General features: G+C 35.2%; 1 protein-coding gene across 1 annotated transcript; it reads right to left on the reverse strand.

Annotated features, from left to right (window-relative positions):
• Positions 1-26776: 26776 nt before the first annotated feature.
• Positions 26777-54436, reverse strand: LOC149793771 (MAM and LDL-receptor class A domain-containing protein 1-like). Its single transcript, XM_089966458.1, has 18 exons — positions 54192-54436; positions 53725-53844; positions 51773-51824; positions 50326-50361; positions 48965-49063; positions 45313-45528; positions 43074-43160; positions 42289-42558; positions 41351-41494; positions 40168-40319; positions 37588-37777; positions 35190-35453; positions 33379-33519; positions 32531-32691; positions 30581-30773; positions 29912-30052; positions 28883-29043; positions 26777-27107 (listed from the first exon to the last, which is right to left on the reverse strand). Exons 1-18 carry the CDS (start codon positions 54390-54392, stop codon positions 26913-26915), a joined length of 2823 nt encoding a protein of 940 aa, XP_089822584.1. The 5' UTR covers positions 54393-54436; the 3' UTR covers positions 26777-26912.
• Between the last annotated feature and the right edge of the window lie 6512 nt (positions 54437-60948).

Below are 60948 nucleotides of genomic sequence, written 5' to 3' on the forward strand. Positions count from 1 at the left end.
TTGACCACACACAGCCTTACTGATTAGTCCCTCTACTGACTGATCAATCCACTACCTGAGGTACCACCATGTGGATTGAAAGAGGATTAAAATAGGATGTAGAGTACGGAAGAGAAACACCTAATTCAGGCGCAATCACATTTACCACTTACACCTATATATAAATAACCTGAAAGTACCGTGTAGGGAATGTAAAGAGAATCTTTTTATTCTATGAAATGAATAAACAAAAATAATTGAGAAATCTATAGCGAAACCAACAACCTTTCACAATGTCATCTAGAATGGCGAGTTAAGTTTCCATTCTACCCAGGAGGGGCAGGGATGTTTAGATTCTAGTCTTCTTGAACTAGGTCATTAGAGATACTGTCTGAATACCATTAAATACATTGAAAGAGAAATACAATGCCGACAGAAAAACTAATACGAATACAGCTTGTATTGATTGAAATGTTCAATAATTGCGTCCATAGAGACGTCAAAACTTACCTTGATGAATACCAGGTAAAAACTAGAAAATGTTACTAGTACAGATGACAGCTATTCATTGACTAACAAAGTTTCTTTTGTAAGTAAGTCTTACACTCAGAAGACATTTTTTGGGAAAACGTCATGTCAGTCCCATAGAATTACTTCCAAATCTCAAAGTTGAAAAACTTTGAGGAATCAAGTTTCTCATAAGACTGAAAAGCAAACTCTATCCCTTCCTACGAATACTTATCGCAAGAAGAAAGTGCGCGTTATTTCCGATTGCTACAGTTTGAAAAAAAGCCACAGAATCAATACAACATTATTCAAAATGTTCTTATTTATAGCATGTTAGGTATTGAAATTAATACATTTGATAGGTAAAACAAATCCCAGTCAGGTTTTTTTTACGGATAATTATGAACCATTTCCTTCGATAGATTCTATGTCACTTATTAGTGAGTCTGCCACTCCTATCACTATTAAAATTCAAAGGGACTGAGAAGCCTTCTTCTAATCAAAACGTTCATATTTAGGAAGTAGAGTGTGCTTTGGTTCATGTTCCTCTTTGTTGAATAACTTTCTCATAGACTCAAGACCCATGATAATCGAAACAGTGACGTCTTTAACTACCGAAGGTATTGATTTATTGCTAGACAATGACATACCTGGAGATTAGGTTGTAGTTAATCTACTTATAACTGATAATCCTTGTTTGGATCAGAAATTCGATCCTATTCAAAATGATATTTCTGATTTATACTCAGCATGTGCAGTTACTGGACGTGTGACGAAGAAATCTCTGTTGATCAGGAAATTCCTGCGTTGGCTGACACATTTGATAAGGTCACTTTTGCTCCTTGAATTGATCGATCAAAAGCTACTGATTACAGTGGTCCTCTTTTTAGTACTATTAATCAAACTGAAGCCACACAGGAACCTGTTTGTTACTTTGTCCTTAAAAGAAAATGGAGGGCACCTTACGCTTAGTCAGCGCCCTATGTAATTCTTGTTTATAATCCACTAATATACATTCAAATAAAAACAAATACAAGGTCTAACTTTGCAAGATCGTAGCATATTACAGCATCCACTTCATTTTTATCATAATATTACATATATCAGATTTAATATATATTTATTTGAATTTAATTATTTGTCAGTTTTAAATTTTTTATTCAATTATATGCCATTATAATTCAAATATTTTCACTAGAGATGATACTTTTTCAGAAGATAGTTTGACATTGATTTTAGTTTATAAATACTAGGTGTTGATCTAAATTCTGACCTGGATTCAAAATTAGTAAACAAAGTTCTATTTTATTTTAAAATGATTGGTTGTTGTCAAGGTCATGATGGGTCAAGAAGTAAACACTTTTTTAAATTTTTATTCTGGGAATAAAATCAATGGTCTAATCAAGGCCATATTCTGTGCATGTGATATAAACATAATCACGTGACACCCCTCTGATTTCGAAACTTGGGGGAATTTCGAAACTGCGTCTTATGATACAATATAATCTTTGTTTTGAGAGAGAATTTTCAGTTTTGGGGCTTTTTACACTGATGTCAAGTTAGTAAGTTGTAGCCAGATTTTAAATTATAATTTTCTTCAGAACAGTCGGATTTCAACAGGATTAATCCTTTATTTTCTGGATATATTTTGAGAAGTGCTCGCACATAAATTTTGTAAAGACATAGCTTACAAATTTAACTTGAATTTCCAACACCGAAGTGCCATTATTTGTATTTCTACAAGGAACTGTATATAAGCACAGTACTGACTACATCATACGTCATTGTCATCCATCTTGGATTTTCCATCAGGATTCGAACTTGAAATTATTAGAACATTTATTACTAGGACTTTTGCAATTTAATTCGTGGGTTGTTCTTAGATTATTATTGGATTTGATTCTTGAAACCGTAAGTTCTTCTCTTTTTCATTTTTTACAGAATTTTCCAGGAAAATAAATTATTTGTTAAATTTTAAAAAGCTTGTTGTTTTCATTCCTTCCGTGTTACTGTTTATTAGAGCCTAAACAAGTAACAATAATAACTACATACATTAAACTTGAATATCACTCATTTGCTGTACGCTACATTACGACATGTTGATAATTCAGCTAAACTGTGAAGAGTAAAGTTCTACTAAATTCAAATCCACATAATAACTTATAAATCGTATTAAATCCAGTTAGAAAAGTGACAAAGATTCGGGCTAAGATATTTTACCTCAGAAGCCTTTATTTCAAATTTCGTCCGAAGTTCCTAAAACTCCTTTTCCGTTCTTTAACGAGGCGGGAATTGTTAGCTCATTTCTTCACAAAGTGACATAGTGATTGCATATAGAATTTATTTCAAAAAGTGTTAACACATATATGCTTATTAACACAGTACATTAAAGTGAGTATTAGAGATAGTAATAAAATAAGATTTTTTGAGAATTAGGTACACACTTTAAACACATAAAGTACTAATAATTTTTAATATCTTTTCTTATTTTCTTGATCCAATTTTTGAACATCGTATAATTTCTTTCTCTCAAGATTAAACTTTTCTTTTACATATTTTAGAATATTTTAACAGCTGTTGTTTCATGAGCATTTTATATTATTTTATACCGATTGAAGACTGAGAACGGATAAATTTAACTATATTACATTTGGTAGTATTCATTAGTATTTATTTTATATTTCTCACTGAATGTAAGTTCTCTGTCTACTTTTTATTACAAAATACGTGTATGTGTTTATCTGGGTTGATTTTGTTGAGAATTATGACTATAAGAAGTACTGTTACTTATATAGAAAGAAGAATGGTTAAAACTATTGTAATAGAATGTACAATATTCATCCACATGAAGCTGAAAATATCTCAGCTTTGTAGGTGAAGTAATCAGCTTAAACGTAGTTTTATCTAATCTGTATTTGTGATATAAGATCAAGTTTCTGAGAAGGTTTATGCATTTGTAAAGTTGATGTATATATTTGGAGAAATAACAATAAGCACATTTCTTCCACCATGATCCAGTCTGTCTTTGTGTGCTCTTAGAGATGGAACTATGGTGGTAAAAATCACCATCTCATCATAATTCATGCTTGCTTACAGATTTAAATTTCCTGTAATCAAATGTCCCATCCTTGGGAAAACATTTGGAGTTATCTACCAAATATAAATATCTAACTCCATTGTAGGTATTTAGAGTTATCTACCAAATGTAAATATCTAACTCCATTGTAGGTATTTAGAGGTATCTACCAAATGTAAATATCTAACTCCATTGTAGGTATTTAGAGTTATCTACCAATTGTAAATATCTAACTCCATTGTGGTTATTTAGAGTTATCTACCAAATGTAAATATCTAACTCCATTGTAGGTATTTAAAGTTATCTACCAAATGTAAATATCTAACTCCATTGTAGGTATTTAGAGTTATCTACCAAATGTAAATATCTAATTCCATTATAGGTATTTTGGAGTTATCTACCAAATGTAAATATCTAACTCCATTGTATGTATTTAGAGTTATCTACCAAATGTAAATATCTAACTCCATTATAGGTATTTAGAGTTATCTACCAAATGCAAATATCTAATTCCATTGTAGGTGTTTAGAGTTATCTACCAAATATAAATATCTAATTCCATTGTAGGTATTTAGAGTTACCTACCAAATGTAAATATCTAACACCATTGTGTGTATTTAGAGTTATCTACCAAATGTAAATATCTAACTCTCTTGTAGGTATTTAGAGTTATCTACCAAATGTAAGCATCTAAGTCCATTGTAGGTATTTAGAGTTATCTACCAAATGTAAATATCTAACTCCATTGTATGTATTTAGAGGTACCTACCAAATGTAAATATCTAACACCATTGTGTGTATTTAGAGTTATCTACCAAATGTAAATATCTAACTCCATTGTAGGTATTTGGAGTTATTTACCAAATGTAAATATCTATCTACATCGTAGGTATTTAGAGTTATCTACCAAATGTAAATATCTAAATCCATTATAGGTATTTAGAGTTATCTACCAATTGTAAATATCTAACTCCATTGTGGGTATTTAGAGTTATCTACCAAATGCAAATATCTAACTCCATTGTAGGTATTTAGAGGTATCTACCAAATGTAAATATTTAACTCTCATGTAGGTATTTAGAGTTATCTACCAAATGTAAATATCTAACTCCATTGTATGTATTCAGAGTTATCTACCAAATGTAAATATCTAACTCCATTGTAGGTATTTAGAGTTATCTACCAAATGTAAATATCTAATTCCATTGTAGGTATTTTGGAGTTATCTACCAAATGTAAATATCTAACTCCATTGTATGTATTTAGAGTTATCTACCAAATGTAAATATCTAACTCCATTATAGGTATTTAGAGTTATCTACCAAATGCAAATATCTAATTCCATTGTAGGTGTTTAGAGTTATCTACCAAATATAAATATCTAATTCCATTGTAGGTATTCAGAGTTACCTACCAAATGTAAATATCTAACACCATTGTGTGTGTTTAGAGTTATCTACCAAATGTAAATATCTAACTCTCTTGTAGGTATTTAGAGTTATCTACCAAATGTAAGCATCTAAGTCCATTGTAGGTATTTAGAGTTATCTACCAAATGTAAATATCTAACTCCATTGTAGGTATTTAGAGTTATCTACCAAATGTAAATATCTAACTCCATTGTATGTATTTAGAGTTACCTACCAAATGTAAATATCTAACACCATTGTGTGTATTTAGAGTTATCTACCAAATGTAAATATCTAACTCTCTTGTAGGTATTTAGAGTTATCTACCAAATGTAAGCATCTAAGTCCATTGTAGGTATTTAGAGTTATCTAACAAATGTAAATATCTAACTCCATTGTAGGTATTTAGAGTTATCTACCAAATGTAAATATCTAACTCCATTGTATGTATTTAGAGTTATCTACCAAATGTAAATATCTAACTCCACTGTAGGTATTCAGAGTTATCTATCAAATGTAAATATCTAACTCCATTGTAGGTATTTAGAGTTATCTACCAAATGTAAATATCTAACTCCATTGTAGGTGTTTAAAGTTATCTACCAATTGTAAATATCTAACTCTATTGTATGTATTTAGAGTTATCTACCAAATGTAAATATCTAACTCCACTGTAGGTATTCAGAGTTATCTACCAAATGTAAATATCTAACTCCATTGTAGGTATTTAGAGTTATCTACCAATTGTAAATATCTAACTCCATTGTATGTATTCAGAGTTATCTACCAAATGTAAATATCTAACTCCATTGTAGGTGTTTAAAGTTATCTACCAATTGTAAATATCTAACTCCATTGTAGGTATTTAGAGTTATCTACCAAATTTAAATATCTAACTCCACTGGAGGTATTTAAAGTTAGCTCTTTATGTTCTCCAGATTTTGTTCTGACTTTATTCTGGTCTTAGCTAAACCTCATTCTTTGTCAAACAATTCAAAACATCTTGAAGATCCTGTATTCTAAGACATAAATATGAAACAAAATAGGTTCTATGTGAAGTAGGTTTTTATATTGTTATTTTGTTTACTTCTACTTCCATTAATGCATACTAATTTTTTTTCAGAGAGATCAAACTCATTTATTTTAAGAGCAACGATGCATTTTATGTTTTAATGTACTAATGTATACCATAAGATAAGATGGTACATGCTGATTATCATCCTTATAGTGAATATTATTTGGATTGATGGTTCATAGAGCATAGAATAGTAGCCTGAAGAAAAAAAAAACTTTAGATGAAGTTTGGTGATAAAAAAGTGAACGCGAGTTTATCAACATTATAACCGCTCTTGTGATTCATGGTTAATGATGTATCGATATTGAAAACTATTTTCCTTGATGATATGCATGATACAAAGGTATAGATGGAGCTCACCAAAATAATGATATTGACATAGTTTGAGACATCAGTATGAGGAGGAATAATAAATGCGATCAATAAATATAATTAATATTCTTATTTTAAAAAATCTACTAAGAGAGTTTTTTCTATAAATTTTTTATAAATACTAATGAAAGGGTTTGAGTTAGCATTTACCTAATCATTTTAGTTGATTATAGCTTAGTCTGTCATGAATTAATACGAAACAAGACAAAAATTTAATCAACGTTCAAAATATTACTGATAAATTGTTGTCCCTCAGATAATCTAAGTAAATATTATACATAAAAAGAAAGAAAATAAATATTACTTAAAAGTGAACGCATGTAAAACTATTATGAAAGAAAAATAAGTATAATTTACAAATGCGCACATACTGATTTCGATCCCAGAACGATATGTATTAAAACATCAGAATATAAACTCTTTCCATACACCAGATCTCACTCATTAAGTATGAGATATTAAAAAATATTGTTAATTTATATAACAACGTGCATAATACTTGTTTGTATTATTATTTCATACAACTACGCCACCTAATAATATTTTGGCGCCAAATTCGTTATTATTATTTTTCTTTGTTCTCGGGGTTCCGATCTAGTATGTTATAAAGAAATTAGTTTGTACTTTCTTTTAGATCTAGTGTATCATATGCAGAAACATTATCGTTTGATTCTAGCGAGGGAATGTGAACGCAGGAATCTTCTGAAAAATATAGCCAATGTACACTTTACAAACTAGAGGCTTGAGAAGAAAAAAAAAACAATTTTTAAAACAAAATTTAGAAGAAACATCATTGTTGTGTAGTAAATAATTCGTTCATTTTTATTTATTTTTTGGACACGTTTTCTATTAATATAAATAGCCAAGTAATATTTGATTACTTCTCATTAGATAATAATACAGCACACATTGACATACGATAAATAACCAGATACTGCCCACTACAAAAATCTGCCGAAACCAAATCACAAACCTTTATTCTCAAAGGCCGTGAAATAATTTGCCCAACATTACAAACATACTTCTGTTCGCTAAGGTAATATGATTATAAATTACGTTTCGACCTGTACTCCTATTTTTATGATTAAATCATCCAAATATTTCCAGGATTTAATGGACTTAACGAACATTCATCGAGAAAAGTCTTCACAATAAAATGGAAGATAAATGTGTTAGTTTTATCACATGTTTTTATAAACTAAATATTCCAAATATAAAATTTTATTTAAATAATACGGAAAAAAGTAATTGGATTTTAACTTTGTTCCCTCGGATAGACACGTACAAATACTATAAATGTGCCTCCAGTTCTACCGCTTGTGTCACAGTCGTATATTTGTATCATAAATCATTCCTAATCGATGTACTTTGTATTAACATGATGTAACATGTCTTACAATTCATAAATCATGCCTAATCGATGTACATTGTATTAACATGATGTAGTATGTCTTACAATTCATAAATCATGCCTAATCGATGTACTTTGTATTAACATGATGCAACATGTCTTACAATTCGTAAATCATGCCTAATCGATGTACTTTGTATTAACATGATGTAACATGTCTTACAATTAATAAATCATGCCTAATCGATGTACTTTGTATTAACATGAAGTATCATGTCTTACAATTCATACATCATGCCTAATCGATGTACTTTGTATTAACATGATGTAACATGTCTTACAATTCATAAATCATGCCTAATCGATGTACTATTCCGCCATTACAATCATGGTTATGATGCTAAAATGTAAAGCTATTAATATGTACCTCATATTTCACGTTCAGCTGTTAGACACATTGTAGACATTTTTCAGTCTAAACCTCATCACAACAGTTTGACTAAATAATTAACTTTGCTTATGTATGTATGTATGTATGTATGTATGTATGTATGTATGTATGTATGTATGTATGCATTTATGTATGTATGTATGTATGTATGTATGTATGTATGTATGTATGTATGTATGTATGTATGTTTACTTGCATTCCAAGATAGATGCGACATGTATATATATTGATTATAATGTGATTTGCTTAAATTGTTTAACATTTAAGATTAAATTGTTGTAAAGTTTTAATGATATATTTTATATGGATATGATTTGTTATTTTCATTATAAAGTTATGTTCGACATTATCATGCCTAAATCTATGACGTATTAGCAGTAAGTAAACATAGTATTTAGCATTAGATAGTTTGCATTAGTTAGTTTACATATCTTAAGTATAATTGATTTTTTTCAGGTCATTTTGATCTATAAACGAATTGTTCTCAACATTTCAACTTGTGTATGGAGCCAGGTAAAAAGGCTTAAATAGATGATATGTATCAGTAATCACGATTGCAAATTCAGTTAAATGAGCTGACAGGTAGATTTCATGGTACACAGGTTTGCCTTTAATAGTTTTGATTTGGACCCAAACGTCTAACACGAAATAAAATATGATAATATACATAATATCCTACAAAATGGTGTTTCAATGAATTTTCTTTGTGTGACCTTTTTTGTATTAACATGATGTAACATGTCCTACAATTCATAAATCATGCCTAATCGATGTACCTTGTATTAACATGATGTAACATGTCTTACAATTCATAAATCATGCCTAATCGATGTACTTTGTATTAACATGATGTATTATGTATTACAATTCATAAATCATGCCTAATCGATGTACTTTGTATTGACATGATGTCTTATGTCTTACAATTCATAGATCATGCCTAATCGATGTACTTTATATTAACATGATGTAACATGTCTTACAATTCATAAATCATGCCTAATCGATGTACTTTGTATTAACATGATGTATTATGTCTTACAATTCATAAATCATGCCTAATCGACGTATTTGTATTAACATGATGTAACATGTCTTACAAATCATAAATCATTCCTAATCGATGTACGTTGGATTAACATGATGTAAATTGTCTTACAATTCAATCATGCCTAATCGATGTACCTTGTATTAACATGAAGTAACATGTCTTACAATTCATAAATCATGCCTAATCGATGTACTTTGTATTAACATGATGTAACATGTCTTACAATTCATAAATCATGCCTAATCGATGTACATTGTATTAACATGATGTAACATGTCTTATAATTCATAAATCATGCCTAATCGATGTACTTTGTATTAACATGATGTAGTATGTCTTACAATTCATAAATCATTCCTAATCGATGTACGTTGGATTAACATGATGTAAATTGTCTTACAATTCAATCATGCCTAATCGATGTACCTTGTATTAACATGAAGTAACATGTCTTACAATTCATAAATCATGCCTAATCGATGTACTTTGTATTAACATGATGTAGTATGTCTTACAATTCATAAATCATGCCTAATCGATGTACATTGTATTAACATGATGTAGTATGTCTTACAATTCATAAATCATTCCTAATCGATGTACCTTGTATTAACATGATGTAACATGTCTTATAATTCATAAATCATGCCTAATCGATGTACTTTGTATTAACATGATGTAGTATGTCTTACAATTCAATCATGCCTAATCGATGTACTTTGTATTAACATGATGTAACATGTCTTACAATTCATATATCATGCCTAATCGATGTACTTTGTATTAACATGATGTAACATGTCTTACAATTCATAAATCATGCTTAATCGACGTACTTTGTATTAACATGATGTAACATGTCTTACCATTCATCCATTTAGAATTATGATTATGATGCTAAAATGTAAAGCTATTAATATGTACCTCATATTTCACGTTCAGCTGTTAGACACATTGTAGACATTTTTCAGTCTAAACCTCATCACAACAGTTTGACTAAATAATTAACTTTGTTTAAAGTAGATTAGATATTTCAATATTCTAACCATATTCTCATAAAAGGATGTCATATGCATATATTTTAATTTTATTGTGACTTAACCAAATTGTTTAAAAAGTAGACTGGAATCATTCATAATACTTATGACACACTACAAGATGAATGTGATATGTATATGTTGATTTCTATATACTAGGGATGAATGTGATAATATAATTTTATTTCGCTGTGATTTCTAAAAAGTATATGATTTAAAGAAATCATATGTATGCATGTATGTATGTATGTATGTATGTATGTATGTATGTATGTATGTATGTTTGCATGTATGTATGTATTTACGTACGTACGTACGTATGTATGTATGTATGTATGTATGTATGCATGTATATATGTATGATTTTTTTCGGGTCATTTTTATCTTTAAATGAATTGTTCCCAACATTTCAACTTGTGTATGACAATCGATACATTTTATTAGATCTTTTAATTATTCTTGTAGGTTGGGGATAAGTTAAACTAATACATTAAGTCCACTTTGATTAAAACTCTTAATAGCTACTGAAAATACTTTTTTTGTTTTCTTTGTATATCATACAAATTTAAACATAAACGCAAATATTGATTGTTAGATACTTTCAAACAATTATTCCACTTTTAAGTAGATTTAATATCATACCTTAATGAAAATATATGATATAACCATTTAAGTTAATTTCTATATTTCGCAATCTTTAAAAGGAAAAAAAATAGTTTTTAAAATATTCTTTTAAAGTAACTTTGACTCAGATTACACTAAATGAATTAAGATGAATGTTACTAATAAAAATTCGATTTTATCTACAAATGCTTTCATCTTGTGATGGCTTCAGTGTGGTGAGACGAGACCATATCTATTAATGTTTACATTGATTGATTGACTGCGAAGGCCTGTCTAGGAGATAATATCAATTAATGTGTGTTTGGTTTCATTTTTGGAGCCAGGTAAAAAGGCTTAAATATATGATATGTATCAGTAATCACGATTGCAAATTCAGTTAAATGAGCTGACAGGTATATGTCATGGTACACAGGTTTGCCTTTAATAGTTTTGATTTGGACCCAAACGTCTAACACGAAATAAAATATTATAATATACATAATATCCTTCAAAATGGTGTTTCATTGAATTTTTCTTTGTGTGACCTTTTTCCATTCATATTTCAAGTATTTCATTTTCTTTGATCTTTGTTTATTAATACTTCTCAATCAATAAACAAGACATTTTTATTCAGTTCTGGTAGCCAATATAATTCAATACAATCGGCACAAATACCTTAAAATTAAAACTACACAAGCCGATTTTTACTTAGATCATGTCATTTGATGGTAATGCTGTTGCGTATGGAGCATTTATAGATTAATCATAACAATTCTTGCCTATAGGAACATACCTATAGGAACATATCTTGACATGGAAGTAAACTTAATTATCGACATTATATATATATATATATATATATATATATATATATATATATATATATATATATATATATATATATATATATGATATATATATATGTGTGTGTATATATATATATATATCTTTGTATGATTTAGATTTGCTATTTAAAATCTATCAAGCGTTCAGTTAGGTTTTGTACATTATATCAATAAAAATGGTGCTTTGTTTAGTTTAGTATGTATGACTTTAAATAATGAATACTTCTCATTCAGTAAACAATTACATTTTGATCGGTTCTGATAACCATTGCAATTTACTAATATCATCAAAACTGTCTTTAACACTACAGCTAATGTCAGTTTGTGTTCCTGCCATGTCATCTGATAGTAATTCTATTTCATAAGAGTACTGGTTAATTTATCATAACAAGTATATCTACAGCAAGAACTCTTTAACATGAGAATAAACTTAATCGATATGTTCGTGTAAAATATCTAGGATTTATTTATCCATAAAACGGTAGTAGACCGTATATAACCTTTATTTCACTCGTGAAACTCATTCACCCGTCAATATCTCAAAATGGCGGCTATTTTGTTGGCGGTTTAAATAAAACAAATACAACACTGGCCCAGTAATAAGCAGGCCACTTGATCGTCAAGATTAACAATGAGACTGTTCAGATTTATATCATCTGCGCATGGATAATCTTCTTGACGACTTCCGGTACAAGGTTTTATTCAACAACGAAGTATTTAAATGTTATTGTTTACAGACACAATCCTGTTTTTCGACTATGAATCAGTCACGGGTGCAAGAAATAATTTTACTGGCACAGATAGGATACCTATCCAACTATCATTGGAACGACGATATGGAATCGCGTTGATATCAGCAGAAATCTTGAACTCGTTTCATAATGTTACAACTAGCAATAATAATTTTAAGCAAATTACCAACAACAACGTTGAGTTGCCATTGTTGACATTGCACCAAAGATATCAGGATGATTACAGAGCGTAGACGTGCCAGCGACATCATCACAGTCTAGGCAAATTATTCCAGGCTGAACGCCAGGCTGGCTAAAAGGGGAGGCTACCAAGTTAATTTTACTCTTATAGAAGCTTAATCAGTAGACTTGCACTTGATTCGCACGTGATGTAATGAGACCAAATGCATGACGGATATTATCCAATAAACAGAAGAAGTGTAGACTGCCTTGCTAATAAACCGTTGAATTGTTTATGGGTCATTTAGCTCATAAAGTGGTGGTGGCTACATAATCTGCAACTTTAGCCTAATTGTGATCCCCCTCCCTGATTGTTAATGAATGTGAAACCACCGCCGTTCACCGCGGCTCAGCTGTCTGGTACCACAAGCTTATTTTGATCAAGCGTCAACATGACAAGATTGTAAAAAAAAACCAGCCGGAAAGGGCGTCACGTCAAACTTTTCTGCGACGCAGTTCATAAAGTCTGTACCGTTTATTGCGCCTTCTTGGTCAGGGTCATAGGTAATATTCTGTCACATATATCTGGAACTGGCAATGAAATGAAAACAAATAGGGCAATCAAAGCCTTCCAAATACATAAAACAATTCGCCACTAGCCAATTTTGAGATCGATTCGTTCTTAGCTGTCACACCAACTTTCAGAGGCTGTTTTTTCCATGTATATGCTGCCAAGAGTCGTGCTCCACAGCGAATACTCCGTTGTTAACTTCAAAGGCTATTTTCATGGCCAGGGAATGAAATGGGAATAGCAGAGATAAATAGCTGTTTTGGCTCAACTAGACCCTTTCGTGGTCTTGGTTAGTGTGAATCCTCATAGAACTCTACTACTGGGGTATGGGGGTTCTGACTCACTTTTCCTTAGAGGGGAAACGGCTCACTTTCATTACTGCGTGAGAGCCCCCCACCCCACCCCACCCCGAAATTCTACTACTGGGTTATGGGAGGCTTTGGCTCTCTGGGTGGGGGTTCTGGCTCACTTGTTTACTCACTGCATGCGATAATGTCTACTTCAACTTATATGAAAGGACCAGAAAAGGAGGATGTGGTGACTATGCTGCTGGTCACTTATTAGAGGTGTATTTGTAGTATAGTGAAGATGTATCTTCCGTGTTATCCCTGGAATGTGGAGAAGCTGGGTCTTAGTGAGAAGAGCTCTGATTCAGAGTGCGAATTAAGGGAGGAGGAGTCTCAGGCCTGGTTGAAGCGTGAAACGGAGTTGATAGCATGCGTGAATCGATCTGAGTTATGTCTAGAGATGATCTATTGTGAAGAGAGTTAAGAGAATGATGAGGTGTGGGTGAAGCGTAGTCACCGTCATCAGCATCCAGTTCATCAGTACAATCAGAAGTATTACATCAGGAATAAATTTAAGCGTTTCTATTTGTCAGAGCTGTTGGAAAATGCGTTTTATTACTAGTGGAATAAGGTGACTCGAGTTCAGCTGTTTAATCGTGTTAAAATCATCAGATTTGGACATGTGTTTAAGCGCATGCTATAGAAGATGGGTCTTGACGAGCATGCGGCGAAATGTAAGACCGTCTCTATGAAGAGCTTAATAGAGGAGTATGACAAGATTATTTCGGAGGCGCTATCGTAAAGAAAGCGGTGGGTATCCACGAGAAGGATTGTTCAGTGTAACAAAATCACTTGACCAGTGATTGTTTCCTTTGGCTAGAGATGATTTTTCAATCCTGAAGACGCCCTGATTTGATTTTTTATAATTACTGTTCGTAAAAAGACGATTGGATGGGTTCGCCTGGGGAATCTTGGAGTGTGCTGGTGACTGGAATGGTTGCTTGAACGGTGTCGACGACAAAGGATACACTCCCAACTGGACGGAAGTAGTTTCCGTCCAGATGGAAGTGTATCCTTTTTCGAAGGTGCATTTTTCTCTATTGATTCTGACGCGATCCACTACATTGAATTTTGATCTAAAAGGTAAGGCCTCTGAGACCTGATATTATTGGTTTTTGGAGGATGCGTCTGCTGGAGTCAATCGAATACTTCTATGTCAGATATGATTGTAGTGGTCAACGAGGTCTGGAAGACAATCTAAGTATCGGTTAGCATTATCGCTTGTAAATGTTTTGCACATGCAAATTTTGAGGGTTCTATTAAATCGATCGAGGACAAAGGCGCATTGAAAGGATTATGAGTGTGGTACAAGTTGATGTTATTTTTATGAAGCCAGGCTGATACAGTTTTGTTATAAATTTAAATTCCATGATCTGCCCAGAGTTTATGGGGCTTTCGGGTACCTGTGATTTTATTCAGTGCCCCCATGATAGAAGTTCCATTTTTGGCTTTGAAAGAAATGACCCAATTATATTTACTACAGACGTCGATGACGGTCACGAGAGAGTGTGCGCGATATAATCTCTCATATCAACGAGATCTGCTAACTATATCTTGTCTCCGTCTACGGAGATGACTCTACGTCGTAGACAACGATTGCTTGCGAGTTTATGCAGCTCCTCTGCGAGGTTAATGTCTAACTTATGTTTAGTGCGAATGATGCCTCTGATGCAAGCTTGGTCTACACGTTCCCTGAAATTTTTAGGCTTTAGTTTTTTTAAGTGCCTCAGCAAGAATCGATCGCATCCCGTTTATCATCGGGATGATCTCGATAACATATATCGGGGTGCATGGCGATGTCATCAACACCGTTGCAGGGCTCCTGATCTGTCAGAGGCTTATCGGGTTCATCCAGTTGTTGTTGTTCTAAGGGGTTGCATGGCTCTGTGTATTTACGTCCTGGCAACGACCATCCGTCTCCAGGTTTAGGAAGTTTTCCGATGAGAACATGGATATCCGTAGCTCCTCGAAGAATTGGTCGATGTCCAAATTCCTTACAGTCCCCCACGTACAGATTTCTTACCACACCAAGGTTTTCACAGCTGGTATATACCTCGCAGTGCATGCAATGGTGCATGTTGTATACAAATAAATGGCACCTAACTTTACCGGTGACGATGGGTACTTGTCTAGAACCGAGCACGACACACGTGGACTTGACGACACGTCGATTATTTTTGGTAGCCACATCAATGGGTTCGATAATCTCCGCCTTGGCTTAACACTTGAGACACCAACAGATCATGATTGTTATATGAGGCATGAATATTATTTTGACAGTTCTAACATTATTTAAACGGGCGATTGTCCTTTCATTCATTCCGTGGATGTAATCGATGCAGTGCCACCTACAGGTGCTATCATTGACGTTTAGATTTTGTAAGAAGTTATAGACTGCTCCTTTAGTCCTGGTGTGAAGCTAGCGCGCAACATTCTTGGGAGGAGGTAAACCAAATTAATCAAAATACTCGACATCGCTAGGGTGAAGATATTGATGATGGAGACCTATCGTGTGCCCTGCCCATCACAATAATTTTGGAGATTAACGACGCACCTCTCGTCAGGCCTGATCTGTTCTGGAAGTTGATATTTGGAACAGACCCCTCGGAAAGTAGGTAAAGCTAAGAGATGTTCGAAATCAAAGTTGCGTAAAACCTTTTCTCTCATGACTTTGCCTCATATAGTGCCTTTCAGCTGAAGTCCTTTGCCACTGGTAGTGCCTTTCAGCTGAGGTCCTTTACCGATACCGAGCAATTATTTCAGTGGGATTCTGGCGAGGTCGCCGAGCAGAGGATAGATAAAACCGTCCATCGGATTTCGATATCAGCAGGAGAGTGTTTGAGACGCTATGTATGTTTTGAGACATCGAATTGGAAGATGGGAAACAAATAGCGAAATTGCCTATCGAGACTTACGTGCCTGTATCGACGTCTTGATAGGTTGCATGGCTTTCATCAGAGTCAGGTAGGCGCGAGAATAATTTCCTGTAGCAGCATCAAATTTACATTCGAGTTCTCCTCTTTATACTGTCTGGAGTTGATGGGGACGTAAATGCAAGACATACCAACTTTATGAAAGATGTGTTTCTTTCCTGTTTAACCATAATTACGCTTTTTGTCCAGCTGGAAGGCGAGGAGGTCCTTTCTAGGAGGTTCACTGCCTGGATTGGTGACCACTCTCCACGATGTAGCGATTTGAGCGGCGAAAAACTGCTGAATGCAGAGACGGTGATGCTCGAAGTACAGTTTCTTAGTGAATCGAGCCAGCATAGTTTTCACCTCGAGAATGTGTGTGGTGCAAGGTGTGAGTGTTGGCATCCACATGGCCAACCACGTAATGGTAAAGTCTCATTCGCTTTCGCTGCTGCTTTGTGCAGATATTGAGTTGGGGAGTTTCTATCCAGTGATTGACACCTTGAAAGAAAGTACGAATATCTCGACGGATAGTACAGATATCTCGACATACACCGAAGACGCTGCTCGGAGGAAGAAACAAGCAGATCTCGTGGCTAGCATCGGTAAGCAAGCGTCAAGTTGTAAGCAGCATTACGCGCGAACTAGAAACTGGCTCTGAACTTTTGTACAGTCACTGCATATTACCTTCTGCCATAAATGCCACAGTATTGATATCCGAAGCAGGAAGAAATTAGTTGCTGACTGAACCTCCTACACCGCCATCGCTGAACCACCACATGTAGTCAATGCTGAACACGATTAATTTCAGGATGATGCTTGCTTGAGTTGAGTAGCCATTGATTTGGTCGATGTTCTCATTGTTCAGCTAGTATTTAGCAGACTTAAATAACGACCATCCGTTATTTTGGAGTGTGACTTGCGCATTGGTGGGATAGACTCCGAGTAGGTCTGCAATTTGTATTTTCCCACGAACTTATAGAAAAGCCTAATGTGGACGCAGGACCACATATTCGTCACGCGTCGCTATTTTTCGATGGCTGCTCGCGGTGACATTAGTGATGTTGGTGTCCTGATACTCCTAGTCCTCGTACTAGTTAGTGGAGTCCTCCATGTCAGTATCGTCGTTAAGACGGAGATATTCGGGAGTGAATCTCGAATACACAATGCTATGCTATAATAGGGTGATAAAAATTACCATAATCCTTTTAAGCCATAACACGATATGATGGCACCCAAAGAGGACGTGCTTGGAATGCTGACCTTTTCATCCTGTAAAATTCCTTCGGAGACGGGCATCTCGCCAGGTAAGACGGTGCAGACAATACAATATCCTATGGATATGCCCAAGACTGAGGCTGCTCTGGTGGCCTCTGCTTCGGTGGCTTCGAGAGCGATTGGAGAAGCTTTGGCGGAAATGCTTGGGAGGGCTGCTCGAACGGAAGAAAAGAGGGTGGATAAGAATCCACCAATTATTTTACGTTGATGTACGCATGAAGGTGTCATCTTATTTAATCTGTGAACATTGTTTCGACGTATGTGTAGATGATAGGTGATTCTTTTGTTGTTGTTATCGACGACATTTCCGGACTGAGCGTGTTCCTTCGTGTCGAAGTTAATGATATTAATGGCGGGTCATTTCAACATGAGTGGTTACAGTCTAACCAACCTGGAAAATGTGAGAGATCAGGAAGTGGCCCTGGCGTACAAATACAATAAAAAGGGAGTTGTCATTTCTGAAAATTTATGGATGGAGTGCTCTCTACTAATCATACTGCGATCAAGTTGATGAAACCTACGATGATGTCCAGCCAGTCTTTAGCGGGACATCCTATGACCTGGCCGATCATGGAGGATACCCAAGCGATCTCGTACGCTCAGTTAAAATCAGTCGAATACACCAAGCTGTCGTCGACGGTTGTAAGTCTCGCAGGAGACCTCGTTATCGGAGGTTTTAAGGTGACTGGTTTACCTTCCCAGGACAGAGCTGTCGGTTAAAAGTAAGTGAGGGACTCTGAAAGTGCGGTGGGATCCATGACATGAGATCTCAACATGGACTGCAATAACATTTTCATGCAATCCAAGCCTTATTAACAACATCGACGTCGTGAATAAACTTTACGTAGACTCACGCAGAGTCAACAACACTGTGGGATTCATTCCACCGCTGTCTAAAAATACAATACGAATAACCAAACTTGCATTACCGTCTCTGACTCGTCGAAATACTCGAAGCAGCACAAAGCCTACTTTGGCTTTTCTTCCAAGATAGCTCAGGCTAGTGCTGCCACCGAATGGGCTACCAGCGGTATAACGACTAATTTTGTATGCAAGTCCAACTTCATTTTGCTACTTAGATATGGTACTTTCATGTACATGGACGTAAGGAAGGCAGAGATAAAATCCTGACGTGGCGTCTCGAGGGTACCAAGCTAGACATTACCACTTATGTGCTTTACATCTGCTCTACTGCCATCGGTCTGGCGATGTTAGAATGTTACGTCAAAAGACATCACTGCAAAGTACTCTATATTTATGTTGTTAGCGCTATCCGTGGAACATACCAATCCTGGCTCGAGTTATTTTACTCTTTACTGTGGATGATCTTGTATAGATCATGGCAGAAATCAGGCGCATCGCTACATAGCTGTACCAGTTGCTGTTTGACGATACGTATAGGAAGGACGCATCGTACGAGAACAACGATCAGCATGTGCTCAAGCAGACGACTGGACTACACGAGGCTCTGAACAAAGTGAGAAAAGCGGGTAAATTATCTCCGGAAAAGGCTAACGAGCAATGGAAATATCACGACATGAAACTGTCTCATCTGTCGGTGGGACACATGCGGTAGGAGCAGCTCCGAGATGGTATCAACCCATACTGGATGTTCTTCAAATTTGTTAACGAACGAGAATTAGCGCCGTTAGTCAAAACCATCGAAGGCCTCGTCCTGAATATCATTCAGGAATTGCATCCAGGTTTCGTGGATCTAATAATAAACACGGGCTACGTCAAAAACTACGACGATTAGATCGAAAGAAAGACGACGAGGCCCGTAATATGATCACGAGTGTATGGACAAATTGATTGCTCAAAAACACTTTCGAGGAAATCGAGTCCTACGTGGGTCTATCAACAAACGTAAGTCTTTTTACAGCAGATTTGACAATAGTAAAAGGACGTGGACACGGCCGTAGCAGTGATGGCACTTGACGACCGCTCTGGTGGAGCTGACGATAGTGATGAGGCACCCGTGCTTGAGAACAACTAATATATGGAAGCGCTTTTTAACGTGGTCATGTTTAGCGTGATCCGATATAGCTGCGGTTTCAGACGTGTAATTGAAAAATATTCAACCAGAGGAAATATAACAAAAGCTGAGTTCTGTGCTTAAAAAGGGATGTGTTCTTCCGCGAGGACATTTTGTCAAAATTCCGAAAGTCTCTCACGAACATTTAGATATAATTAACGATCAAGAAACCTGTAGAAGAAAGTACTGGAGTATGTGGATTCACAGAGACTGAGATTTCATATTTGCGCGATCAAAGACTTTTAAAAAGTCCACCTCAAGAAGGAAAATATTGCAATGGCGTACTATTTCTGTACCGGCATCACCAAAAAAGAGTAGAAGGTGATACACGTAATAAAATCGCAACAATATCTGGACCATGCTGAACTGACAGCGACTCCTGATATGCTGTCGGATCTTGTGAAATTAAATCAGCTGACCAAGAGCACCCAGGACATAGACATATATCCTCAGTGGCTAGTGGGATAAAAAGTATCTGCGATCAACGAAGATAAAGTGAACGTGCACATCCAATTTTTAAAGGATTACTAACCATAACTTGAGCTATGCTGAAGAGTTTAATTGACTCAGAATGATCCCCGAACCACATCAATGAGAATTCACCTAAAGAGCAGTACCATGAGCTAGAAGAGTATTATCGCTATTATCATCGGAGTCCACAAACATGCGTACCGACTTTACAAGCGAATCATGAGAGTCATCTCGATAATTGCGATTCTCTTGACAGACATTGGTGTTATTTCTAATGGGGTACTGGCTACTTCGATCATGTTGACTTTATCCACATCTGGAATAGACATGCAGACCCTGATCAAACGTTTCAAGCCACGCTTGGAGCCCCCCCCCCCCCCCACACAAAAAATTACCACCAAACAAGCTATGCTGACCTATCAAAAAATGCTCAGTAAAATATGATAGTATCTGCACGGTGCTCATTTTGGCATGGCATTGTTGATTGGCGAAATGAGAACCCTGGACGATATCATCGTGGGCATTGTAGGCAATCAATGCGCGACACTAAGCCGATTCTAAAACATCTACGACCGAAATTATAGAGAGAATGTCTGAAGAAGAGGTCTTTGTGACAGATGCGATCTTGCATCATCCAGAATCTCCCTAGGAAGCTATAGCCAGAGTCTTACGAAACCACGTGTCTGTAAACCTAGAGGTGACGCTGACCTAAGCGCAAGGAATATAGCATGGGCATGCCTTAGTGACGCAAAAGCTGCAGGCACAATTGCCTTAGGATGGTATGGTGTAAATAGACATTGACGAACATCCCATAAGGTCGCACTGCATGCCAAGTCTGAGTGAAAAAACGTTGGAAAAGATTTTAAAATTATCAAAGTATAGAACACCATGGAGGACCTACAGATGGCCGAACACCAAGTGGATTACACACGATATATGACCTATGTCATCGTGGAAAATCGCGAAGATCTCGAGGAGGCCATCATCAACGCGTTCCTTCTCAACATCGTCTCGCTCACGGCGACACAACCGAAACCGTGTAATGATACATTTATTACAACGCAGATTTGAAACGTTGTGAACTTTGAATTACAAGTTGCTATTAGAGTTTAATGTATTAGCATATATCCTGAGATTTTTTAAAACCCATTATTATGACCAGTTTTGTTTTATTGTAGCTGACTAGAGCTGTCTAGAGCTGTCTGAAGCTGTCTACAGCTGTTTATGACTGACTGTAGCTGTTTAGGGTGGTCAGAATCCGTTTAGAGCTGTCTTTAGTTTCCAAAGTATTTAGGGCTGCGTGCTGTCGATACGTATCTATGAATGTACGTATGTCTGTAGATGTGGTGGAGCCACGAATGTAGATGTAGCTTATTCAAGGGTGCTGTATGCTATCTGTGCGTGTGTATACGTATGACTGTACATTTGTTGGATCCGTGAAGGGTGCGAGCGGCCGATAAAAGTGTGGGCCAACCCAAGGACTCGGTAAAACTGTGCGGCTCATCAGTTTATGAATCGTACGACGGTACAAGTGTCAAGAAGCATATGTTTGTTCCAATTGTTGTTTCAATTGGGTATATTTTCATGTTCATGAGATTATTTTGAATCTTACTTGTATTCCAGGAGATTATGTGAATCTCACAGTGCATAACATTATTTGAAACACATTTGAATACCTTGAGATTATTTGAATCTAAATCGTAGTCCATACGTGAGATTATGTGAATCTCACTTACAGTGCATAATATTATTTGAAACGTATCTGCAGTCCATGAGGTTTCTTGAATCTGTATTTCATACTGATTTCATATTTTTGGTTTATTTTCAATGTGTGAATGTTTGTGTAGAGTAATTGGATCAATCATATGTTGAGAGCGTGAGAGAATCATTGTATTTATACACCATATATTTTTCTTTATCAATTCATTTTATAAATTTCCATCTTTCACACATTGTGTTTGTGTTATTCATTTAATCCAAAACCCAATCGGGTTCTATTATGCAACAACTATTTGTGTAAAGTATCTCATATTTCACTTTTTGAGTAATACCTCATATTTCACTATTTGAGTGAAATCATTTTTACTATTTGAGTCATATTTCACTATTTGAGTGAATTCATTTTTACTATTTGAGTCATATTTCACTATTTGAGTGAATTCATTTTTACTACTTGAGCAAAACACATCCTTCTTCTTCGTCGTGTGAAATTAGTGTGAATCATTCACCTTTGTCATTGTTATGTGTACGATCATTTATTTGTGTTTTCATTTGTTGCATTATTAGGTTCTTGTGGATCATATTAATTTGTCCAATATTTTTGATCTTATGCTGACACGTATTAATCATAATCTTTTTTTCTTCATCAAGTCATTCATCATTAAACATGTATCTCAAAACAGAATTGGACATCGTGCTCCTCTCCTACAGCGAAAAGTAGTTTATCCCTACGAGTACAACGATGCGTGATCCAGGTTCGATGAAAACGCCTTGCCCTTTCTGGAGTCCTTCTATTCTCACTTACATCTCTCGCATAACACGGAGGATGTGTATCAGTTCGCGAACAGGATACGGAATGACCTCGGATATCACACTATTATCACGATCTCTGTCTGAAACAGAAGTGCTTCTAATCATGTATGTCTTCGAAAATTTCAGATGCATGTGCCTGGATCAGTATCAGCTCGATCAATTCCGGTATTTCTCCTCGCCCGGCCTCTCATGGGATGCCCTTTTCAAAACGAGTCACGTGCAGCTTGAACTATTCCAGAATAAAGACATGTTTATGTTCACCGAAAGCAAGATTCGAGATTGTATATGCATCACCAACTCAATACACGCCGTCGCCAATAACAAGTACATCAAACGCTAAGATTCTACCCAACCCTCCATCTATACCCTATACCTCGATTATTTTAATCTCTATGATCGGGCCATGTCACAATCACTTCGCACAGGAGATTCCTCCAAGAAAGACAAGCGGGTTATCAGGATGCCTCATACGGCTATTTCGCCGAAGTCGATCTGGACTATTCCTCCCATCTCCAAGACACTCATAACGATTATCCCTTCTGCGCTGAATCACTCATCATCACACACTCCGTGCTTTCTCCGTAACAACTCCAACAAAAAACTCAATTCGATATCGGAGAGATTAAGATCAAGAAACTCATACCCAATCTCCATTACAAAACAAACTACAACATACAGTATCGACTACTCGAACACGCTATTCAACATCAACTCGTTCTTAAACAAGTTCATTGAGCTCTCAAGTTTAAACAATCTCCAAGGATGAAATTCTACGTCGATTTCGATACTCAAAAACGCTCTAAAACTACGACAGACTTCGTTAAAAATTTGTTTAAACTCATGAACGACATCGTCTTTGGAAAAACCATGGAAAACATCCGACGCAGAAATAAAGTTGAGATTGTCAATAACTAACGATGACGGGATAAGCTTGTAGCCAATGATGCCTTCGTTAGCATGAAAATCTTTTTCTAAGAAACCGTCGCCATCGTATCCAAAAAAAACCCCACATCTAATGCTCTTAAAAAATCTATTTCGGTCCGGCCGTTCTCGATCTATCCAAATTGCAATTACTCGAGTTTCGTTACGACTTCATCCGACAATACTACGGAGATAAAGCCAGATTACTCTTTACCGATACCTACTCGTTCGTCTACGAAAGTCACACCGATGATGTCTACACAGATCTCTATCAACATCGACATCTCTTCGATCTTAGCGATTATCTAGAAACAGACCCATTTCCCTGCCATGACATCAACTTTCCACCCTACTCATTAACAAAAAAGGACTATGCTCCTTCAACGATGAACGCTAGCGATGGTATTCACACACTTGTCCATGGACATTATCGTACGCAGTGAGTAAACGAATGAGTCAGAACCCCAACCCAGTGATCCAAAACGCCCATAACCCAGTAGTAGATGTCTCCTAGGGGAGGAGGCTCTCCTCAGTGATGAACGTGAGCCATTTCCCCTCAAAGGAAATGTGAGCCAGAACCCCCATAACCCAGTAGTAGAGCTGAATGAGGATTCACACTCACCTAGACCACGACGTTTCCTCTACTACTAAATACTGCTGTTTCATAAGGACGGCATCGATGCTGAATAATTTGTTTCATCTTGGCAGTCACCAAAAATGTTTCGTTGTCTCCAGCGCGAAGCTCACTGTGTTTATATTTATACGCTGATTCAACACAGTGACAATGCTACGTGTGGCATATATTGTGTCTACTTCGTCAGAGAGTACTTCCCAGACAAACCCAGGTTAAATGTCATCTTAGAGTTCACGAGCGCACCAGCTAGTCTACGTCATGTTGGTATTATCTAAACTTGCAACGTAATAACATATATGTAGACAGGCTAAATATAGACTCTATGAAACGATAACAAAGACAAAAAAGTAGCTGTCTCACAGCAAATTCAATTTGTGCTCGCAGCTGCACAAAAGAAATCAAAGATTGTGAAAAAGGTGACTATGTTCGGTGGCGCCATATACATTCACACGCAAATTGGATGTCTGTCAACACCAAAAGGTGGTTGGATGCTGCCGAAACATATGTATACATAGCTGTATAATCCACTTGACACACAGTTGGATGAAAATGACCAACCATTGCCAGGACAGGAATCGCATAACGAAGTAGACTTCATCGCGCTGCGACGTGATATATGTTACCGCGATAATTCTAACAGCAAAATGCACTGAGACTAAATTATGCTTCATGAACTAGCCGCGATAAAACTATTGGGCTGCTAAAACATTTTGACCGGTGCACTGGTCAAAGACGTCATCAGTACAAAGTGTAAGCTGGGTATTCAGCTCAAGGACTAAATACATAAACCAACCAGAAAAAAAGATAATTCCGCGAGGCAGATTTATTACCGTATAATCAGCAGATTTGATTGCAACCAAGGACTATATATTTCTTTGACAAAACAAATTGCAGCAATATTTCTGAAACATTGTCTTATGTCTGATTGAGTTTTAAAGTTTAGGCAGTCGTCTTGGTTTAAAACATATCGCCTTCAACACTGCCAAGTGAACCGCGGTGACAACTGACTTTAATATTTAGACAGTTTTCTTGGTTTGAAACATATCGCCTTCAACACTGCCAAGTGAACCGCGGTGACAACTGACTTTAATATTTAGACAGTTTTCTTGGTTTAAAACATATCGCCTTCAACATTGCCAAGAGAACCGCGGTGACAACTGACTTTAATATACAAAAAAATCTGAAAACGTGGCAACGTGGAACTAATCAACAAACCCATAGCCACGTGACAAGCTCGTGCCAACGCCAACATTTTCCGCGAAGATAATATTAGACGAAAATAGCAAAACAAAGCAATTATGACGATCAATAAGCCTATTTAATACGGCTTCACTGATGTACTGTTTTTCTTATGGTTTTGTATAGTCACAATACAGAGACCAGACTAAGCAGCTTCTCACAGATATAGACACCTTATGTTATGAAATAAACATCAATGATTTTCATGCTGTCAAGTTTACCGTACAAAGGCTGTTATGTTACTTTATCACCCAACCCTGTCGGTCCAGGCACGACTGTTATATTTGCTCACCCCCAGATACCACTGTGCAGGACATTAGACGATGTGTACTATAACCAGCGGATCGGGGCTACAAATCTTCGTAGTGCATGAATTAAAAATTCTCTTAGCGTGTGAATTGAACATTACCTGACCGGCATGATAATATTTAATACCAATTACAACCAACTGTTCGACACAAGCAAACTTTTCGTCATCGGGTACAGAGCAAACTAAATCAAAATACAAAACAAATTTGATGACTAAATTATGTGTCTTAAGTATTTACATGTTGATGCAATCAAATTTATTTTACCAAATGAATGAAAGAGAGGAAAAATAGAGAGACATATTCAAGACCATAAAGGTCAGCTACGTTTCTTTACTAGATAGGTCAGTAAGAATAATAAGGTTCTCCAAAAAACATAAATAATGAGAGGCATTAACAATATGATCGGTAAGATCAACACGGGGGAAAAAATACTCTTCATGTATGTACACGTGTCTGTCTCTGTGGGGGGATGGGTGTGTGGGTGTGTACTTTCATTTTCTTCCTAACGAACACTTTAATATATTAATCGCGAGATTTTGAGCAGGGTCAAATTTAAGATTAGTACAAGCGTTTGTTCTTTAACGAAAAATCAATGTTTGACATTGGCTAACGCTCATAGAATCATACATTCTAAATTTACATATATACTTACTCGTAATAATTAGACAAGGAGTTTATTCACAAAGACAGTATTTACCTGAACAAACGTGCACATGTATGTATGTATGTATTGATATATATATATATATATATATATATATATATATATATATATATATATATATATATATATATATATATATATATATATATATATATATATATATATATATATATATATATTCTACATCATCTCATCATTATGATTTGAAGTTCATTTCTACACAATGTTCCGACGTTTGAAACAAAGTAGGCATAATGTCAATGAAATCTTTTCATGTTTTTCCAGGACATCGTTAATAAATTCGAACCACGTGCCCTACATACTTGACATTTAGGAACAGGTTCCTTGAATAACTTTGATGTCGTCAAGCGCAGCATCGCTTGTAAAATCGATGCCTCTAACTCCTTCGAATACAAGGACAAAGGCAGAAGTTTGGGGCGGAACATTAGCTTTTCCATTGTGCCAACCTTGACCTTGGTTGCCTGACATAGACCACAGAGTCTTCCTGTTTGAAAGTGTGGGCGACTGCAAAGACAAGTGTTATAAGGCAGTACAATTTATGTTCGCCAAAACGTGTGCATCTGGAGATAAATCGGACATGTGTATCTACTACCATTAAGGGTAAACATAACATTCTTATGAATTTAAAAGCCTCAAGTCTGCTGTCGTTCAAGCTTTTACAAGACGTAAAAATGACATAGTGTGTCTTTATTATATAGTATTAAAAGATATAGTGCAATAGTTCAATGTCACCGTGTAAATATTTTGCTAATACTGAAAATATATATCTTAGAAACATGAAGGTATAAAAAATTAGATTACGACAATCAACAGAAAATATCAAGTAACTGGTTGATAACTATAATTTTTGACCTATTACACAGTCCAAATGGAACCTATCATACAATTCAGTTAGGATATATCACAAAGGTTAATTGGACCTATCACACAGTTTACATAGTTCAAGTGGAACCTATCATTCAGTACCATTGGACGCTATCTCTCAGTTCAATTATAAGACATCACTCAGTTCAATTGGAACCAATACCACAGTTCAATTGGAACCCATCACACACTTCAATTGGAATATATCACTCCGTTCAATTATAACCTATCACTCAGTTCAATTGGAACCTATCACACAGATCAAGTAGAACCTATCACCCAGTTCAATTGGAAGCTATCACTCAATTCAATTATAACATATCACTCAGCTTAATTGGAACCTATCCCACAGATGAAGTGGAACCTATTACTCAGTTCAATTGGTACCTATCACACACTTCAATTGGACGCTATCACTCAATTCAAATATAACCTATAACTAAGTTCAATAGGAAGCTATCACACATATCAAGTGGAACCTATCACTCAGTTCAGTTGGAACCTATCACACTGCAATTGGAATATATCACTCATTTCAATTATGACCTATCACTCAGTTCAATTGGAAGCTATCACTCAGATCAATTATAACCTATCACTCAGTTCATTTATAACATATCACTCAGTTCAATTTGGAAACTATCAATCGGTTGAATTGGAACCTGTCACACAGTTCAATCGACACCTATGACACAGTTCAGTTATAACCTATCACTTAGAACCTATAACACAGTTTAGTTGGAACCTATCACACAGTTTAAGTGGAACTTATGCACAGTTTATTTAGAACCTATCACTCAGTTCAATTATAACCTATAACACAGTTCATTTACAACATATATTACGGTTCATCTGGAACCTATAACACAGTTCCGTTAGAACCTATTGTTCCGTTCAGCTAGATTCTATAACACAGTTCAGTTGCAACATATATCACAGTTCAGTTATAACCGATCACTCAGTTCAATTGGAACCTATCACTCATTTCAGCTGGAACCTATTATTCAGTTCAGTTGGAACCTATAACACAGTTCGCTTATAACCTATAACTCAGTTCAATTGGAACCTACCATTCAGTTCAAATGGAACCTATCACTCAGTTCAGTTGTAACCTATCACACACTTCTATTGCACCTGGGGCATGGCACATGGTTCCATTGTAACCTATAGCACGGTTCAATTAGAGCCTATCACACAGCTGAATTGGAACCTATCCCACAGTTCAATAGGAACTTTGTCGTGTCAATCCTGAGTGAAAATATTCTTGAATTATGTTGTAGGAATCCTTAGTGATAGATAACTTTGTTGAGAAAACTTGAATTTATGTTCGGCTACAAATTGGAATCTTGTCCTCACTGGGCAATTTTTATAATTATGCAAAAATAAACCCAAACAATTGGGTTATGTCTACTTACAGCTATATCTACTTGTATACTTCCCATGCTACCTCCGTACATACTGTACCAAAAGTCCAGGCAATAGGCAGTGTTTGGGTCGAGGGATGGGGTGCTTAGGTCAGCTTTGTCGCCAGTAACTCTAGGACTAGACGCCTCTATATAGATATAGTTACCACTTGCTGGAAATAAATACACATCTATTATTAACTGCAATTCTTATTGAATAGTTTATATCTACAAGAAATATCTTTACTTGCATGACATTTACGTATGCGCGCGGTTCATTCGACAGTGACCACGCAAAATTGTTCGCGAAAATTCTAAACATTAAAAAGCAAATAATAACAACCAAACGTTTGTGCGTCAGATATTTAAAAATGTTAGATTACATGTTTGATAATATTGATATCATAATTCAAACCATAAAAGTCTTTTAATGAAAACAATATTTGATAGAACCGGTTGCCAAAATAAGATTTCAAGACGATAGCCTTTTTCTGAATTTGTAAGTTATGATATCAGTCAAAACAAATCTATGCCGGATTAATTCTACCTCAAAAATATATCCCATTTTAATTTAATGAATGTATCTGGATATTCATTATTGCACAGGGAGTGATGTTACTACAACGGAAGGCAACAATAGGAAGGTACATGATGGTTTGAGAAATCAGCATATTAATGTAAAAATGCTAGTTTGGGCACATGGTAAATACATCCAATGATACATCTCCAGGTAAACACTGATTGACTGATTGCAAAAGGGTCAAAACGGATAGAAAGAATAGAATTTTAAAACCCCAGATGAAATGCATTATTCAGACATAATATAGTTGGATGTGTGACACAGATTAATTACAAGTTTTGTCAGCACTGTAAGCTTGTGACAATAAGCAGCACGGTATCGGAATGAGAACTCACTCAGGGAGTACCAGAAATTTTAAAAAACACCTTGGAAACTAGGCTATGTGTGTGTGTGTGTGTGTGTGTGTGTGTGTGTGTGAGTGTGCGTGTACGTGAGTCTTTGTAGTGACTGTGTACTCTTACTTGTTCCTGTTGTATGGTCAGTGTCGGGTCCAGTTCCAGAAGATGATGTTGTCCCTTTATGTATTATCCAGTCAAAATTATCTGTCTTTGATTCTATCATACCACACTCATTTTGTTCAAAATCACATTCAAAGACGGTTCCTGAGGGAAAATAAATCTATTTAAATAAATATTTTCCAATGAACAAATTATGTCATTAGTCAGATTCAGCCAACCAGGGTCCACTCTACTAATTCAGGTGTGTATGTGAACAGGTGTTGGCTTTGCTTGTAAGCCTATTACCAAGACCAAAGAATGCCTTAAGTTTTTTTACATTAAATTCAAAAGACTTATATCGTTACGTTTCACATTGTTTTAGAAAATGCTTTCTAAAAGTATGTTTAAGAATTTACAGGACAACTAATCGAAAATAAATGAATAACACGTTTCTTGTCATCAAATGGAAAGAGTATTCTAGAATTTGGTCTGATCAATAAGATGTTTCTAGAATGATTTGAGACAAACGGCGTGCAGCTTGCAGTTAACAGAGTGTAGTCTAGAAAAAAGCCACACCCATACTTTCTAAAAGTAGATTTTATCATGAAGGCTAAGCACAGACAAAAACAATTTCAAGTCTTAAAACCTTTAATCTTTGTGAGAAAACTAAAAACGCATGAGAAACGGACATACCACTGCATTTTCCCTTTGCAATTGTGACGTCATCAATTGCTATATCTCCATGATAAGATGTACCCACAGTGCCTTCTATTAAGATGTGGTAGTCATTTGTTTGTGCCGGTATAGTAAGAAATAGTTTATGCCATGCCTGACCTTGATTACCATGAATGGAATCTACTCTTATTTTCAACTTTGTGCAGGTATCCTAAAATGAAAAATACGGTCTTTGTATTACATAAATTATAAAATCAAACTAAAGTAAAGGTTGTTAACTTCACCCGACTGGTATTTGCTTAGCTATTTGCAATTGCCGGAGATAATTTCTATCTTTCCTTTGCCTAACTAGTTGTCATTGCCGGAGATCATGACAATAATTCGTTGACGTAGCTACTGGCCGTTGCCTGAGCTCATTACCATTCTTCAATTACCAAGCTAAGTGTCATTGCTTGACCTCATTCCCACCCTTTGTTTACTTACCTAGTTGCCGTTGCCTGAGCTCATTACCATTCTTCAATTGCCAAGCTAAGTGTCATTGCCTGACCTCATTCCCACCCTTTGTTTACTTACCTAGTTGCCGTTGCCTGAGCTCATTACCATTCTTCAATTACCAAGCTAAGTGTCATTGCCTGACCTCATTCCCACCCTTTGTTTACTTACCTAGTTGCCGTTGCCTGAGATTATTGCCATCATTCATTTACCAAGCTAGTTGCCGTTGCTGGAGCTTATTGCCTCCCTTCATTTACATAACTATTTGCCAATTATTAAGGTCCAGGGGACAATCATACTGAACCGTATTTACGGACTTCATGAAAGCACTGAATAGTTTCGTAAAATAACGCATGTTAATGTCGTAATCTAATGAATCCTTGGGATGATCTAACCAATCATTTCTTTTTAGTAATTTGAGACAGGAATAGTTCTGAGTATAAAAGTTGTGGTTTATGTTTTGTCTTACTTGGCATAGAGTACCGATCTAGGTCTTATAAATGTGCACTGTTGCATCATGCTAATGTGAGTGAGAGAGTGAGATATGAATTTTTTAACGTAGCTTTACCAATTTTTCAATTATATCAGTACGATGTCTGCAGTGTGGCGGTTTACAGTAACGACTAGCACTGGAACATCATGGCACAGACACGAAGCATGATGTTCCACCTGGTCACATTATCCTGACACCGGGCCGACTAGTCCTAGCACATGCGAATGTGAAACGAGAAAGAAAAAACAAAACTTTGAGATTAGGGTCTAGTAAATGTGTGGTTCGTATCTTCATTAGAGGAATACCATTTATGGTACTTGTGGGTTTACAAACCCTTCAACTGGCAATGACTGTTGTCCTTAGGTCTTTGAAATAGTGTAAACGACGATCTCAAGCCAAACTCAACGACTGTTGTCCTTAGGCCTTTGAAATAGTGTAAACGACGATCTCAAGCCAAACTCAACGACTGTTGTCCTGAGGTCTTTGAAATATTGTAAACGACGAACACAAGCCACACTCATGCATCACTATAACTGTCATCAACATTTAAGAAATTTTTTTGTTGTTGCTGCACATTCTTCTTCTACCTATTATTATTAGTAGTAGTAGTAGTTGTTGTTGTTGTTGTTGTAGCGTATTTATTCTGCTGGTGCTGTTGTTGTGCTTTTGTTAAAGCTGTCATCCTTCTATTAAAGCTGTTGATGATAATGCACGCCTTGTTAATACTCCATATAGTTCTTGTAACGATGAATATGTATAAGTTTGCTGATGCCCTTTATTATTGCTCAATATAGCACATATATTATCGTGTGCTATAATATGTATATAAACGAGGTCATGTATGTATGTATGTATGTATGTATGTATGTATGTATGTATGTATGTATGTATAATAATAATAATAATAATAATAATAATAATAATAACAATAATGGTAATACTAATAACAATAATAATGATAACAATAAAACATGCATACATACCTCTGTATAAATACTGAGAGTATCAATATCAGCCCCATACATATTATACCACAAAGTCAGACACTTCATACTGGACGCTGGTAAAACTTCAGATTTCAATACAGCAGTATTGCCTCTTGTATGGGGCGAAGATGCCTCAATATACATGAAACGTCCGGTTGCTGCACAGTTAAAATAAGTATTAATAACTAAATAACCTAATATAATAAACATACAATTTTGGTACAATGCATCGGTAAATTTGAAAGATAAGACATTGAAACCCACTTATCTCGACCTCAGTTGTCTCGAGAACCTGTGTATGTCGAACGTTTTGGTCCGGTCCCGAAGGAAATCCTTCTGCGATTTAAAGACTGTTCACCATTGATTTAATAATGCATTGTTCAACCATTTATATCGACCTAGTTCTTTTCATAAAGCGGAGTTGTAGATTGTGATGGTCTTTAAAAGTCAAGGAAATCGTGAGATAATCCGGCAATCGCGAATGGGAAATGAATACCCCTAGCACATGGTGTGTCTTGGAAACGTACCATGGACGGCATACAAAGCAAGTGAATTACCAATACGCTGTATATGTCCCTAACAAAATGTGCTAAGCACTGAAGATTTCAGTTAATCTACCTGAAAGACATGTAGACTAATATATACACTTCAATCAACACGCACGTCGCACACAGACAAATAATTATCATTTTAAGTTCGTTTTGCATAATGCCAACAAAAGTCGGCTTCATAACTTTCCGATTTAGTAAAGGTATCTATCATGTATACCACGGTTTTTGTTTTGTATCTTTGGATATGGAATGGACTGGGTGTCGAAAATCTAAGATAAGAGACAGTAAATTTACTTGTTCCATGTGTGTGGTCGACATCTGGTCCAGTGTCTGCTGACGGGGTCGGAGCATGACCTGATGTCCAGTTGAAATCTCCGTGCTGATCAAACCCCCAAGTACACAAATTGGTCTCAAAATCACAAAAGTGATGTCCACCTGAAGTACAAAGCATGCGTAGAAACATTTTGATTGGCAGATGGGACCGTTTGTTGGTGGGCTTATTGGATGCGTTTGATGATTTTTTGAACTGTTGAGTGGCTGGTTATTTAGTTGAGATTTACCTAGGTTGATTGGTTGCTTCCCGGACAGCTAGCTAGTTACACAGTCTATGGGAAGGTAGATGCATAAATAGAACATTGAAACGTTAAGCCGGGATTCGTAAATAAATCCATTCGGTCATCAATCATTAATTAATACTGACCTCCTGAAAGAGGCACACTTTTACTTCATATTTAAACAATAATTGGATTTTTTTCAAAACATGTCAAAATGCACAAATTGACAAAATCTTTAAATGTATGTATCATGCTGTTCACGGTGTAATTGATTTTATGGGATGCAATCAAAAACGGTATAAGTCATTTCTCGAGATACAATCAGGAACGGAGTAACTGATTTGATGGGATCCAATAAATAGCGCGTATTTCATGGGATACAATCAATAGCGCTGTTGAACAAAACTAGATAATGCATTTAGCTCAGAGGGCATTACTTTCTGTGGCAATAAAATTATTGATTGTATTACTTTCTTTGGCATAGCAGTTAATCATTAAAGAGAAATTGTTGTACTTATAAGTCAGCAATTGATTTGGCTTACTTTATTTTCATTTACCGTTAATATATTATCTTCTGGTAGCAAATATTCGCTTTTATTTGGAAGGCTTTATCTTCCTGAAGCGCTTTGCAATTTTGTTTCTCTTATATTTTTTTAAGTCCACCTGTTGGCCGAGTGGTCTAAAATAATAATCTGTATCGATCTTTGCCATCTCAACACTTCCCGCATGTGTTCGAGTCTCGGGTTCGGCCAATGTGGAAATGTGAGACAGCTACCAGTAACTTAATGTTGTTGGTGTTTCTTACCGGGTATTTCCAGGTTTTTTCTCCGCGAATTATACTGGCCGCCACGCGGAGAGTACCTGGCGCTGAGACATGGCGTTAAACCCAAATTAACAACACCAAGATTCTTAAAACTTTTAAGCAGCACCTCATAGCCAGTAGTGTGTTTATGTGCCTTTGAACCCTACCTACCTACCTACATGCATATATATATATATATATATATATATATTCATACACACATGCATGCATACATAGGTAGTGTGAAAATGAAACACATGGAACCTGATCACACATCTGCAGGGAATTCCGAACTTATATAATCACTAATTTATATATACACAAATATTAGTCAGCTATCGTTTTGACTAATGCCACCAGTCATACGAAGACTACATCAAAGAAACGTTTTCAATTAAAACCGATCTTCTTTCGTGTATGTACTTATTTTGCAGTGTTCTGATTCATGTAAAACCACTGCGATGGTGCCATGGATGGTGATGTATGTCTGTAGAACACTAGTCGTAACACAATCTTTTTTTTCCGATATGTTGCTCTGATTTTGTTATGTCGTCACCCTGATAAAATACGGACATTAATCAACTAATCTTCAATCAAAATAGGATGGAATAAAGCAGTGGGGCAATACAGCTTCCAGCAGTGGATTATGTTTACAGGACACAACACCAAAAGTCACTAGCTAGATTCACTTCTTGTCTTTGTAGTGTATTGCACAAAAAGTATGATGCCGGTCTCGCGGCACAGCTTACTTGAATTAACAATAACGTGGAACTCCTTGCTAACGGTCTGTCCTCCATCGCTAGCTGAACATGTGTACGTCCCCTCGTCACCGATATGAACAGGGAAGATTTTTATGACGTCTCCAGTTTCAGTGTAATTCCTTGAGCAGCTATGCAACTTTGTCCAGGAGTATGTTGTCTGTTGAGAGCCGGTTACTGGACATGTAAGTGACAAGGTTTGATTTTCCAGGACGTGGATCGTCTCATTCGACGGAGCAGTAACAATAAGAGTTTCTGCAAAAAAGAGAACTCAAAGTCTTTACAAAGCTGTAGAATCCAAGTTAAAGAAGATGATAGCATTGACATTTAAAAAATTCGCGCAGTCATTTTAAAATTTATGATAACACGCTTTCTCTAAAATTGTATCATTGTAGCAGCTATATCAAATAAAATTTTATTTTATGTGAATTTTTTTGTCTCACTGTGTATCATAGGTGTTAGAGCTACAAAAGTGTACTTTGACGATACAAAAAGCAACAACAATCGTTTACAGATCAATACAAGATCAGCATTAGAAGCAAATATTGACAAGACTTGAGTCAGTGAGATACCTTCCTAATCGAGAGCAAGCTTCCGTAATTTTAACGAGATTTTCTGAATGTATTTCCCATAGGAAGCTGCGGCTTTCAAACTTTACTTTGTTCCACACTGATCTGGCCACATTACACCTGGACGCTGTGCTTCACACCTTTAGGATGCGATTCAGCGCCTAAATATATTGATGTTATAATTCATTATCGCGGTACATATATGTGAGTATTGTAAATGAAATTCAGACACGTTGTCACCATACAAATATGGGGTCCGGTTGTTCTGTTAACATATCATCTCAAAATTGTTTGTATTTATTTTTTCCTTCATGTCACTTGGATCGTGTGCAGTTATACATCCAACTGACGCAAACTAATAGGAAGCAGTTCAGAGGTAAATTCCAATATTATCTGAACTCAGCGTGAATTCGCTCAATCAAGCCAATGATAATATACGAGGCTGTCTTTGCCCAAGGCTATAGGCATCAGATCATATACGTTTACACCTTCATTAGGTATCTATTAATATGCGGTTAGAACCATTAATAAAGCTTACGCCTTGAACAGGTTTTGTTTAATCAGACTCTCGCGTGATCTGAAAGATCAAGATCTGTAAAGTTACTGATGGGTGTCACTCATTTTTCTTTCTCTTTCCTTCTTTTCTCTGTCCAAAACCTATGCCATCTGTAGCGTAACATCCATCGGAAGTATTTTTCAATAGCGATAAATGTAATCATTATAACGTTCTATAGATGTGGTAGAATACTGGTGTCCATACATGCGACTTCTATGTGCTCTTTCAGTTAGTGTCCAGTCTGACAACCTGCATTTATATATACATATAGTATTTGGCCAGTTGACGACGTAAAGAATGCTATGAACAGTGCTTACTTATATAATAAGGAATACGTACATTTTGCCTCATACCATCTAAACTCGATACAATAGAAGCTACTGCATTTTATAAATTACGACGTCTGATTTTTTATGATTAACACCTCACCCATATGAATGTGTTACAGTTTAGATTTGTCCTATTCTATGTTCCAACGGAACCATAAGCTTGTCATAGACTTCGTCCCTTGTTTTAAACAAATTTAAATCTTAATTTTGCATTCAAAGTGTCGACAGACTCTGTACCCTGGGGTAAGAAACACCCGGACCTCTCCTTGTTCTTATTCAAACAAAAATTTTCTTTTCTAAACTTAAAAGGTGTTGTTCTGCCCAGGTCCCCTCACTGGCACCACCCCTTGTCGGACCTGCATTTTTGTATAAATAATTGCGAAGATAACTACAACGGATTGTTAGTAATAATAACCTTTCGTGATATAAGTGCCTGTACTGAAAAAAGTTTTCGCCATCTGCTAAAGATCTTCCAGCTGAAACGGTACCATGTATGACTAAAGCTGATGATTTGAACAGGAACGTGGGATACGAATGTGTTCAGCTGCTGTCGTCAGGGTAATAGCCTTTATAACGCCTGAAAGATACGTACCAGACGACTGGGTGACGCGTTTATCTATAAACAAAATGTTTGCCACTTGTTTCTGTCTCGTTTGAACTTGTTGTTGAAATCCATTCTGTGTCTAATTACGACAAGAATAGACGACACAGTAACATATCTGCTAGCTTCAACCTTGTAATTTGTTTAGTTTCCATTACTTTTCTACGAAGTCCTTATTGTATGTTATTATAAAAGCAACAAGAGCAGACGTATTTGCAAAACTGTTAATAAACTCAATTTATGGATGAAGTGACATTTTTAATACAAATATTTTGAAGTCCATTTAGGGATATTTTTGGCAATAATGTTGATTTAAAAGTTTTGATTTAATTACCATGGCATTTTCCTGGCGTGTATTTTATATCATCGATGGCAGCGTCACCATATACACCATTACCGTGTATGGCCTCAATCAGAATTTGAAAATCTGTGTCCATGTTTGTTACCTGAGCTTGGCCAAATTGCCATCTTGGACCTTTGTTACCAGTGAGATGTAGTTTCTCTGACTCTTGTCCACTGCAGGTCTATGAAAAGCAAACAATGAGGTTGACACATTCATTAAACAATTTCTTATTAAACTTTATTTATCGAAAATAGCTGATACAATCATTTTTTTCTTCTGAATGAAACAGGCCATATGTTTGTCTATAAGAAGTCCATATAGTGACATAATTGTCAAAGATGCTATACGAGAATATTAAATATCAAAATGATATTCACTAGACCAGTTAAACTTGAGGATATTATTTCACAAATGAAAAAGTAATTCAGTACTCCTAGCATTGTTTGCATATCACTATACTGAATATACACAAGAAAACATTTATAGAACCAAATATTAACATAACTACCTGAAAACTAAAATATAAAACTAGATATATATTATCAAAAAAGTTTACTATTACTAGGCCGGTCCCTTTTGCATTTGTTCTGGAAATCGCTGAAACTTTTACTGGATCAGTTAGACTTGGGCGTATTAGTTTACAAATCACTTGACCACTTAGAATTTATTTCTCAAATTAAAAAATTAAAAACCAGCTTGCCTTATGATCTGACAATTAGTTGTGTGTTGTATTACCTCTGTACTTTACCGATTTAATATTAATTACCTTGAAAGTTTTGATTTTGTTGGTTGCGGCTGTGTCGTCACCAGAAACAGTTGCAATGTCCAACATTTGTATAGGTGACGTACTCTGTGTGACTTATCTAATAAGACCATAAACGTACATGTAAAATAGCTTATCTTACTCTATACATTATTGAATCCTACCTCCAAGATGTCTAATAATTTTAAATTTGTAAAATATATATTGACAGAATTGGTAAAACTAAATAACCTCCAAATATAACTGATGTAATCATTTTAAATAAATTGTTATGCCCCAAAGTCTAAATAGTCTAGTCTTTTAAATAATTCCTAAAATGCCTGCACATATGACAGGTTTAGTACCTCTCTATTTTTAGTTTTAGTTTTCTCCGATCATTATTATATATGGTGACACCGCTTTCCCCTTTTAATTTCCTTTAGTGTGCAGATCAGGAAAAACGAAAACATTAAGGAATACAATTAAATCATATTGACTTTCTTATCGCACAATATGCGGATGACACGTCACTCACTCTTGATGGCTCCGATATGTCCCTGAAATCAACGCTGGATCTCATTCATCACTACTCTAAACTTTTAGGCCTTGGCATAAATATCGAAATGATAATAGAATCCTGGATTGGAATCTGGTCATGTAGGAATATTAAACATTGCTCACAATACCATTCAGATATAGGTTCATCGAAAATGTATTTACATTGGCATTACATTTGCAACAGAGCTAAATAATATTATTTAATTCAACTATGATTTGAAAAAAAATCAGGGGAATTAAACATTTATATCTGCAGTCGTCGAAAGGTTACTGGCCCCTTTTTGTAACGTTTCAGTTATGAAAAGGTTTGTATTATCAAAGATACTTACCTTCTAATGAATTTACTAAAATCACCAAATCGAATACTCAAAGAACCCTTTTTATAAGTATGCTTTGCATGGGGCAAGAGGCAAAATTAAGAGAAAAGTAATGATTAAATAGTATCGCGTTGTCAAATAAAAAGATTTTAAAGGCAAAAACAACAATACAGCAAAACAAAATAAAGGTGAAAACGATAACGAAGGACCTGGATATTTAAAACACTTATTCCCGCACTACATCATTGTTGCTTACAGTTATTCGCGCTTTGCCGTATTCTTTTGTTTAAAGCGTCATCACGATGTCTTGAGTATTTTGAGTATATGCCTGAGGGCACGAACTGAACCGGACGAAAACATTAAATGTCCCATGGCTAATGTCGTATTTAACATAAATTTGTCTTTTCATTACCAGCAAGTGTGGATATGACTGTATGGTATATATTTCAACAGTTTCAAAGTATTCCACCGGTGACAATGGGAAGGTGAGTATGGACTGAACCCTCGGTCAGTCAGTTGTATATAAAAATGTGATTTTTCAAACCCATCAAAAGCTTATACCTTAGAAACTACAAGAGAAAACAAAGGTTGATATTCAATGTTAGGACTCAACGTTTGTATTCACTAGAATGTGAAAAGATTCCAGTGTATGTCATATAGTTTCCAGAATTATTGATATTGGGCCGTTAATCGTGCATGCCGATTATATGAGATGTCAGACAAATAACTACGTCGTTATTTTTTTGAATAACCCCAACCCAACCCCAGCCCCATATATAATACTGCAAGTTTCACTTGTCAAGCTTTATTGGTGGATGAGAAGTTCAACAAAATTTCACCTACTTACGACGTACGTGAGTATGAACGTATGTCCCTAGGTACATACTAAGGTACAGACTGTATCGCATCTCCCCAGTATCTCTCTGAAAGCGTAACGATGATCACAAATTTTACCTTTGTCTTCACAACAATATCTCCCATACTGGTCCCATACATATGGTACCAGAAAGATAAACAAGCATCCAGTGTGGCAGGCAACAGTGGGGAAATAAGGTCCGCTTTGTCTCCGCTGTTGTCAAAGGATGCTTCCAGATATATATAATAGCCTTGAAGAAAATTATAGATTTATTACAAAAATATGAGTTTTACTAAACTATGGGATAAAGGAGGGAAGAAAGGAAAAGATGGTTAAAGGAAAAATGAAGGAAGGCTGCATGATAGCATTATTGTAGGAGTTAAGGAACGTTAGCACAATACAGATAATAGGCTGCGATTTAACGGGAACAACAAAATATATAAAGATAAAGTAATGCCAAGAAAGAAACATAGGAAGATAAAACCTTCAAATATTTGTCATCCGGAAGGAAGGAATGAAAAAAGAAATAACGACGAAATGGAGAAATAGAGAAAATATAAAAATAATCAACCAACTCAACCAACAGACAATAATAACAGCGTTCTCAGATTTGGACACAAAGTCTCCTTAATTTCTCTCTCTCTCTCTCTCTCTCTCTCTCTCTCTCTCTCTCTCTCTATATATATATATATATATATATATATATATATATATATATATATATATATATATATATATAAGTGTGTGGGGTGTTCTTTTTATTTATGTCTGTGGTTGCTCTGTGTATACTCATTTATGTTTTCAGTGTAAGGGGCACATCAGCATATGAGAACTTGAATATGCCATAGTAATTGCAACAAACTGTCTTGCTCTGGGGAAGAACGAAGCTGCCGATATGACCTAATCTGGACAGAATGCGAACCGCACCCTTCTGGTCAGAAGTCTAACACGCAAACACTATATTACCGTGGCCGAACGTGAGCATGCTGTATTTGAGGTAAAGAGTTTATAAAGCAGCGTGGGACAATTTTAATTTCTAATACAATATTTGTCGAATTTATAATGCAGAAAATGGTTTTACTGTATTCACCACCAAGCTGACAAAAGTCAATAGTGAATCCTTAACCAAAAACATTATATACAGGCAGAATTAATATAGACAACTGTTTGTTATTACGTTTTGTTTTTTTTTGTATACTAAAGATACATTGAAAACTAAAGGTGAAGCAATCCAAGATGTCACTAATTCATCCAGGAAGAGGAAGAGGTGTAATTTTATACCTGAATTGCTGGTATGATCTCCATTTGGTCCTGTTTGACCAGTTTCAGTAGCGCCTTTGTGTCGAATCCAATCTGTTCGGTCCTGCTTGGAATTGTTCCACTTACATAAGTCAGTTTCAAAATCACAGTCGAGTGGATGGAAATCTGCAAGTAGGAGAATGTTGTATGGATGATCAGTGGTATTGTTTTCGGGCGAAAAAAAAAATGTTTACTACCATGATAACACCTCAGACGTGATGCCCGAACAACTTTTTCATATCACGTAGCCACCGGACATTTTTCCTCTTAAAGTCACTGAATGTTGTCATCTTTTTCCGGTTTATACATACCGAGTATCATTTAGATGGATTATAATATGCATTTTGCTATGCCTGTACAGGTTTGTTTGTTTCACCCACATTGTTAATTGTATCAGGCTTTAAATTTCATGATTTTTATCAGAAAACATTTTTATGAACTTTGCGTGTCACAAATTTATTTTGGTGACCAAAGATCTCGGTGAATAACGCCGCATGAGATTGTTTGCATTTCCGACCAATCACATCGGAAGTAAAATTAGGCCACTGCAGAAAACCCTGAGGTGATCCGAAAAGATCATATTGATAACGTGTTTGGTTAATTATTTAGCTCTTTCAGTTTATTTTAGTTTATCTATGTATTGGAAACAGGTACAATCATAAACAATAATACCAATAAATATATACGCATATGGAAAAGTAATATTATATTTGAGCTTATAGAAACGAAGAGGATAATTGTATAAATATATGTATGGGAAATTGTGGACATATTAACATAGTTCAAACTAGTTAAGACACTTGCATACTTCGAATGGCTATTATAACGGTATGTGCCGATAGTAGCTAGTTACCACTGGAAAGAACTAAAATAGATTTAATATTCTAACTTCTTTAATAACACTCTATCATGCTACTTACCACTTGATTGAATAGTAACTTCCTTCTCTGCTGACCCGTATGAATTGCTTGCCACACACTTGTATGTCCCAATATCAGCTGGGTTGAGTTTATCCAGAACGAGGTGGCCATTGATTGTTGTTAGGTTACCAGAATTACAATGACCGGAAGTTCCGATTCTCTGCCATGTGACATGTGGCGCAGGTTGCCCTGATGCATTGCAGGTCAGTTCCACTTTATCGCCAATATGGAAATTTGGCTTCAGGCCTAGAACATCCACGTGTGGTAACTCTATAAGTATTAACGGTGGACGGCTTATTTCAGTTATTATGCATACAATTTTTATAATTTCGTGCCTAAAGCCAGAAAGAATAAAAATTGTGGCCAGCAACAACAACAGCAACATTATCATCATCATCAACAATAACATCAAAAATGTTTATACTACTACTACTAATAATAATAATAATAACAATAATAATAATAATACTAATAATAATTATAATAATAATAATAATAATAAAAGTAATTTATAACTGTGATAACTTCTTATACAGAAAAGACCACATTTGTGTGTATATATAAAAGACTGTTGAGAATACTAAGTGTCAAAGAACCGATTCTCCCACACTAATGAATTCTCTCGGGAATATTGTTTTGAAGCAGTTCTTAACTTCTTAGTTCGTAAAAATGAAGATAGACCACTTTTATGTGTCCCATATTTCTTTCTTCATTACTAGTAAAATTTTAAGAGTAAACAAATCAACAAGAAGATAATGTGTTAATTGAAAAACTTATTTATATACTTATGCACATGCAGTCGGTTGCGTGATGGGTTCCAGTTGGACCATCGAGTCCCAGATCCCCTTTAAGTCCACCAGGACCTTGTGGACCTTTCGAAGATGTTAAAAGGTTAGTCAAAAGCGAACGTTCAGCCGCAGCAGATGTAATCACAGTACTAGTAGTAGCAATAGAGGTAGTAATAGTTATGGTAGTGTATTGAATAGCAAGTACGAAATAAAAAAGACAAAGAAACAAAGATTACGATGTTATCGTAATTATCGTCATTAGAATCATCATAATCAGAATAATTGTTGACTTTATAAGATCTTTATCTTGACTGTCGTCATTAGCCTAAAAAGCTGTAGAGGGAAAAGGGGGCCATGAAGTGTTAAGAGGATAATGGCTGAAGGCGAGACACATATTTGTGTAGAAGATACTTGTCATTCGAAACATAGTTATCAAGAATTTTAAAAAAAATATCTTTAAAATATTTTATTGTCTGAAAATAACGATTTTATGTTTTGGATTGGAACTTTGAGGTGCATTAAATATTTCTTACTAAGTATTATCAGTGCTATTTCATGCTCAATATTTCAGGTAAGGTACCCTTCATGGTGTTATATCATACTCAACAGATTATGACGGGATCCCTTAATAGTGCTATATCATCCTCAATAGATCATGATAGGTGCCCCAAAAGTGCTAAATCATGCTCAAAAGACCATGCCATGTATCCAAACCAGTACTAAATCATGTTCAATAGACCATGGCAGATATCCAAGCCGTGTTAAATCATGTTCAATAGACCATGGCAGATATCCAAGCCGTGTTAAATCGTGTTCAATAGACCATGGCAGGTATCCAAGCCGTGTTAAATCATGTTCAATAGACCATGGCAGATATCCAAGCCAGTACTAAATCATGTTCAATAGACCATGGCAGATATCCAAGCCAGTACTAAATCATGTTCAATAGACCATGGCAGATATCCAAGCCGTGTTAAATCGTGCTCACCGGAACAAACAAATATGATTATATGATAGGTACCCAATCCAGTGCAAAATCGTGATCACTAGATTATGGCATGTACCCAAAACCATGCTGAATATATCATGACAGGTTCCCTAAATCAGATTCAATAAACCATGCATATAGAAGTATATGGATAGGAAAAGGGAATAACCTCCTTCTCACGTTTGGTTGGGTACATGCACGGTTTGTACAAGATAATGTCGAAATGTGGCTGTCCTTCTTGTTTTTGTTTCGCAACACAAAAAAAGTATGAGCATTCAAAACTGAACCAACAAATCTTAGGAATCTCCAACATTAGAGTATTGCCATGAATTACACAGAGAATTAGAACCATAATAAATATTTTTTATATAGAATAGAGTATAACAAAATCTATAGGAAAGATTTAGATGTTCAAATCTGGATATGATGGCCGAGGTTGGAACAAACCCGAGATTAAAGCTGGTTGACACCCTGTGTGGTCGAAACAGAAAATAAATTAGGTTGACAAAAAGCAAAGTTCATATCTGATATATATATATATATATATATATATATATATATATATATATATATATATATATATATATATATATATATATATATATATATATATATATATATATATATATAAAATCTGCGTCTGAGCGATTAAAAAATGATATTTTAAAATCTAATGTATGTGTCCTGCAAAAGAAATATTTATTTCCGTAATCACCTGTAACATTCTGTTAGCAGTAAATGTTTTTACCATTTCATTGCCTTCTGATAGAAGTTGAACATATTGTGTATTTTTAGGAAGACGTGTCCAGAACGCGAGGACAGTATCGTACAAATACTGCAACATTCTGACAATGTAATGTAAACGGAACAAAATGAAGTATAATAATGTTTATTCTTATATGATAAGTTTAGGTTTGACGTTTGTGAATACATTTGCTGATCACACACACACACACACACACACACACACACATATATATATATATATATATATATATATATATATATATATATATATATATATATATATATATATAGCACCTGGAGCATTTATTCCTAATGTTATAATATTATAAACTGGTGGTCCAAAGCTACAGTTAGCTATCAGTCTTTCCATACAATATTACGCAATTCCTATTACAATGTCAGACCTTTTACTTGGCTTGTTTGACCATGTGAAATACTTATCAGCATAGAGTATTTCTATAAACAACGTTTGATGATATTGCCCGATTCTTAATACACTACCAATCTCTCCTTTATCTCCCTTTAGTCCTTGCAGTCCATTTGACCCTTTCGGACCATGATCCCCTTTCTCCCCTTTTTGTCCAGTCAATCCCAATTGTCCTTTAGTTCCGTTTGGTCCCGTGTCCCCATTGTGTCCTTGAAGACCTTGATCTCCTTTGTCACCAGTGGCACCAACTACGCCATTATGTCCGGTATCACCTTGTTGACCTTTATTTCCTGAAAGCAAATACTACGTTTACTCAAAGTTGCATGGAAAACTAATTGCAGGAATATTTCCTTATAGTATTACTTAGCAAAATGACGTCGCGTAGACAGCATGCTTAAGCGTAATCAAGGCTACAATAACATGGATCAGGAAGACAATCCAAAATGGGCATAAATTTGCTCATGAATCACACGGATTATCAATGTGAGATACCCAATGCCTAGGAGAAATGATCTCAGCATCGGACACATGTACTACAATAACATACTGCTTTCTCCAACTTTTGCTGGTATGCGACCTTAATTGACCTTACGCCAGAAGGTAGATCGCTCCGCCTACGGAACACGTGATTTGACGTCTTAACCTCCGATAAACATTCTGTGAAAACGGCGGGCGTGATAACATTAAAAGATATACCAGACGATATTGGTGAGCAATATTTGCCATATAAAACAACATTGAGACAGAGACAGAAAGCGAGAGCATTTATCCATCGCTTGCACTTCTCTAAGTTACGTCGGTATGCGGAGAACTCGCCCCCACGTATCTGGAGAAGTTGCCCCAGAGTGGTTGGAGAAGTCGCCCCAATTGGTTGGAGAAGTCATCCCAAAACTTGTCACCCAAATAACCTTTTTATAACAGAATTAAGTCATCTTTTACGTGATTCATATTTATATCATATATATATATATATATATATTTAAATTAAAGCAATATCATAGTAATATTTATAAGGACGAAATTAAGTCTGTATATAATCTAATGAATGACGACTGTATAGTGATTAAAAAGGATGATAAGTCAAACACTTATTATTATTGTGAATCAAGATGATAATGTTAAAGAAGTTGAACGTCAATTAGAAATTAAATAAAAAATTTAACTATGCATTAATGAGATCGCTAAAAATAATGATTCCGTATATTAGGAATTTGATACTTTCCCTCTTAACATACGTACACCTCAATTCTGCATAATACCCAAAACTCATACAAATCCTGACCATAATTTACCTTTAAATTTTCCAGGACGACCCATTATATCACGTTGTAGTTCATATACTAAAAACCTACCCAAATTTATTGATAGTGTTTTACAACGTTAAATGAAATCACTTCCTTCATGCATTAAAGATACAACTACTTTCATTAAAAAGACGAAGTCTATTCCACATCTATCTGATAATTTCAATCCTGGTATCATTAGATGTAACATCACTATATACCAACATTCCGCATGCAGATGGTATTGAAGCGTGCAAATATTTTCTTGATAAGAATCCTAATAATAGCACACTATCTAGCGAAGATATTTGTAAAATAATAAAAACTTATCTTGGAAAATAATTATTTTCAATTTAATAATACGAACTACATACAGATAATGGGTATTAAAATGGCTCCTATATACTCTTCCTTTTCATGGGTAAATTAGAAAAGGATTTTATTCAAAACGAAAAGTTTAATCCATTTCTTTGGTCCAGATTTTTAAATGACATATTTATGATTTGGAAGCATTGAACTGAAGAACTGAAAAAATTATTGATCGCCTAAATCATTTTCATCCGACGATTACATTTACTTATACTGCATCTAGTACGCATTTTTTATTTTTAGATGTAAATGTAGTAAAAAGTATTGATAATACTATCTCTACAAATATTATTAAAATGCATCTAATGATTTGAAGAGTAGAGAAAAAGGGACAGATAACACTTGTTTTTCGTTAAGTACAGAACGGAGTTGATCAAATGGAAAAGTTGAAAAATTGCAAATTTTATAAATTTAATAAGTTACAAAGTTGAAGAAAAACAACAATAAATAAAGCTTTAACCATGTGGCGACATCTCAGAATTTATATAATGATATTTGTGGCGAATTCTCCAAACCGTTGCGAAATTTGTAAATATATACAATAGCCGAGTCGATATCGACAGAAGCTACTTGTCGGAAGAAAATGGCGGACGTAAACAGTGCTTGGAGGTGTGTATAATAGCGCTCGCTGATTGGTCAATCGGGCAGAATGATTGTCACTGGCGATAGGTCAATTGCACTTTCGTCAGTGATGTCATTCTGATAATACTAACGTGATGGAGGATGACTGTTGTCCGCGGTCAATCGAGTAACGTACGTATTTGTAGGTTACTGCACTTGTATGAAAAAATATGAACGATTTCTTTTAGAGTAGTACTGCTCGAACTTGGGAGTGAAATATTAGTCCGAAGAAAAGAAAATGAGTTCATATTTTGCAATACAAATGCGGTAACCCTCTTTTTATATTTTCATTTTGGTTTTCTAACGAAGGCTTAGTTATATAAAACACTAAAAGGCACAGAGCAATTGAAGTTTTGCTGTATTCCAAAATAAATACACAACCGTAGATTAGTTATACATAATACCAATATTAATGCACACGTAGCACCGCACATCGACTTTGAACTTCATCGCGCGCTCGACATTAGTTTAAAAAAGAATTGTTGCTTTGGTGTACATAAAATAACATCCTCCTTACTGCACTCAAAATGAAATGAACATTATATTCCATAGCGTCGTTTTTATAATTGCAATCGAAATAATTCATATTGTCTCACATTATAACTCCAAACGTTCAATGACAGAGCAGAAACACGCATGCAGATGAATCAAGACGCCGAATCAGATGTACTTCATGTGGAATTTATATATCCAGTATATAATCACTCAGTTTAGTGGAAGCGACAAAAATGTGGGTGTGGGTGCGCGGGTTGGCCTGGTGGGTTGGCCTAGTCGTTTGTTCGCTATTGTTCTGGTAGAGAGTGTGTGAGGATATAGTTGGTGAGAGTAAACGTGGACGAAAGTACAGGACGTGTCGGAAGGATGGATCCGGAAGTGCCAGAAAGGCAGGTAGTCAAGGGTACCGGAAGGGCCAAAAGAGAAACAAGAGGCGGACAGATCATAAAAATAATCAAAACCTAAGGGAAGCACACTCACTTAACACTTTAATTTCATATGATAGTAATTGTTAACTGTGAATAGGGTCATTCATTGAATTTCTTCAAAAGAAACTGCGATTGAGAAATTTGTCGATTAAATAGTTGAATACGTTTGATATATTTTATTAAATTGTTATACCTTTTAACTTGAGGTTTAATACACCTAGACCGTCGGCACTGCTGACTACGGACTCGGAGCTATTTAAATTGTAATTGTTCACTTTCTCCGGTGTTAGAAACAGTACCAGTAGAAGGCACTGAACAAATACCTTTATACAGTACTAACCTTTCTTAACTGGTCTGGACCTGATGTCTTTGGTTATATGAGAATCCAATACGTATGTGTATGATTCAACAAAAAGGATACAAAATTAAAATGAAATACAGCAGCAGAATCAATAATAATAATAATAATAATAATAATAATAATAATAATTATTATTATTATTATTATAATAATCGGTGATATCCTGTACCTGGCGATCCTTTGTTCCCCTTGCGTCCTGGTGATCCTGGCAAACCTGTTGGCCCTTGGTCCCCTTTTATTCCCACGTCTCCAATGGCACCTTTAACGCCTACATTTATATTAGGAAGAAAAGTGTAAGACAAGTAACTAACCCGTATGAAATAAAATCATGCATGAATGTATTATACAAAAACAGTTTTCATAGAACGTGGTCTGCCTTTGCTAACTGTTGTATGTAGTGTACCCAATGCATTTGACTTGAAAACATTAAAACACTATTCTTAGCCAAGATGATGTAGCCGGATAAGTGTTATTTACGAATGTTATTCATTGGAGAGGAAACATATAATATACACAACTACAATCAGAACATTTCATAAACATCCCTTCGAACCGTTAGATTTTTGTGGAGCAAAATGATTTTATTCTTTAGAGACTAAATCAAGTTTCATGCAATAAAACAATAAACACAAAGAGTAAATTGCCGCACAACGAAGTGAAATCTGTTTGTTTCAGTTCTTTTTTGGGGGGGAGGGGTACATGATCTCTTCGTTTATTTCGTCGGTGGGGCTAATAGGATTAAATTTACAAGAAAAGACTTCCTCTCCAATATATATTTGCATCATTGGTTATAATACCATCTAAAACCGTATTTCAGAAACTTTCATATATTTAGTTTCCAGCCATGGGAACTAATTTATGTCAACATAAATGTGTACATTATTTGCCTCAAGAAATTACTTCATCCAATACTTATGTATGTAAGACCCATATCACAAACAATTGAGGGATTATAATGAAGATAATCGAAAGGGAAGCAACTCACAATTTCGTTGTAATTCTCTTTACACTCGTTTGAGTTGTCCTATGCTACTATGCCTAAAGACTGAACTTTTGTTTTAAAAGAAATATTGATTTTTTTAGAACATCTGACGTTACGTTTTGTATAATTGTATCAGGCAGATATTTATGCATTCAACAAGAATGACATAATCATAGCGAATATTGTTCAGTATTGTGTCTAATTGTATCGTAATAATAATCGATCCGCCATGAACGTACTGCTGCAGGACAACACAAACACAGAGAAACACTTTAAAGAGCATAAACTTAAACATGACTGGTAAATACATCAATGGCCTAATTTTGAACTATACATTCAGTAAATGTCATCAACTGCAGGGGCAGCAAACAAAATAATGTCGATTCTGCCAAGAGAGAGAGAGAGAGAGAGAGAGAGAGAGAGAGAGAGAGAGAGATCTTTGTACATAAAGTTCAAGGAGAACCAAATCTTATGATAGAACAAGATAGTTTTTTTTCCCCTCCAGTAATAGAAAGATCATTGGAGGATATAAGAGATACAAAGTTTACCTTTATCGCCCTTCGGCCCAACCGCTCCCTTGTGTCCTTAATATTTAAAAAAAATATAATGAAAGAAGACTCACATGTCAGCAGGAAGAAAGAAAACAAACATGATATAAGATGTATCATCTGGATATTCTGCAAGAGGACTCGATTTACCCTTCTACGTATTATTATTATTATTATTATTATTATTATTATTATTATTATTATTATTATTGTTGTTGTTCTTAATGTATTATTATTAGTATTGTTATTATTATTATTATTATTATTATTATTATTATTTATGTTGTTATTATTATTATTACTATTATAATCATTATTATAATTATTATTACTATTATTATTACTAGTGTTATTATTATTATTATTGTTCTTAATTTATTATTATTAGTATTGTTGTTGTTATTATTATTATTATTATTATTATTATTATTATTATTATTATTATTATTATCATTATTATTATTCATTTTTGATATTTATTAATAAACATTTACTTTGCTGACTCTAGTTTGTGTTGGCGAAACGAACATAATTATAGGGAATATTTTTCAGTATTGTGTCTTCTAGTATCGTAATAATAATCGATCGGCCATAACATTACCGCTGCTGCAGGACGACATAAACACAAAGAAAGACAATAAAGAGCATAGACTTAAACATGACTGGTAAATACATCAGTGGCTTAACTTTGAACTACACCTTCATTAAATGTCATCAACTGCAGAGGCAGCAAACAAAATAATGTAAATTCGGCCAAGAGAGAGAGAGAGAGATCTTTATACATAAAATTCAAGGAGAACGAAATCTGCAGACAAGAAAATGTAGTACTATCTTTGGAGAAAATGGCTATAATGGTATTAATACATAATCCAGTTATCTACATACTCACAATCACACCACACCTTGTAAATAATTTATCTATGTCATATTTTCTTTAGTTAAACTGTGCCAACATGGCTTATCTTCGAATAACTCTAAGGTTTTAAAAGACCCCTTTAAAGAAAGATGCTTTAATGATGTGAAAATCTACTCATGTGAAACTAAATTTCATTGATTACATTTGCAAACAAAGGAATCTTCTTTTAGCAATGAGTCCAAAACAGTTAATGCATTTAAAAATTGGTGAGATCAAGTCATTTGCACATAAATGCAAATATAAATACTCCTACAAAATTGCACATGTCTAAATCAAGACGAAAAGGTTCGAAAATGTGTTAACTATATAAAGATTCGTGCAATGGCCTGAAAATCTATTAAAGTCATCAGCTTACTATTACAAAAATGTGCCCCAATTTAATGTATGTAAGTTTGAGAGATTTTGTATTCTGCAGTGACATGCGGACTCTGAGTCTGATACCAGCAATTCATTTTGTTGCATTCTAATATAGCAGTGTTGTCTGGTGGATGGAGTTATTGGAATAAATAGATAAATCAATAAATTATTTACCTGGAAGACAGATAGTTGATGCATTTGAACAATGCATTTCTAAGATATGTCCCTGAAAGGAAAAGATCCGAACTCAGAAATATTTAATCGTCAGATAGTTTGCTACTAATAACACTACAACTGCTAATGCAACAAATGCCTATACTACCAATAATGAAACTGCTATTGATATTACAACTGCTACTGCTAGCACTACCACTGATAACATTACAAGTGCTACACCTTTTGATACTACTACTGCCTGTGTTGCTGACTTTTATATTATTATCATTTCTTCTGATGCTGTTGCTATTATTATTATTATTATTATTATTATTATTATTGCCTTTTGTTGCTATTATTAGTAGAAGTATTCTTGTTGTTGTTATTTGAATATGATGTTATTATTGTAGTGTTGAGCAGTAGTAATGATGGTGGTTATTGAAATGGGTACAACGGTGATCTGCACATTTTAATTTGTTTAGAGTTTTCAAATTTAGAAACGCCTGTAAATTAAACAACACAAATATAAAATTGTTCCATAAAAGCATGACCCAGCGCTCCAATACTCAAAATTACCATATATAACCTCATGAAATGGAATGAATCCTTTAGCTTTACCGATTAAATAGACCGTAAACACGGAATCGGTGTTTTGGGGTGGGTTGTTACCGTAAATAAAATATTTATTCTACCTTCTGAATTCAAAAGACTAAACACTGGTGCTGTGAAGCTGTTTCCTTTGAAGCCTTGATGGACGATTAGGCGGCTATATATTACAGTATAAATTATTTAGCTCAGCCCATTAATATATAGTATCTTTGCCCAAATAGGCCATACAATTAAGTCCATTCTAACGCATCGATCCACGGGGAGGGGAATAGGATTAAAAATACAAGCAAGTGACGTCCTTTCCAGTATATATTTGCAGTTGTCACAGTGAATAAAATATTTATACAACCTCCAGAATTCAAAAGACTAAACATCGTTGCTGGGAAACTGTTTCCTTTGAAGGCTTGACGGACCATTAGGCTATTAGATATTAAAATATAAATTATTTAGCTCGGCCCATGAGTATATAGTATCTTTGCCCAAATTGGCCATACAATTAAGTCCATTCTAACACGCTAACGAAGAGATAAACACTGAATATTCTGGCTTATTTGCAAGTCAGGCATCGTTTTCCCCAATTCATTATCGAATCACGCGGATTACATTTTAATTGGGTCGTGAATATAAATTAATTTTGTTTGTCTACAGCGCAATTTCTGCCCATGTTCAAACAAGGAGGTTATATCATAAGAAATTATCTATGATTTATATTGCATCATTGAACAGTTCTAGATTATAATTCAAACATTAGGAGGCGTAAAATGGATTACCGGATGATTAAACGATAAAACCACTGTGTATTCAAACCCACTTAATCACTAAATTGTAGCTTTATTATTTGCATATTTAATAAACAAAGTTAAAACCTAATTTAAACATTCAAGTGAAAAACAGTAAATACCTTGTGAGTTATTAGAGGTCAACATACTCTATGTTAAAGTCAACATTGTGTGAGATTGTTTGGTTTGTACGCACCTAAGTTAACCCATTGTAACGTACTAGTGTGCAATCAAACAAGAGAGCAGACGGTTACCCTGCTATCGTGAATAGACCAAAAAAAAAAGTTCCAGATTTATTGGTTTATGTGGTTCTTTGTGATAATATTAATATAAAAATATAATGCCAACAATGTGTACAGCGTCTGCAGTAACAGTAACACATTCTCCCCCTGCATATTGAATACATGTGGCCTATTTAATTTCAGTAGTCGATCTACATCAGGTAGGCAGGTAAATATAAAGCCAACAATTAGGAGTTGACTTCTTGTCAAGGCTAAAATTATTATCAAAGTCATAAGAAAGACTGAACTTTAATCGTAGTCATCGTTGACCGATTGGGGCATGTATAATAAAAATGGATACCTGCGCAGTAAATAAGTTTGACATTAAATTTGTCAAGGATGGACTGAGGTCTCGCTTCAAGCCAATTGCTTCTTGTAGCTCCTCTATGGAATTTTCCATAGCGTTGTCCGACAAGCCCTCCTGAAATGGACAGATGTACTCATAGTCGGTATTCATGTCGCTATTTATACGGAGTTTATATTAAGTGAAACCTGTCAAATGATATAGCAGTTCTATCATTCATAGACATGTGTACACGTCAGTGGTGAAAACGTTCTTATTCTTCTGTATTATTCAAACACTAAGATAGGTTCTTTCACTCTGCAGTATCTGTCTCTTCCAACACTTTCCCACTCAGATAAAGTACAAGTTTATTGGACAAAATCAAAAGCGTTTTACACTAGATGACATAAACAAAGTCAGAACAAGAAAGTATAATTAACATGTAAGCAAAGATAACAGCACAGAAATAGGATCGCTTAACAAACCATGTCACAATGTGCCTCTAATTGCACTAGCATGAGCTCGCTCTCCTCAAATTTCTGAAGAATGTCCTGCGTCCATTTGTACTGAAGAACAGTAATGCATGACAGGGCTATGGTCAGTGTAAGCAAACTGACGGACAAAGTGATGACAGGTCCACTATGGTACGTCTGTCTGTGGAGAGTCATATTGCAATAACAGTACATGTAATTGTGTCATATGACCATCATTCTCGTGATATGTCAGGCAACTGATAAGGCATATTGGAACAGGTCTGAAACCTAAATATCAGATTTGCTAAGAGTTAAATTGAAAGATAGCAGAGCAATATACAAAAGTTAGAGACCGTAATTTTTCCATGTCTATTGAGATATAATGTCGAAGCATCGCTCAGTGTTTACCTGAGACCCCGGATGTTAACACCAACAATAGTGTGATCATTGCGTACATATCTTGTCTATATTTCCGATGTGAAAATATATGAAAAACTCCTTTAATTGATGTTTTCGAATTTATTGGTATTTTAAGTCAAAATCCCAGACTAGCATTTGATGTACAGTTTGTGGTAACATTTGTTGTACGGTTTGTGCTTGCATTTAAATTATCATTTAAAAAGAATATCTTCAAAGACTAGGGCAAATTATTGTGAGATTTTTTGTAAAAATAATTATAATAATAATAATAATCGTAATCTGCAGCATCGTCAAGGTCATCATTATCAGTAAGCGGATACTGTTAGGACTGGTCGGTCCGGTGTTAGACTAATGAGTCTAAGTGGAACATGATGCTACATGTCTGCAACATGATACCCCAGTGCTACACTTTACTATACACTGCCACAATGCAGACATAGAAGCGAAATGACTGAAACATTGTTATAGTTACATTAAAATCCAAATCACACACACACACACACACACACGATCATCATCATCATCATCATCATCATCATCATCTGTTCATTTGATCCTGGTTATGAAGGACCCATCTGTCTCCTCGTTCTCAGCCTATTACCAAATTAAATAATACTAAGTTTGCTTAAAACGTACTCTGGTATACTAGTACATGCACCATACCTCTAAGTGTATCAACAACCGCAATTCAAAACAATCGGCTATTTACAAAATAAGAATTAAGCGAGAACTTGCAACTGTTGTGAACTATTTTTCACTCGAAAATTCTCGGCCTTTCAATCGTAGAAACTAACTAGGTGGTTCGAAGGTTTTATTGCGCATTGGTGTTACATTTTCGGTTCATCGATGATTGAAACGTTCTTGCACATTTAGCACCATCCTACTGTTATTTTCTTTTTCTGTAAGACGGTTTCACTAGAGCAAGAGACTTGTCAAGTTTCTTTTTCTTGCCTAAATATAATAGCACTCTGATTTCATCAGCATCGTCAAGAATAATGAAAGATAGACTCATTGTAATGATCAATTTATATTCGCAACTGGAGGACCTGTGAATATTGACTTAAACAATATTCTTCACAGTTATCATCTAGTCACTAGTCACCTTAAAATCACTGATATGCATCAAAACATTTGACATTCCGACTTTTTAGATCAAGAACACATATTTTCATCCGTTCAATTGTTTCCCAAGCTCTGGTTACTTATCGGTGTCCTTTCGGTTACTACATCAACAACAGATCATAAACACCAGGTGTTGGTTAAACACCACGTGTTGGTGTTGCATTTTCGGTTCATCGATCAGACTTTAAATGAAATCATATTCGTTAATCGCTAGCAACGAGTGATTTTTTTAAATTGTATTTTCAAACGCACCTATTAATAAAATATCACAAATTATATTATTAACATTTTACGACTTACCCACCTTAAGACGGCGATATGCATCAGAACAAATTTTTATACTCGGCTAGCTAACAAACTGCCCTAGGCTAGGGTGTCGACACATCGCAGATGTATACAATTGTAGGAACGTGACTTTTGGCACACGAAATGATGATAAATATTGATTTACAATTAGCGAAAATCTAATAGAAACATGTGCTGAATTTGTGTGTAATTTGTTTCTAAAATAGAAAGGTTGTTAAGCGAAAATTGTCTTGCATCTACTTTACTGAAAAATAAGACACTTCAATTTTCATACTGACCTGCAATTGCATTCTTCCGATGATATACAGGTGTCAAGTATGGAGATTTGAAGATATTACAATTTTTGAAAATTTGCATACCGAATTCCTAAGAAACATCATAAAGCTATGGAAAAGCACAGCTACTTATATGCTTTATTCAGAAGTACGAACGAAACTTATATAATTATCAGATCACGAATGAGTTGATTTTTTAAATCTGGTATTAATGGTAATGGAATAATAAACTCTCTTGACTTCTTTATCAAATACATTTTTACGACACCCAATGCTAACGTTAATACTTATAAATGAATGAATACCATAAAGAACACTCTTATAACGGTTGTGATGGACATCAGACCTCCCCTATTATCAATGTATGAATAATCTAATAGATACAACAATACCGATAATATAAACTTTAAACGACCATTATATATAGGAGTGGCAAAAGTCCATAATCTTATCCTCCAAGGATAACTTGCGTCATTGTTTAAATGAACACCTGTATAGGTAAAATCGATTATTAGTTGTACGTAAGAATGAGTAGTTCCCATTGATGAATTTCAGTAATTCTAATCACAGACTCATTGCTGAAATGTTTTGTTGGGTCAATACACCGTTTGAGGAAAGAAAATGTAATCATTGTGATACAAATGACATCGGGGCCGAATACCATTATTTCTTGTGTGTCCCAAATTTCACAAGGAAAGAGGTGTGTTTCTAAATCCCTTCTATTACCTCATTGATATAAAACAGATAATGGTTCAGCCAACAGTTATTTCTTTCTCAAAACTGTAAATGGGTTCTTCTCCCTGTTGGCGTACAATGCTCATTTGTTATTTTATTAATGGGCAGTTTGTTGTCTTCCATGCTAAATGAATATGTCCTCTTGGATCGTGTTTTAATTGAAGTTTGGTGGACATTCAGTGCACTGAAAAAATGTACTAAATATCAATATATCGACCAGCTGACACATCTGCTATGCACACAATGAGGCAGGCATGGGGAAAAATAATACAGATTCACGGCTACATAGTCGTTCTAAACTTCATCTTCCTAAATGCAAGCAAGGCCAAAAGTTTTGATATATACCAAATAAAGAAGAGAGAGTTAATTCAAGGTGTTAAATGTTTTGTCAATCATTTTAAGCAGAAATTTATTGATATGTGGAATTCCTGACAAAAAGAGGCGTACGTATCCAAGATAGAGATATACATATGTTTGCAATTTAGTCAAGAACGACTTATATATTAAATATAAGTTTGTAAAATGTACATTTGCATGTATGAAGTAGCTTAATTTAAAACTGTGATCACCTTCCGACCCACATCTCGCATACAATTAAAATATCCTACCGCCCTGTTTACTATATCTTGAAATTGTGGGACCTACCCTGACGTCCGCAACCACATCATCCCATACTTTTACGCCCATCCACGTATATTTTTCATTGGATATATACGACTGCCATATTTCCAGATCGTTTTAACCCAAAGATTAAGTTGGTCATAGCCCTAGGTCTTCATATTTTGTAGGCCTTCCTCTAGGCCTTCCTCTAGGCCTTCCCTTCCAATACGTAATGCATAATAAGGTCTTTCTGTTTTATTTGCCTCAGACACCTCAAAACCAATATATGGCCATGCGTATTACAGATCATTTATCGAGTTCTATTTTTTTCATGGATCAGATTTTAATTAGTACAAAATCTGTAATAATCTCTGAAAGGCTGACGACACAAATGTTTCTAAATTCCATGTTTGTTTGTATTTAATAAACACTATACGTATTTCTACAAAAGCGATAATGAGATCGGTCGGAATTGCAAAATATAACTACAGACAAGTTTCGTCATTTTTTATTCTCAATTTATAAATTAGCTTTAAATATGTTCAGTCACCAAGGACACGTTGAGATGGAAAAGCATGAATCAGGTTCAAGCTTTTAACAGAAATACAGAATTCTACAATGTAATTTAGAAAATCAAAGACAAAAGAGTTACAAATGCGCTCCCTAGGATTTCGAACTTATGTCGATAAGTCTACATTAGGTTACCTTGCTGATAAATGTCTTTATATCAATTATATTATTTTCAGAAAACATTCTGCAAGCATCATAGACTGAAAAACGATCATAAAGGATTACACTTTCCTTAAAATTAAACTAAAATGACCGAAAGGCTTTACGTTGTAATTTCGTATTAAAAAGGAAGGCCTAAAGAAAGGCCTACACAAATACGAAGACCTTAGGCTATGATTTTGCTTTGTCGCTGTATAAATTCTGAAGAATTAAAATAGGTTAAGGAATTACTCAACTTGTTTTTAAAGAGCAAAAAGTTTCTTTGTGTTAAACTTTAAAAAGAAATTAAATTCACCATTTGTACGACATTACTGATTTTGCCCTGATGTATTACAAGCAAGACAATGCAAAATCCCAATCTGAGGTGAAATTTCGGAAAGTGTTGTGCAACCGCGTCCTTTTCTGTTTTTTCACTGATTGCATCAATTTTTCTGTTCAAAAATGTAACTCCATCGACTGATACTTCGAATTATAAAATATGTCCTACTCTTAACTGGGCTACTCCTTTTTAATTTCTGTTTCTTTTTTTTAATACTACGATCAAAAATAGACAGGCATAAACCTGAACTACTACTATCAGGTGTATCACAATTACCCGCATAACCTTTCAATTTCACTTGAATGATTTTTCCATCATTCTCGTCGATAGTACCTTAGCTGATCTGTTGCTAAGAACAACTGGTTGTTGCCCTGTGCTTTGTTGTCGACTGAGACTTATGGTACGCGTCATTCGGAATTGTGCTCTAATACAGGAACCACGAAGAATCTTGAGGTATGTGAAATGTATTCGCTATTCCAGTACATATTATATACTGTTTCTTAGATGGCATTATCACTTGCTACTTAACTTTCCTTCGCAAGCCTGTATCTATTTATCGTTTGGATTCAAAATCTTGGACATGACTTTGTAGACAATTATAACCGTCAATGTGATTCGTAGTTACAGCAAGGACTAACACACCCAAGTAAATCATCAGAACTAATTGTGGGTACTAATTCAACAATGACAGGCATGTGTTGATTTCTAAACCATCAATAATTTATTTAAAACTCATTGACTTTGCCAATTTACAATGTCAGGGATTTGTTGATTGCTAGACTGTATGTATGTATATATAACCTGTCTCATTAATAATATCAAACAAAAACTTGTTCAGATTAAAGTTGTGTCTTTTTACAGGATTTCGCATTTAATAAATTTTAATGGAGAAAACTGGTATAGATCTGTGAATCTCGAAGGATACACCCCCGTCAATTGGAATAATATATCCTTATTTTCGAGACAACATTCGTATATGATGGGGTGGGTTGATTTTATTTTTTTTCCTCGATATTATTTCGCAAACATGTTAGTTACTTTCCTTTACCCACGTGGTTTAGATTTCATATGATTACTTAAAACCGCTGTAATGGTATATACTCTCTTATACTTTGAGTCACACAGCAAAAAAGATCATGAAATGCCGTAGCATAATGCACATGCATACCAGGGTCTATGTTGATGGTTCTCCCAATTACTCGTAACTAACTGCACAGGCCCAGATCTGCCACCGCATTATGTGACAGTAGATCTGGGCAATTTTGCAACTGAACTAGATTATAAGTGAATACTCACACGCGCTCGCGCGCGCCTGTGTGTGTGTGGTTTGAATTTTTAATGTAGCTTTCACATATTTTCAGTGATTTATCTATTTTGACTGCATTGTTACAGTTCATAGTGAAGTCTAGCACTATGGCATCATGTTGCAGACATTGTAGCATGATGTCCCACCCAGTCACATATTCCTGACACCAGACCGACCAGTCCAAACATTACCCTCTTAATGATGAGCGCCTAGAGCGGCAGCTGCAAGTAACATTTTTATAACTCGTTGGTATGACTCGGCTGGGGTTCGAAAACGCGTCCTCCTGCATCCGACGTTGGAAGTTGTAACCACTAGGCCTCCGGAGCGGTAAATACATGCGTTATATGTTTTGCAAATTTGTACTTTTCCCTTTATTTTCCGTCCTTCACTATTGCAGTTCATATTTACTACAACCTTTTTATATGTTCTTCTTCAAAGACTTTTTAAAAGTATAGCACCTACCTCGCTAGGCGATCAGCCTTAAGAGGTTCATGTTAGGACTGATCGGCATGGTGTCAGGATAATGTGACCAGGTGGAAAGTGATGATACATGTCTGGGGCATGATGCCCCAGTGCTAGACGTCACTATCAACTGCCACTCTGCAGTGATTGTAGCGATATGACTGAAAATTGTCAAAGCTATGTTAAATATCCAAATCACACGCACACACACACACACACAAACACATCTTTTAATTGTTTGTTTATTAATTTCACAACTGCCCCTTTTAAGGTGTCTCATATAAAAAAACCAGTTTCGTGCCATCGTTTATAACTAGCATTTTAACAAATTGGAATCCTTTATTAATTTTTAATCAAACTATAACAACCTGGAACGCGTTTGTAACCAAATGCATTTTGTATTAAGCGATCGTTCGATGTAGGGCTCATTAGGTTTGCTAAGCAATTGTCCTATATACATTACTTACATCGGTTCAATACACTATCGTGGCGAGT

Source organism: Sinohyriopsis cumingii, chromosome 8 (genome assembly GCF_028554795.1).
Source record: "Sinohyriopsis cumingii isolate HCF-2022 chromosome 8, ASM2855479v2, whole genome shotgun sequence".
NCBI lineage: Eukaryota > Metazoa > Mollusca > Bivalvia > Unionida > Unionidae > Sinohyriopsis > Sinohyriopsis cumingii.

Coding starts and splice junctions, on each gene's coding strand:
- LOC149793771 (XM_089966458.1), bottom strand. CDS start 54,392: ATGTACTGTTATTGCAATATGACTCTCCACAGACAGACGTACCATAGT. Junction 41,495..42,288: donor AGTTACTATTCAATCAAGTG/GTAAGTAGCATG, acceptor TCCTACTTGCAG/ATTTCCATCCACTCGACTGT. Junction 30,774..32,530: donor CTCTCAGTATTTATACAGAG/GTATGTATGCAT, acceptor TTTTCATTTTAG/GATACCTGCACAAAGTTGAA.